The 72,089-nt window shown below is 36.5% G+C and overlaps 3 protein-coding genes and 2 long non-coding RNA genes across 6 annotated transcripts; 4 read left to right on the plus strand and 1 right to left on the minus strand.

Annotated features, from left to right (window-relative positions):
- Positions 1 to 6,128: 6,128 nt before the first annotated feature.
- On the minus strand, positions 6,129 to 6,791 carry LOC145032679 (uncharacterized). The gene is made up of 2 exons (XR_013677188.1): positions 6,662 to 6,791; positions 6,129 to 6,419 (listed from the first exon to the last, which is right to left on the minus strand). It is a non-coding gene; the product is annotated as an uncharacterized LOC145032679 (long non-coding RNA).
- A 5,913-nt stretch (positions 6,792 to 12,704) lies between these two features.
- LOC145032671 (uncharacterized) lies at positions 12,705 to 14,274 on the plus strand. The gene has a single exon (XM_078981567.1). The coding sequence runs from the start codon at positions 12,823 to 12,825 to the stop codon at positions 14,272 to 14,274; it is 1,452 nt and encodes a 483-aa protein (XP_078837693.1). The 5' UTR covers positions 12,705 to 12,822.
- Positions 14,275 to 14,336: 62 nt separating this feature from the next.
- Positions 14,337 to 15,726, plus strand: LOC145032674 (RNA-binding (RRM/RBD/RNP motifs) family protein). The gene is made up of 4 exons (XM_078981569.1): positions 14,337 to 14,793; positions 14,884 to 14,985; positions 15,079 to 15,426; positions 15,507 to 15,726. The coding sequence occupies exons 1-4, from the start codon at positions 14,431 to 14,433 to the stop codon at positions 15,567 to 15,569; spliced, it is 876 nt and encodes a 291-aa protein (XP_078837695.1). The 5' UTR covers positions 14,337 to 14,430; the 3' UTR covers positions 15,570 to 15,726.
- Positions 15,727 to 15,815: 89 nt separating this feature from the next.
- On the plus strand, positions 15,816 to 18,411 carry LOC145032669 (protein CNGC15b-like). Its single transcript, XM_078981565.1, has 5 exons — positions 15,816 to 16,141; positions 16,208 to 16,661; positions 16,739 to 16,945; positions 17,031 to 17,323; positions 17,414 to 18,411. Exons 1-5 carry the CDS (start codon positions 16,113 to 16,115, stop codon positions 18,381 to 18,383), a joined length of 1,953 nt encoding a protein of 650 aa, XP_078837691.1. The 5' UTR covers positions 15,816 to 16,112; the 3' UTR covers positions 18,384 to 18,411.
- A 10,719-nt stretch (positions 18,412 to 29,130) lies between these two features.
- On the plus strand, positions 29,131 to 45,118 carry LOC145029320 (uncharacterized). 2 transcript variants are annotated; one of them, XR_013676470.1, is made up of 4 exons: positions 29,131 to 29,169; positions 29,286 to 29,344; positions 30,183 to 30,277; positions 44,511 to 45,118. It is a non-coding gene; the product is annotated as an uncharacterized LOC145029320 (long non-coding RNA). The 2 variants fall into 2 exon arrangements; XR_013676469.1 differs by lacking the exon at positions 44,511 to 45,118 and having other exon boundaries at positions 30,183 to 30,476.
- Positions 45,119 to 72,089: the final 26,971 nt, after the last annotated feature.

Raw genomic sequence — 72,089 nt, forward strand, 5'->3', positions numbered from 1 at the left:
AAATTTTAAATTATTATTGTTGAATATTTATATTCCAATAAAGTATAGCTTCCAACTATGGAGTAACAACTTCCAACCATTGGATAACAACCAACTTTAATTTATACTAGTTATCAACTAACATTTTTTATCTAGTTTTGCCAAATATACATTGGTTGTATGTTGATGCCAGGTGAAAAACAAACATTTAATCTATAAGATCAATAATATATATATATATATATATATATATATATATATATATATATATATATATATATATATATATATATATATATATATATATAATAATTTGTTAAAAAAAATTAGAATATGTGTTATTCATAAATTACGATAAACAAATGTTTGCAGTCTCATCAACAATTTGATTGAAATAAACACAACAAATAAATTAATAGATATATGCATCAAACATAGGTTTAACTATTTTATATTTACATAGAGAAATTAGAAAATTTTATGAATTAAATAAAATTTGAATTTCTTAAACTATACATTTAAGCTATAGTTAAAGTTTTTGGTGAGAAAAACCGAATTAGATGAAATTTGAATTTCTTTGTTGTGCTTTATAATTTGGGCGTTATTTGTAATTTTGTATACGAAATGATTAACATTTGTTGTGATTGGCGCACACTCCACTCCACAAAATACTACGACTCGTTATTTTTTAATGCATATTTTTGTTTTAACTGAATTATTTGTGTGTTGATTATAAATAGGTTGTTAGAAGCAGATTGTGGTTAATTTTGATTTTGTTAATTAAAACAAAACATTTGACTTATTTCAATTTTAATTTAATGAAACTTGTGCTACATAATCATTTTTATATATTTTTTGTTTTTTGATATTTTATATTTTCTAACTATTAGCTTATCAACACCAAAACATTACTTCTATGAATTATCAAATAAGTTTTCAGTTATCGATTAGTTAACCGATATTAATATAATCACAATGTTTTTACTTATATTTTTCGGAATAATGAAATGTAGAATCTAAAAATGATAACACACTTCAACATTATTTGTTTTGGATAATATATATGGTCTTTTATGTTAAAGGAACCGTCTCATCATATAAAATATAGAATATAACATTTAAAATAAATAAATAAATAATGAAAAATGATAGTATAAAATAAACTATTATTCTCTGTACTTTTTTTTATTATAAATCTAAAAAGGAGAAGGAAATAATTAAAATGGATATGGTAGAAAAACGGTAATATTGTCATTTAACTCGCCAAACAAAACTTTATTTTTCACTTTTCATTTATATATGGTGGTGTCACTTTCAAACAAAGCTTATTATATAGTGAGTAGTAATCACAGAGAAAATGCTAGAGCATGACCCCCCCCTATAAAGCCTCTATATACTTCCGCTACTGTGGATCCGTAGGTTACAATTACATCCACAATAACCCAATGCCCAACACCAAACACTAAAAACAAGGTCGTTTTCAATTGTACTTATAAATCTAGCATCACAACTTGTTGTTAGCTTTCCTATTTAATAAAAGGGCCCTTAATAAAATTATCAAACCTTTTCGTAAACTATATGGATAAGACTAATAGCTATGATAAAACAAGAATATTTATATATATTTTGGCTCAAATCTCTAAATCATAATGGTTTATTCGATTTACTAGATTGTGATATTTGGGGTAATGTAAACAAGTGTTTGGTTCATTGCATGTTGTGTCTACAAACAATCTATCATTTGTTATTAAGCCGACACCAAACATTTGGTAGTTTCTTCCTTACTTCATGGAAGACTGCATAATCATTCATATGCATGTATGTGGTCAGACGATGGGAGTCCCTTTTTGTTTTTTTTTTTCTTCTTCATAATTTATATTTTATTTTGAGTGAAATTTGGTTTGACTTATTAGTATATTTGATAAATGTATTGGTTATAATTTTTAAACGGCAGTTATTATTGTAAACCTCTAGAATAATGTTGTATTTCAAAAACTCAAATATGATTTTGTTTCATTTTCTATGATTATGATGAATATTTTTGAAATATAGTGATCCGGAAATCAAGAAACCGAAATAGTTGAAAATGTTATCACAACACAAACAAGTGCACATTAAGAACAATTCATTTAGATCCTTCTTTTTCGTATCTACTGATTGCAGATGATGACCAATTTTCCGGTCATCCTTATTAATCAATAATCACATGTTAGAGCTTTGAAATAGGTTTAGTCGAGTATATGAACAGTTACAAATTATCAGAATTAAATAAATAAATTACAATACTTCAAAGGTAGAATATAAACTATACTTGAATATTAAAGAACACATTTCAAATTTAAGCAATCTCTCAAAGTAATGCGTAGAAAAATATCTATCAATTGATCTTGTTGAATCTAGCATGTAAGAAACAAAGAAATTATTGTATTATTAATTCTATGTCAACTTATGAATTCAAGCTTTCTAAATTAAAAATTATATAATATATTTATCGGTGTTAAATTTATTATCTCCCACTCATAATAAATAAATATAAATATAACATATACTTTCATAAACCGATAATCATGTAAAGCTAAACATAAATAAAAATAAGTTAATGAGATCTCATAACTAGATATTGTGTGAATCATGACATAAATTATTACCTACACAAGACCTTAAATATATATTCTTATTGATTGTGATAGCCGCGAATATATTTTCTATATATAAGTTTTCTATACTAATTCAAAGATTTTGTGGGTATGATAGGTCCGAATTATTATTTTTTTAAGATAGGTCTTATAAACTTTCTATAAATTTTTTGATAAATTAAAACAAATGATGGGTCTTAAGAGCCACCTTCCTTATAGCTAGCATTGACCCTGATTATTGGTTCGCTTAGTGATGTTGGATCGCAGTCAAAGTGTCAAACGGATTAACTTGATCAGCATACATATAATCTCACAAATTATGACGATCGATTTCTATGGGCTCAACAAGTTTCATGATTGTGAAGCATTACAACATTTTTGTTTGTCACACAGTAACAATCATAACTTCTCTAAAACATGCATAACACTTTTTTTTAACAAATTGTATGTAAATCAAATGTGAACTCATGAAAAAACCAAGTCCTCTTGATATGTCCCACTGACCAATTAGATAAATTAGGGATCCCAATAAATTATTATAACATTCTTAGCAAATTGAAAAAAACCATATTTTTGGGCCTGGGTTAAAAGGAAATAAAAAGATCCTTAAAGATATAAATATAGTCAAACAATTTACAAAAAAAATCTATTAGCTTAAAGGAAAAAAAATTCTTTGGCTTTTCCAGATACGCATTTATTAATAATATTATCAAGATAAAAAAAATTGATTAATTCGTTAAGTCGTGTGCCTTCTATACGGTAGATCATGAGCTCGAATTCAAGAAAACCGATTTTCTTTGCTATTTTGAAAAAAATAGGATCAAAATCAATATTGTCTCGTGTATCTTTATTCATACATAAATTAGTCAAGCCATTCAACATTTCCAATGACATTAATGATCTATTTCTTTGATAATTTCAATTTTGAAAAGATTCTATTTAGAGATGCTACAGTGACAAAATTTGTTAATATGATTATATATGCAATGAGATTCTATCAGTTAAGATTTAGGAATTGAGACGACGTAATCGACTAATCCGTTTATGATTTCTTGATCTATTCAATTGCTTCCATTTTGGTTGGACCTTCAACCTTCTTTATGAACACCGCTTATTATACATATGATATTGCTTCTTCATTCTTCTAGTAATGTATCAAATTTGGACCTTTAAATTTGGCTAATTCTCATTTCCAGTAAATTTTGTTAGTTTGTTTAAAAACTAGACTAATGATTCCATTAATATTACATAGCTCATAAAAAATTTGGGCTCTTTGGAGCAATCAATCCTGAACTGTTGATTTTATCGTGCACCGTCTGGATCAGACTCTTACCGACCAACCTTAACTTCCTAGTTACTCAAATAGTCTAAATCTTCTATCATGTATCTTGATTCCCTAACCATGAATCAATTTTCTTGTTTTACGTATTTATCCATTTTATGTCATCGTGCCGAATTAATGAGGATAGTAAAATTTGTTTACTACATGTTAAATTTTAGTGGATATGTTAATCATTTTACAAAATTTTGACCGTAAATCTATAAATTAAAAGTCTCAAAAATACTAAAATACTAATTAATGCATTTCATGATGTTTTTAGGATTTTCGTATTTTCTTATAATTGATAAAAGTTTAAAATCTAATAAACCTTTAACTATTTATAATAGCATTAATAATGATATCAATAAGAGTGTTGAATGAGATGATAAGTTTAGTTGTTATTTAATAGATTGAAGTTTATCATTGTAAGATATCATATTGATATTCAATGGAACTAAAGTTTAATAGTCATCAAACTCTTAAATAGAAAAAAAAAATGTATTTTTAAATCTATATATATATATATATATATATATATATATATATATATATATATATATATATATATATATATATATATATATATATATATATATATATATACATTAGCTTTTGTAATATTCTATTGAGCTTTGTATAAACTCATTACAATATAGAAAAATATTGATAGTTGTACAGCATGTATAAAAATAATATTAAAATCCAGTGAAGTCTATGAAGTTTAATGAGGGTACTATTTAATTTTATGAAAACGAAAATCAATTCAAACCATTACATTACAAATAATTTTACCATATCTAAAATATTATTGTACAAGACTTTATTAAAAAATCTAAAGAAATTAAAATTTGCATTTTTAAGCAAAACTTTAATCAAAAGATCCTTGAACCGTTTTCTTATCTTCTGAAATTTTATTTAACTTCTAAACTTGATCAAATACCAGAAGAAATATTATATAATATCCTTAAAATGTCAGAAACATTTTAATTTAGTAATCCACATCCCACAACCTAATAATGGTGAGTTCACGAATATTATTAACAAACAAATCTCTTCTTGGGCCTTTTAGCCCATACGTATGAGATGCAATTATGCAAATGCCATAGTCGGACGTTTGATGTCATTTTTAGCCCATACGCATGAGAAGCAAATGCTCTTTGTTCTTCGTCTTTTTCATTTACCAAATTGCCCTAAAATATTTTATTTAAAAAAAAAAAGATAATGACTTGAAAGGGTAATGAACTTTTGATTTTGTTCACATTTAGTCATTAATGTTTTTTTGTTATGTATTTGCCACAGAACTATTGAAATTGTTCACATTTTACCTTTATGACCGGTTGTTATCGATCATAAGGGTAAAATGCGAACAATTTTAATACTTCAATGGTAAATAGATAATAAAAAAAATTAGTGACTAAATGTGAATAAAGTTGAAAGTTCGTTCCCTTTGACAAAGTTCAATGATTAAATGTGAACAAACTTGTTATTGTATTATGTTTTACCAAATTATTTATTTTTGTTAAATTCTAACAAGATTTGTTGATAAAGAAATCTATGAAATAAAAACAAAAACGAAAAATCAAAACTGAAATAAAAAACCAATAGTTGGGTACTTTCCAAAATAAAAAAAATCAAAATTTCCAATCTGATTTTGGTTTTACAAAAAAAAAAAATGAATCATTCTAACTGATGTGAATTATGACAATTGGTTTGTCATGCAGAATTAAAGAACACACAAAGAACACAGTGATTTGGGTGTTTAAGAGATGCATTCTATTATGAAAAGTGTTTACAAAAAAGGATCTAGATCTAAATCTACATAATTAACACACACTAACACTCTCATTCTCCAATAAATTACCCAAAATTTAAGCATTTATGCACACTCCAAAAATCTTCAATAAGTCCAAACCCATCATGAACCGAAATCACTTATGAATCTCCAATCGAATCATTTCATAAACTTCAAATACTCGAGGTCACTTCGGTCTTCAAATCCGCATAATATGAAAAATTTAACTTTCGAATTTCCATATCTAAACCTCTCTCCTTTTTTATAATCGAAAATGATTATAAAACCAAAAAAAGGGAATGAGAAAGCGCTCAATTTGAAAATTTTTCTAGGAAAAATGACATAAAAACCCTCAAAATTTTAAGTTTTTATCGGTTTTACCCTTAATTAAAGCCTCGTATTTTGCACTAGCTTTTTCATTTAAAAGTTTTAACAGTTTTGCCTCATAATAGCCGGTTACCATAGCAACCTGAATGCTACGCGGCTTCATTACACTAGAGTACTAGACCCACATATCCTTCCTTTATAAACCCTTCATCATCTTTTAGGAAAAGATCTTTCTTTCTCTCCACATTCACAATCAAATGCAAACCATTTCAAACCCTTTTAAAATCACAACCCCCTCCCCTTCAGTTGAATCGACTTACATTTTATACATCTTCAATGTGTGTATTGTGGCCCCTATCTATATCTGCAGGTGTGTTAAAGAAATTGAAGGTTAATAACTAGTGTATTCAAAATTGAAGATTGAAGGTCAATAACTAGTATATTCAAAATTGAAGAAATCATATGAAGAATTGGATGAGCTCAAACTGGATGAACTCATAGAGGTGCTTTGTTAAAATTGATTTTAGATGAAGACTGGATAAATCGGTATGCAGACCCGGTAATCATCAAGAGTAATTTTAGATAAAGAAGGAGGTGGTATCTCACAACAAGAGTAATTTTGTTTCCATGGGTGAGATGTGTGCAATCAACGACAGGGGTGTGTCTTCTTCTCCGGCGACAGGGGGATGTGTCTTCTCCCTTTCTCCCTTTCTCTCTATATCTCCCGTATATCTCCTCCCATGTCTGATTTCAACAAGGAAAACACACAAAGACATAGAAATACACGATAAAACATAAAGAATTGTTTGTGACAGTTTGTGTGTTATTACAGATCCGATTAATAGCCCTAGCCAAGTTTATCAAGGTCAGTGAAGAAAGGGGCATCGAAGAAGAAACCAATGGCGGCATCAGTCGCTGTGATTTTGGAACGATCAAAAGAAAAACAAAAACACACACATACACTATGTGCAACGCTCGATCTGGAGAAGGACTAGGGGCCGACAATAAATCCAAATAAATAATTCATCCCCATCTTTCTAATTTCTCTGTTGATCAACTGTGTGCAGGCGCTCGATTACATGGGTGCTGCGACTTTTGTTGTTGCTTGTCAATTTAGAGGATAACGGGGGGTATTGGGGGAGTTAAGGTGACCAACAAGCCAATTGGAAACCTGATAAAAGTTATTATACTGTATATTAAAATTGTCGATCCTTAAACTGCTAAGGATTTGACAGTTTTGGTCCTCTGATTATGGATGAGATTGTAGTTTTGGTCCTCTGATTATGGATGAGACTGGGTCGTTGGGTCGATGTGTACACCAGACGTACTCATAATCAAGTTAGTGTCGTGCTATGTGTCCTACTCTACATCCTTATTCGCATCGTCATCGAATCATTTTCACTGTTTTCTGCCACGTCTCCATCACCGCTTCATCTTACCTTTTCACTGACTTATTCTCTGTCTCTCATCTTCCTATTCGTCTGCTACCGCTCCTCTTCCCCAAACTTCGTCGATATCTCCTCTTCGGTGTCGATGTCCGCCACTGCATAAGAACCCGACGAACAGCCATCGGACGTGTTTTATATAGAGGCGATTTTGATTTTTCCCACCCACCTCCACTGAGGCTGTTGAAAACTCTTCGCCCGCTTCCAACTTTCTACTACTCTTGCTGCAAAACTGTCACCGATGATTTCCTCCACATATTTTACTTCTCATCATCTTCCATTTACCCGCCATGGACCGACCGTCTGTGACAGTGGTCGTCGGCGCCGCCCTAGGCGGAGACCACCTCATCACACGGAAGGAGGAAGCCCCCAACCAGCAACGGCACTTGACCGTTGTCAACTCGATTATAAAGATTCAATATGTGGCGGCGGTGGTAATGTATGCTTAAAATAACGATCGACCAAGAATGGGTCGTCGACGCTGAAAGTCCCGATTCACGCCTTCAACATCTGCAGCTGTTTTTCACATGGAATTCGTCTGCCATCGCTATGTAATTTGTGTTTGGTTCTTAATTCGGTTTGACATTTCTAAGATCGTTTGTTTCTTATTCACACCGACTCGACTGATTTTATAGATTGGATGTTCCTACTTGAGTTTTCGTTTTCTGTCTATATCACCGTTTCTCCATCTGGTATGTAACACTGCAATGCCCTGTGCCCACCAACTGTTTGATAAAATTCCTGTTATTGTTGATGTTCCCTTTTCATTTTTTCTTTGTTTTATAACGCATATTTTTGATGGATTAGTTTAAAAGCTGAATTTCTGTGAAAGGAACACTAAACTCTATATCCTTAATCTATTTTTGTACAGAAGCTGCCAATTTGTTGAAGAATCTGTCGTTAGGTTCTCAATCAAATACATTTTTTTGGGTTGTTGAAAGAAATGTTACTCAATCTACTGTTAATCGCCATTATATGTTGCTCAGTTATTCTTTCATACCCTCTTATGTCACCCCCTGAAATTCGCAGTATGCTTCCCAACTCTTATTTATTACATCATTGTGATTTAAAATGTTTACACACTGTAATGATTGACTTACTTATGTATGAGTATGATACAGTGAGTTATGTTTTGTGCTATGTCTTTGTAGGTCCTCTCACATGTTATGGGAGAGACAGAGAATTCCTTGCAATTACATAAGGAAATGGTGAAGCTATAAATGGTTAGTATAATGATATATCTGGTTTTATTTATTTTCTCCTTACATCAGTTTATTTATCTAATAAAGGGATGTTAAGATACAGAGGCTACCCAATTGAAGACTTGGGTCAAGTAGTTCTTTCCTAGATATAGCCTATCTTTAAGTAAGTTCTCTTTCCCATCTCTTTAGCATGAAATGATAAACTAACGATGATTGTATTAAGAACTATTGAAACAAAGAGGAAAGATACATTGGGTACGAAAAATAATTAACGATGCAAGATTTTTATAAATCAATAACAAGATTTAAAATTTTGGAAAAAAAAAAACAATTTAAATTTAACATTGGTCTAAAACTTTCATTTTTTTTCTTAATCAGGCTAATTCACTGTATTTACCCCAAACTAAAAACTACAGTTAAAGTGCAAATTATACATTGTATGGACCAAAAATGTAATTATTGAAATTAAAAACTACAGGGACCAAAAATGCTATTAGGCCATTTTCTGATATTTAAGAGGATAGTGTAATTTTATTTTTGGGATTATAGTAAATTCAGTTTTAAAGTTACTTGATTTGTGAATTTACAGGTTTGTGGGTTGCCAAATGAGAAAGAAGTTGTTTATGGAGCACTTGATTAATGGACGGCTTGGGAGTCGAAATTCCCACTCATAGCAGCAGCCAAAGCTCTTAATATCCTAAAATGTCGGAAAAAATGGAACCGTGCCATTCAAGTATTAATATCCTAATTTACAGTTTTGGTCCCTGTAGTGTGCTATATAGATTTTCTTGGATATATTTAAAAAACGAATCTTCATTAACTATATGATCACATTGAAATAGGAACCAAGAAGAAAAAAGACGATATACCACAGGGACCAAAAGATATAATTCCTGTTGACATATTCCATTGATTTTATTGGTTGTGTGTATGTGTGTGAGCCACAAATTTAATATCATTCAGATTTGTATTTAGGTCAAACGCAAGAATTGCGAAAAGGATGGTCGTTCATGTTGGAGGTGGTATCAGGTACTCCTTATGTTGTCCCTTATAGGTATCTTTTTTTTTTCTTTTTGGTTGTTTAGTATATGATAGTGTTGCATTTAAAAAAAATGTGTTATCAGTGGCAAAAAAAAAAAGGATTAATATTTGTTTTTAACTAAAAGGCATGTATAAACAACATAAGTTGCAGCTCAAAATATATACAGAAACACTAATATTTTTATGTTGTTTAGTTATTCAAGGTTGTATCTCTCTCCATATTTCAGCCTTTAATGTGTGTATATATATATATATATATATATATATATATATATATATATATATATATATATATATATATATATATATATATAGGCATAATTTGTGTTGTTTAGACATGCCTTTTTGTTAAAAACAAATATTAATCCTTTAGTGTTTCTTCCCTCCTTCTAACTGTCATTTTTATATTTGATTTCACCCTACAAGAATCAGCCGAATGGTTTCCACTGTTCAGGTTGAGTGCACGTTAACAATTCTTTTATTTGAATTTTTAAAAATGATTGTTTTTTGTGTCTTTTTCTTGATTGATTTTCTCACCATATTTGACATAGCCACCCACATGGTTTCACTTCTAATCTAAACTCAACATTAGATTTGGCTATAATTCACAAAACCAGATTGCATACCTGCAATTGCAGAAGAAGCTAGATGCATGGATCTATCGATCCGCAGCTATCGCCAGGTAAATCTCAGCTACACTTATAAAACTGTAGGGTTATTTTTTTCACCAAATATTCCTCCACCTATTCTACTTCTCATCATCTTCTATTTATCTGTATTTTTAGGTACCAACTTTCTCTCCTCCGGTTTTATTATTACATGTTGATGATTTTAAATGTTTTGAGTCTTCTTACCTGTTAATCTTTTTTAGAAAACTCATTATTCCCCTTGGAGGTCGGCGCGAAGGTTACAATCTTGACACTGTTCGTGGTTATGTGTTACTGGAACTGTATAACACAATTTCATATCTGATAAGCTTACAAAAATTGATTTGGGTAAACGTCCACAGATTGATGTTTGTTGCGAGGTTTCTTTCTATCCATTTTATTATTTGTTTCTAATACATAGAGAATGCATGCCAATTGTTTGTGAAAATGCCCAAGTGTATAATAGAAAGGATGCTGTCAAAAAGGTGAGTGAATACTTTCGTAAAGGTAATAACTAGGAAAATAACAATAAGTCATGTGTTTTCTTCTTTCTTGCATCTTATGATGTTATTATTTAGTTTGAACTATGATGGGTAAAACTGATAGATATGATTAAGAACATCAATTTATAAATTTAGCCTTTACCTATTGGTTATTCTCCCACAGTTGCAAATTGATCCCTACATACTGCCTTTAAGAATAGCAACCATATTTAAAGTACTGGTGAGTGTAATCTTAATTCCTGACTTTCTGTTTGGATATGGTTTTTCCTGTAATTGAATATCTTCTACATTCTTTTTTACTGGTTTGTACAATTTTATTCAGGGATTCCCAACATTTATTGGGAGAGGTGAGATTTTGCACATGAACGGTTCTTATGACATACCTTTTGGATAACAATTGTAAGTGAAACTATAATTAGTATCAGGGGATAACAAACAATGTACTTTCACTGTTGTAAGTTTTGACTTACAAAAGCTAATTCACTGTAATAATTTGTTACATAGACTGTATTATTTGTTGCTATAAATAGTCAAAACAACTGGAGCCATACTACAACATATTTGACTATTATGTATTTGTAAATGAGTGAATTGCAGACAATAGCAACATACTTTACTGGTCTTAACCGACCCCCGCGGAGCGGGGCACCCCAGCTAGTTTATGATAAAACTTATTCAAATGTTAGGTTTTAATTGAAATAAAAATCACAAAGGGAAAAACCGATAAAAACTTAAAAATTTAAGGGCTTTTATGACATACACATTTTGCTTGAATCCGAAAAATCCAAAAAAACTTCAATTTTTAGCTTCGTTCATGGACCGCCTTTAACAGAATTTTGAAATTGACAATTTCTACCAAAATTTTTGTCAAATGCAGTCCGTAACGAAACTAAAAATTGAAGATTTTTTGAATTTTTCTAATTGAAGCAAAATGTTTATGCCACATGTTAAGGGGTGTTTTAGATAGAAAAATTCCGAATTGAGCACTTTCTTATTCCCTTTATGGTTTTATAATCATTTCTCAATTATAAAAACGGGGAAAGATTTAGATATGAAAATTCAAAAGTTGAATTTTTGTAAAACCAAAATCAGATTGAAAATTTTGATTTTTTATTTTGGAAAATACCAAACCATTGGTTTTTTATTTCGGTGTCGTTTTTATCGTTTTTTTAATATATTTTTCGAGGGATTTTTTTCCATAGATTTCTTCATCAACAAATATTTTTAGAATTTAACAAAAATAAATAATTTGCTAAAACATAATACAAGAGAAAGTTTGTTCACATTTAGTCATTGAACTTTTTATTAAAGAAATGAACTTTCGACTTTGTTCATATTTAGTCACTAATCTTTTTTTCATTATCTATTTGGCACTTCACTATTGAAATTGTTCACATTTTATCTTTATGATCGGTAACAACCGGTTATAAGGATAAAATGCGAACAGTTTCAATAGTTCAGTGACAAACAAATAACGAAAAAAAATTAATGACTAAATATGAACAAAATTAAAAGTTGATTATAATTTTAAGAGTAAATTATTGAAATCCTCCCTGTGGTTTGATCAAAATTACATGTTTGGTCCCTAACGGACGAAAAATGCAACAAAATCAAACCATAAGGACGAAAAATGCACAAAATTAAACCACAAGGACAATTCAAGTGAAAAAAAATTAAGAACCAAACATGCAATTTTGACAAAAAACCACATAGACGATTTCAATAATTTACACTAATTTTAAGTCATTATCCCTTAAAACAAAAAAAACTAGTTTTTACCTCATAATTTCCTTTAAAGAAAAGGGAGGAAAAATACCACGGAAGGGAGTCAACACTCTCGTGGTTGAGTCAACTCGTTACATGAGTTGGAACTCTGTACAAAAACCCTAAACCTTCCCAGTCCCACCATCTTGAGCAAAATCACCGAAAATGGCTTCTCTCTATATCTCTCTGTCAAAACCACAACTCCTAAAATACTACTTCCATAGAATCTCTAAACCCCTCCATCGTTTCTATTCATCTGCTGCAGATAAACCCCCATATGAAGAAACCCCAAACCCGAAAACGTACATTGCAACCTCTGGATCACAAGCCGGGGCAATCGAAAATGGAAAATTACGAATCCCAGGTGAGCACAATCCCAACCTAGACAAGGTTAGGGATGCAATTTGCATAATGATGGAAGATGACGAATGGTCGACCCGTTTACAGTCCTCGGTTCGGAATCTAGTTCCCCTGTTTGATCATAATCTCGTTTCCAGTGTGCTGAATCGGTACCCTAATCGTGCTTTGGAATTTTTCCAGTGGGTGAAGGGATCTGGGTTTAAGCACGACAGAGAAACACATTACAAAATGATTGAAATTTTGTGTATAGATCGAAGGCTTGAGGACGCTAAGCGGATTCTGCTGGGCATGTCTAAAAAGGGCATTGATTATGATGAAGATCTGTTTGTTCTTCTAATTAATGGTTACTCAAAAGTTAATCGAAAATGGGACATCGTAAAGAATTGTGTGAAAATATTCTCGAAAATGGAAGAATTGGGTGTGCCCAGGACGATCAAGTCGTATAATTCTATGTTAGAGGTGATCATAAGTGAAAAGAAGTACACCATGGCTGAGAAGTTTTTCGATAAAATGTTGTCTGAAGGTGTAGTTCCATCTAAACACACTTACACACTCATGATTTCGGGTTTCTGTCGTTCATCAAGAATGGAGACTGCAAATCGTTTCTTCGAAGATATGAAAAGTCAAAATCATTTGCCTGATATTGCTGTTTATAACACGATGATTAATGGATATATTCAGGCGAAGAAAATGGAAGAGGTAGAGAAGCTCTTAATGGAGATGAAGGAACGAGAGATGGAGCCCACATTGGTTACTTATAATTCAGTGATCAACGGGTATGCTAAAGTTAGGAAAATGGAGGATTCAGAGAAGCTTTTGGAGGAGATGAAGGCACGAAATGTTGAACCTAACTTGATTACTTATAACACGATGATTAATGGGTACACTGTGGTTGGAAAAATGGAGGATATACAGAAGCTTGTTGTAGAGATGACTGGAAGAAACATCGAGCCGGATTTGGTTACCTATGTCACCATGATTAAAGGGTATGTTACAGTTAACAGAATAGACGATGGGTTGAATTTGGTTAAAGAGATGAAACGGAAAAATTTTGGTAAAAACGTCGATGTTTATTCGTGTTTATCTCGATTGAAAGATGATTGTGAAGCTGAAAAAATGTCTGAAACTCAGAGGAATGTATTACAGGAGGTTGAAGATCATGTCCAGAATCTAGAACTGTTTGCATTGCGTGATGATGCTCGTGAATTGAGTCAATTGGCAAACCAAATAGCCAATCATAGATTGATGAGATATTGAGATAAGATATTCTCGGGTCGGGTCAACCCATACACATACACCCGGAACCAAACTAACCTATATAAATCGTCACCTTGCTACTGAAAATATCTCTTATCTCCTTCTCCTCCTCCTTATCCCCTTCGAATTTACTAAAACCTCCGTTAAACCTTAACAATGGCTTCCTCTACGCTTTCCTTTCAACTTCTCTCGTTAACAACCTTATCCTCAATCTCTAAAACCAGTTCTCCTTCTGCTCTCTGCAACTTTCCTTCCTCCATTAATCCTTTTCCCAAGCTTTTCTCCATACCTTCTTCGATTAAGCTCTTTGAAGCCACTCCATCGTCCAAATTCGTCCGAAATTTAGCTGTTGCTTCACCCTACGGTTTGGATGAGGATTTATCAAGCGACGGAGATGAAGACCAGCGGACGAATTATTCCCCCGACCTTAAAGTTTATGTCGGAAACTTGCCGTGGAATGTTGATAGTGCAGCTCTTGCTGGACTGTTTCAACGAGCTGGGAATGTTGAAATGGTTGAGGTATAATCTACTCCTTTAAACCTAATTCTAAACTTCAGATCTGTTCGTTTTTTTTTTTTTTTTTTCTCTAAATCTGATTAATGTATATAGGTTGTATATGACAAAATCACCGGAAGAAGCAGGGGTTTCGGGTTTGTGACCATGTCCTCCGTTAAAGAAGTTGAGGCAGCTACTCGACAGTTCAATGGTTATGTAAGTTCCATCGATTCACATTCTTCCATGAATTTAGACAATTTGTAACCTGTTTTTTCATGTAGTCATAGTAAGAATGTACTGAAATTTCAGGAACTTGAGGGGAGACAACTTAGGGTAAACTCAGGGCCACCACCAAGTAGAGACGAGTCTCCTTTCAGAGGGTCAAGAGATGGAGGCCGTGATGGTGGCCGTGGTGGTGGTGGTGGTGGTGGGTATGGTGGAGGGAGAAATCTGGACAACACAAATAAAGTTTATGTTGGAAATCTTGCATGGAGTGTGGACAATTTGGCTCTTGAAACTTTGTTTCAAGAACAAGGAAATGTTATGGAAGCTAGGGTTGTTTATGATAGGGATAGTGGAAGATCAAAGGGTTTTGGTTTTGTGACTTTTGGTTCTGCTGATGAGGTTAATAGTGCTATTGAATCATTGGATGGTGCTGTAAGTATTGTTTTTTCATAATCTTTGATTTTGGTTAAAATTTTGTTTGTTCTGAATCTTGTTTTGATTTTCTTCTGCAGAGTGTTGATGGTAGAAATATCCGAGTGACTGTTGCTGAAGCTAAACAGAGACCTCAGTTCTAATCTAATCTTGTTGCAATTTCTTTCATGAATTTTGATGTTTGAGAGTATGTTTTTAGAAAGTTTTTCGATTTTGTCATCAATGGATATGGAGATGGAGTAGGGATATTGAATTTTGTTTGTGGTGTTTTGTTCAATCTATTTGCTTCTATTTGTATTTTGTAACTTGTTTTTAAGAATTTTATGTTATATAATGGCGCCAAAACATAAATAATTGTTAAGTACTTCAAATCTTAGAAAAAGGAAAACGATAAAGAAAAGAATAAAGATTTGCAGGAGGTTTACAAATAATAAATGCAATTAGAAGACAACGTTATGGATCTTCATAAGCTCACGATCTTCCAAAATGGTCGTGTATAAAATGCTGACACTCGTCTTTTAGAAATCTCAACGATGTAATTTATGCTTCCTTTACATCTAAGTGCTGCTTAATCATGAAATTAAGCTATGAATGATCAAGTAGGAGTTTCATTTATTCATGTGAAAATATAGTTAACGTCGCAGATAAAGTTTAGTTAGCAGAATCGATCAGTCGCCCGGAGCAAAATGGAAAACGAGTCAACAAAACTTTCAAGGTTTGTGAATGTCTGTTTGTTTAATGTTTATTTGTTAATGTGATTGATCGTTGTTCAATTTCACAGATTTGAGATTGAACAATCTCCACCGGCGACGACAAACCGGCGTGTTATAAGTGGAAGACTTACCAGAGTGTTCTCAGAGGACTACAAAAAAATCGAAGGACGTATATTTGATCCTCGAGGAGACCATGTGAAGCAATGGAACAGATATTTCTTAGTTGCAGCCCTAATTTCGATCGCTATTGATCCTCTGTTCTTCTACTTGCCTGAAGTGAACGACGACGAGATGTGCATGGGCGAAGATACTTCTCTGAAATTAACTCTCACAATCATTCGATCGATTGTCGACGTTTTCTACTTGATTCAGATTTACGTTCGATTCAGAACAGCTTACGATGCACCTTCAACTCGTCTACTTGGAAGAGGAGAGCTTGTTCTCGACCCTTCCAAAATCTCTCAGAGGTATCTCAAGAGAGATTTCACTCTTGATTTCCTGGCATCTCTTCCTATTCCACAGGTAACACTTGTCGTTCTTCCATCATCACATTACCTTTTCACTTCACGTTTATCGGAATTAACTAAAAACTGTTTCAGATCCTGACATGGCTCCCGATTTTTGATAATTCTGAAATGCTAAGCACGAAGACAAGCGTACTATACTTCATCATGTTCCAATTCTTTATCAGACTCTATCTTGTATTCAAACTTTCATCTCATATACAACAAGTAACCGGCGTCGTCGCTGAATCGACAATCGCTGGAGCTGTTTACAATATCATCCTCTTCATGTTAGCAGCTCATGTATATCTCTTCTCCTTTTCTTCAGAACCAAACAATAACACCATGCACACCAAGTGTTTGACGAAAATCTTCTAACATTTTGAAGGTGTTCGGAGCTTGCTATTACCTTCTATCAATCGAAAGACAAGGAATATGCTGGAAAGAGGTGTGTGATCTTGAAGAACCAGGATGCGGGGAGAAGTTTTTCAACTGTCGTTACCTTGATGATCCAGGTCGAGCATCATGGTATCAATCAAGCAACATCTCAAATATATGTGGACGCGACACAGAGTCATACGAATACGGAATGATCTTTGATGCTGTAAATTACGGAGTTGCATCCCTAGATTTCTTCACAAAATACTCTTATTGTCTCTGGTGGGGCCTCCGAGCACTAAGGTAATTCCCAATTACAAAATACGAAACCCTAATTTTTCTCAATTAACATATCTAAAAACTTTAACTTTCTCTCTCATGTTTGTTCTTCAGCTCTCGAGCTGAAGAAGTCCAGGCAAGTACATTTCTGGCAGAAACACACTTTTGCATACTCATATCCCTCACAGGATTACTACTTCTCGCCATGGTTATCGGCACCATGGAGACATATCTTGAATCAAGAACCGAAAGATTAGAAGAATACAGAATCCAACAAATGGACACAGAGTTATGGATGAACCACAGACAATTACCACACGCAATGCGTGAGCGTATCCGAAAACACGATCTTCACAAATGGATTAAACACGGGAAAGTCGATGAAGAAGCGATTCTAGACGAACTTCCATTAGAAATCAAACGAGACATCAAACAATACATCTGTATCGAATTAGTCAGACGCGTCCCACTCTTTGACCAAATGGATGAGCGCACGGTGGATGCAATCTGCGAACGGTTGACACCTGTCACATGCACACCTGGCACTTGTTTGTTACGCGAAGGCGACCCCACAAACGAAATGCTATTCATCATGCATGGGAATCTAGATTCGTATACTACGGATGGCGGGCGGGCGGGTTTTTGGAATGAGTGCCGGATTGGGCCGGGGGATTTTTGCGGTGAGGAGTTGCTGACGTGGGCGTTGGACCCGCGGACAACGAAGACGCTTCCGTTGTCCACGCGTACAGTCACGTCAGTAGCTGAGGTTGAAGCGTACGCGCTTTCCTCTAAGGATTTGAAATTTGTCGCGAAGCGGTTTCGGAAGATGCATAATAAGAAGCTGAGGCATACGTTTAGGGTTCATTCGCACCAGTGGAGGACGTGGGCGGCTTGTTTTATTCAGTCGGCTTGGAAACGGTATAGAAGGAGAAAGTGGGTTGGAATGTTGAAGGTGAAACAGAATTATAATTATGAGAATGGTGTTGGTAGTGAACAAAGGAGGAATAAAAGAATGGGATCTGAAACTCATGATTGTATTCGGACCTCGGTACCCAAGCCTAAGGATCCGGATTATTTTGATTGATGATGATATGTGCATTTGGATTGTTGTGTCTTGTTGTTGTTAAATAATGTGCTAAGGGTATTGCTTTTGCTTTTGTTATAAATGAGATTATAATAAAGTTACATGTCATAAGGTGTAGAGTTAAAAAATCAACAGAAACTAATGTTTATTGTAGAAGGAATCATAAATATCAAGTGTTAGATTAGATGTAGGAGACCTAATATCCGATGGAATACCGAGAGAATTGTTAGTGGTCACGGCTCATACAAAAATCCAATATGAACGTAAATAAATTAAGAGCATCGGAGAGTTTAATGAGATGTGTGTCATGTGTCATTGGAGAGCATTTAGAGACCATAAAGAGAGGGGCGGGAGGGAGACAATGAAATAGTACGTTTGTGGGTAGTAAGGATGATGAAAGAAATTTAAGTACTGGCATCATAATAGAATAAAAAAGTTAGGAGTTGCCGTATAGCTAGCAATGAATCGATTTGAGTTGGGTGGGTTGGATTCAGGTTCAATCTATTTATTAATTGGGTTGAAGATCAGTTCAACCCAATCCAATATATTTGTTTAAATAAATTGATATTTCCAATACAACCCAACATTTTAAATAAATAGGTTGTCACATTTTTATATATTTTCCAACCCAATATATTAAATAAATAGGTTAACCCATTGCATTTTTTAAAAACATGAATAATTTATAAATCAACACTTAGTTAATATGAAATAATATTTAAATAATTATTATATTAAATATTATATAAAGTTAAATATATTGTCGGGTTGAAAATATGTTAATATTATTTACTCAACCCAACTCATTTAACTAAATGTGTTAGACAAATTAACCAGTTTAACTTAAATATGTTAAAAATCTCAACACAATCCATTAATTTTGGATTGGGTTCAAGGTTGGGTTTGGATTGATTTTTATCAACATTAGTTGTTAGTTGTTGGTATCACTATGGGACACCATATAAAATCACCATTATAGGTGGACCATATTTTTGTTTTAAAATTGTAATAATATAAAATAATAAATAAATTTAAAAAATAAAGGTCATTATGTATTATAAAGATTAAAATGTCGGCACAGGCCCTTGATAAAAACACACACAACACACACTACTCACGGATGTATTAGAAAGTAAACTTGCTGGAAGAAAGCTTCTACATTCAATGAAAAATAGAGGTACTGAACAAAAGAAATAAGACACCTATTTATACTAAACATGCACATGCATATCTCGTTATCTCCTGTAAACTTGGTCAAACTTGACCTTTTCTGTTGTGCACCTTCTAAAACATGGGTATAATCCATTTATTTCAGCATGACTCAATAAAACACTATTGGATCATGAACTAGATCCGACCCATGACCCGTTGAACCAACCGATTAACCCAACAATCACCCCCTTAATTGGTTGTTCACACCATTTGTTCACAGCAGTCTTTAATCACCCTCTTTTCATCTCGATTCAAGACCTTTCCCGGACACCTGACTTCCACCTCGGTCAGGTCCAAATTCTTCATCCGATCCCGACTTTTCCCAGACACCCGACCTTCACCTCGGTCACGTCCAAAGTCCTCCATACTCGACTGTTGTTTGTCCCCCCACAAAATCCGTTTTCACCTAACACTTTTGTGAAACGAGAGATTTCTTCCACCGATCAAGAAAACAAAGCAACCCGCTTTTCCCGTCTTCTTTCACTTGCAAAACGAAATAAACCCAAAGCCACCTGCTTTGACGGATCTTTTCGATTTGTTTTCTCACGCATCTTCGGTAACTTTCTCCATTTTCCGGTGACATACCCACAACCTACCGCCGGATTCATCACCTTGTCTTGTTTGTGATAGTCCCAACCTTTTCCGATCTAACCCGTTCCTGTCGAGAGTCCTCTTCCACCAGTCAAGAAAACAAAGCTCCTGTTTTTTCTGTTTTCTTTTACCTGTTGTGAGCAAGCCAAATCAAAACCCACATGTTCTGATTTCTTTCCGCTTCTCTTTTCTGCTTCTGGTTAGGCTCTCTTTAATTTGGTAAATTTCTGATCAAGGATGGAGACTGCATCTTTGCGGTCTTGACTTTATTCGCGCCTCTACTATGAAAGCATCCTCAACAGCCATCTGCTGCCATCTCCGAGATCGAACCTCTACAGCCGGAGCTACATCTATCAACACATGTCTTCACGACCACCACTGAGCCATTAATGCAACATGAGCACTGAATCACTGTTAAAACAACCAAGAACACCGCCACTAGATTCTGCACTAGAGAAAATCATGAGCAACACGATCACCTACATCTCTATTAACACCCATTCCATGCTATACTGAGAACCACAACCATCCTCTGCGACTTACTTCACCAACATCGCATTGTTTCCACCAAAAAATCACCATAATAAACCGCAGCCACCTGCTGCACACAACATGTTCTGTCATCTGTATCAACTAGAACCTCCAAGAAGCCATTGCCAAACACCCGAATTTTTCTATAATGGCAACCATGAACCCGAAGTGTAACGTCCCAAAAATACGAGCCAAAAATTTCATTTTTGAAAACATATACTTAGCAAAACATTCGAAATAAAACGTTTACCGATCATAACATTTTATAAAGCTATCGCATGTTTGGAAAAACATTTTCATAAAACATAATAATGTCAGAGAACAAATCCCCAGGAAGATCTCATGGTGCGGAATACGGAGCATGTGTGTGATGGGCCGCTACCGCGCCAGCTCTTTCCCCTTCGAAGAAGAGGTACCTGAAACCAAAACTGAAAACTGTAAGCACGAAGCTTAGTGAGTTCCCCCAACATACCACATACCATACAATCAATAACATACATATATTGTCAGGCATATCTGGGTGCCTGACCTACCCCTTCAGTCCTCTCGACCGGATACAGACTAGTCTATCTGGGAGTGGGCCTCCCCTTCGGTCCTCTCGACCGGATACTGACTAGCACATCTGGGAGCTGGCCTCCCCTTCGGTCCTCTCGACCGGATACTGGGGACTATTTCACCCCTACTACTACCACATAACACATATATCACATAGTCTATCTAGCATGGCTGGGCATGATCGCCCATTCGGCCCTATCGACCAGTATTCTGGGAGACTATCTCCCCCTACTGCCACTAGCACATAGCATCATATCATACTAACACATTAACATAACACAGGTAGTAGCAACCCTAGATGAATATCACAGAGATAATCATCTAATCATACATATCCTACTGGTGGGTCGGCATTGTGGCCTTAGACCCACAGCTACTGGAAGGTAACTCACCTCATAGCTGTTGATCTTTGTGGGAACGGTCTGTCTGCTGCTGCTGCTACTCCGGAAATCCTCCGGATGCAATTCCCACCAACCACTTAGTCAAATACTGCTAATCGACCTCAAGGTAAACTGACCATTTACCCTTAATCAAACCATGAGTCAAAGTCAAAGTCAACTTCCAGTTGACCTGACTCGTCGAGTTGGCTTGTCAACTCGCCGAGTCCCTATCCCTTTGTCTGACCACTATCCTGTCTCTAGTCGTCGAGTTTGGCATTGACTCGATGAGTTTTCCTTCTAAGCTGATGACCAATCGTTCTTCATTCTACTCGCCGAGTTGTATGAACAACTCGTCGAGTTCGTCTTCATCTAAAGAACACTCTATGCTTAGACTCGCCGAGTTGTATGAACAACTCGCCGAGTCCGTTCTTGAGGTAAGAACATTGCCTTGAACTCGCCGATTCATGGCATTGACTCGCCGAGTTACTACATGAGTGAGTCTGGCTTCCAACCCACTGAGTCACACCCTGTGACTCACTACTCCAACCCACAAACACGAAAAGGGGGAAACTTGGGGACTCGCGACTCGACTCGCCGAGTCAGATGAACGACTCATCGAGTCTGCCACATGCAAATACTATACACGCGATTCTGCTTGAATCTAACCCATTCCATTCATAGATCTGGGTTTCTAGGGCCTGGTTTACACGTAAAGTTTCCAACTTTACGTGTAAATAAACACCCATGAGGGTTTTAGGGCTCAAAATGCACCAAAAGAGTAGATCTAGGGCTTTTATGCACTATGATTCCATAAAGGCAGTTGATCCAAGCTCCTGGAGCTCAAGCATGCCTAGATCTAGAGGCTAAACAACTTATCATCCACTCTAATACACAAACAAGCTTGGGTAAAGGCTCAAGAAAGACTTTCATGGAGCTACAAGGGACAATAAGCATGAAAACAGAGGGAAATTGGGTTATACCTCAAGGAAATCACTGAGATAACACCAATATGCCTGGCCTCCTTCTTCTCTTCTTGATCTACTCTCCTTCCCTTTCTAAATCTTCAAGAAAACACACCAAAATGCTTCAATCTCACAAGGAAAAAGGGTTGGACGATATAGGGAGCTCTGAGGGTGAAGGTGGCGAGCTTGGGGGCGGATAAGAAGGCTTAAATAGGGTGCAAACCCTTGAAATTTAGGGTTTCATCAGACAACGGGGACTCGCCGAGTACAGAATATGGACTCGCCGAGTCGCCAACTTAAACGTGTTCCGGACCCCGTCCCTACTCGGCGAGTTGGACCTACAACTCACCGAGTCCAAGGCTAAAAATGAAAAACACTAAGATAAATTTTACGTACCAGGAACCGGGTGCTACACGAAGGCCCCTTCCCTTCTAAAGTCGACTCTCAAAACGGCCTTGTACCTCTTCACGAGCCCTAAGCTCTGATACCAATTTTCGGCACAGGCCCTTGATAAACACACACACAACACACACTACTCGCGGATGTATTAGAAAGTAAACTTGCTGGAAGAAAGCTTCTACATTCAATGAAAAATAGAGGTAATGAACAAAAGAAATAAGACACCTATTTATACTAAACATGCACATGCACATCTCGTTATCTCCTGTAAACTTGGTCAAACTTGACCTTTTCTGTTGTGCACCTTCTAAAACATGGGTATAATCCCTTTATTTCAGCATGACTCAATCAAACACTCCTGGATCATGAACTAGATCCGACCCATGACCCGTTGAACTAACGGATTAACCCAACAAATGTTGGAGTAATCCGAATGTATAAGGGTAGTTTAGTCATTTATTGTTTTCTTTTAGGATAGAGTCAAAGAAACGTGGGTGCAGGTGGCATAAACCCAGGAATGGGTTGTTATCTTTTCCTATTTTGTTGGTCAGTTTAGCTATTTAACTAGGTAGGAGTCGTATCTTTCAGTGTGTGTATTTATTGAAGGTTTTCTCAAATAATAAAGAGGTTATGGTTATAAATTCTTGTATCTTCTTTTTCTCCCTTCCCAGTTACATTACGCAGCAGAAGAGCTGCACTAGTCTCTCTTGTTTTTGAGTTGTGTATGCAGGGGGTTGAACCCAACACTTGGTATCAAAGCATAACCTGGTGAATGCCGAAATATCAACCCCGTAAGAAAGAGATGAGTGACAAAACCAATAAAGATGGTCTGATTACACTTCAATATCTGTTGCTGTCCAAAACCAATTACACAACATGGGCAATTAAGATGAAAGTTTTTATGCAAGCCCAAGGTGTGTGGGATGCTGTCGACCCCAAGAATCCTCGAGAAGTTGTTGAAGCCCGGAAGGACAAGATAGCGCTCGCTTCTATCTACCAGGGGATACCGGAAGACATGTTGTTGTCCATCACAGAGAAGGAAACAGCAAAAGATGCTTGGGAAACCCTCAAGACGATGTACCTAGGTGCGGATAGAATTAGGACTACAGAAGTGCAGACATTGAAGGCTGAGTTTGAAGTGTTGAAAATGAAGGAGACGGAAACGGTAGATGAGTTTTCCGTGAAGGTGAACAATGTGGTGAGCAACATACGGGCCTTAGGTGACAAGGTTGAAGAAGCGTATGTCGTCAAGAAGTTACTCAGAGCTGTCCCAACAAAGTTTCTACAAATTGCTTCAACGATTGAACAATTTGGAGATTTGGAAACGATGACCGTCGAAGAAGTCATCGGAAGATTAAAGACTCATGAACAATGAGTCAAGGGACATGAAGATAATGAGGAGCAACGACTCCTACTCACACATGAAGAATGGCTTGAAAGGTCAAAGCAAAGAGGTGATGACTCGAAGTCACCACAAAAAAGTCATGGTTATGATGATAACTCTTCCAGGGGACGCTAGGGGGTGTGGACGAGGTGGAAGCAGAGGAGGACATCGGGGAGGTGACACACATTATTATTGTGATGTGACATCCCCAAAATCACGGTCAGAAAAGACCGGTTTTGTTTATACTTTATTTCAAAATCAGAGTTATCTTTTAATAAAAGGGTTGCGGAATTTTTCCCAAAACAATAATATGATAAAGATTTATCAAAAGCATTTCCATAGAAATGTATTTCATTAAAAGACTCGGGATGTCATGCTCGTACAGATCAAAAGTATAAACAGTACAATATAAGCCTTACTACATTATTTCATATCTACAGGCCTATATCCGTAATCCCTCGTCCAAAACATCACACCTATGCTCATGCGCCACTACCTGTAATACATAAAACTGAGTGGGTCAGGCTTGGGAGCCTGGTGAGCACATAGGGTTTTCAACCCACAATAAATAAGTTTATTAATTTCATCAATCAACAATAACCCGATTACCCGTTCCCGTTATCCTCACTTTACGTCCCTAAACACCTATCATAAGGGACCTAGCCTAAGGATCATCATCGGGACGGACACTACTACTAAGGGGATTCCTCTGTAATAAATGTCCTAAAGGCAACCATGTGGGGGATGGAGTACACCGGTGAACACATCGTTCACAACACCTACAGGTTGCGAGCCTACTAGCGTTCCACTGGACTGTCTAGAAGAGTCCGTGGTCGTCATCTTTACTCCGCTAGATGACTAGATCAACAACAACGACATCGAGGCCTCTCATCATTTTATCACACATCACCTATTACATCTATCCATGTTTTACCCCAACATTTTCGTAGATATAAAATACATATACAGTTTAAATAATTGAAAACATGTATAACAACGTTCATCTAGCATAGATAACAAGTATTCAGATAATATGCACACATAGCACGTAATTTATATAAAATACTTCATATCTATGTGTAAGTTGAAAGTAACTATGCACTCACTTGAAAAGGTGGTGATTCCGAACTCAGACAACGCTTCGCTTCTTAAATAGAATTTTCTTCGACGAAACCTAGTATTATCACCACTAGAGTTTAGTCTATTATTCGCCGAGACTAATTAATAGTCTAGCTATTATTATTATTATATAAGCGTAAAAAAAAATACTTATATAACCCATAATAATAGCCCAAGTATTTATTATAAGTTCATAATAACAATACTAATTTTAAATATAAGATATATTAAAATAAGGTAAGCCTAACTTACTTACAAGGGGGTTTTAGCTAGGAGTCGGGCTCTGCAGGGGCAGAACTTCATCGCTGAATCTTTCTAAGAAAGATTCGTGCAACGCTTCAGCGCTCACCTTACTATACTAAACTACAGAAAGAGAAGTCGAATCACGAGGGACCGAAATGCTCGGGGGATAAGGAGAGAAAGACTCTTGAATCAAAAGAATGCTGCAAGAAATATGAGAGCCCAAGGCTCTTATTTATACTAATTGAATTTTCAAAAACTACCCTCCATAATTACTTAATGACCTTTTAGTTATATAAACAACTAAACACCCCTCTATAATACTATTTTAAATGGATTTAATGATATTTGTACTAAACTAATATCGAAAGAACTCAATATTAGTCTTATAATGACCACATCGTCGATACCTTTCTAATGATATATACATATGTATATATATGTGTACGTATACATGATTTATACTTTATTTTAATAAGTAAATATGCTATTATAATTTGTAACTCGTTCATACGAACTCCGTTTTTGACGTTCTTTATATCCACGCGTAGGTGGAGGCGTACTCTACAACTTTCGTTTAGACTCCGTCGGCTAATTTTGACTTTATTTTTAAAGTTATATTTTTAACAGGTCGGGACAGGATTGGTCTGTTTAAAATCTCATAACTTCTTCATACGAAGTCAGATTTTGGCGTTCTTTTTATCGATGCTCTTAGTTTAACATATTCTACGACTTTTGTTTAGATCACTAAGGCTAAATCTCTCTCTATCGTAAATTCACTATTCACGCTTCCCGGTATCGTACCGGTTCTATCGCGAAACTTTGACGGGTCATAACTTCTTCGTTATAACTAGGATTTCGGCGTTCCTTATATGCACGGAAACATTGAGACATATTCTAAAACTTTATGTAGAGATATCAGGATTATCTCACACTTTAATTTTGACCCTTATTTTTATTCTTTATTAATTATACATTTATAATTAAATAATAAACACATAAACACACATAATTCACATAATACTCAAATATTTCATCTTTATTACTTCAAAAAGAGTTACAAGAGTTGACCTAGACTATTACATTGACAAAAATGCTTAGCCCTGAAACCCGGGCGTTACAACATCACTCTTTTAAGTAGATCAATCAATATAATGATTTGAATTACTGATGAACCTTAATTATAGATTCATAATAACGACTATGAATATAATTAAAAGTTACACTTAACATGAACTAAGTGTAGCTTAACTTACAGAGGTTCTAGAATTTAAGTGGACATAATATTGACTAGGGATTTCCTAGTCGAAGGCTACTACTCAGATTAGTACTCATGGGTGTCGCAGGGCTTCGCCGTAGGTCAGAAACTAAGGGAAATAGGGTAAAATCAAGAGAATTTCGGTAGAGCGGAGGATGGGGAGTGAGGAAGTAAATGAGCAGAAGAAGTCAATTTATAGCACAATTATGTGCCGTGTACACCTGAGACGTTGCTCCTCCCATTTTTCTGCCACGTGTCACAAATATGGTGGTCCATGCCCCACCTTCTAGAAGGTGCGCACTGTGCATCCCACCTGTATGTGATGCCTCTTGGAAAACTTCAGAAAATCATATTTTTATCATACAAACTCCGTTTTCAACGTTTTTTATATCCACATGTAGCTATCGGCGAGATCTAAAACATTCATTTGGACTTCGCCAGCTAATTTTGACTTTGATTTTAAAGCTATATGTTTAACAGACTTAGGCTGTTAAAGTCCGTTAAAAGTTCATAACTTTATTATGATATTCGTTCTCGTCTGTCTTTATTTCGACAAAACCATATGGACGAGATATTCAACTCTTATTTAGATTGTTTTCCTAACAATCAACCGATCTCTACTTCAGTTTCTGAGCCGTATACTGCTGCGCTGAAACTTTAAAAAATCATAAACTTCTCTAACGAAGTTAAATTTGGACGTTTTCTATATGCACGTTCTTGGTTTAACGAATACTATAACTTTCGTTTTGACCTCTTAGACTAAAAAACAAGTTATCATTTTTTTTTACTATACGCATAGTCGTGCCGTTTTGATTGCGTAACTTCAAAGAAGCATAACTTCTTTATATGAAGTCGGATTTCAGTGTTCTTTATGTTCGGAACCCTTGTCACATATATTATAACTTTGGTTAATGTTATTTGTCATTAATAACCTTCTATCAAATGTTATTTTTATAACTAATTCTATTTAATTGACTAAACCCAAATGTACAAGTGTTACAACTTATTTGGGGATTGTTCAAAAAGTGTTATTATTTGAAAAACTTGCAACTAGCAACCTTTATGGTGCTCCAACCGATAATACCAAAAGTAGTGGCTTTCCATGTTGGAGTCTATTTCCAAATAACAAAACAACGAGTTCCTCCAAATATGAATCTCCAAAAAAATAGAGTTTGACTTCATACTAAAATGCTTCAAAGCATAAGATCAACGGAAGAAAAAAAAAACAAAATGAGTTTACTAAGTGGTTGAAGTGACAATTAGATGATTATAAAGATAATCTTATAAAGGACTCAATGGCTCATAGTCGTCACTTCTATCCATATGTATGGGACGCTAGTTATACTCCCCTACTCGAACTCCTGTCTTCTTTCTACCTGCAGGGACGCGTTATCACACTAAATGTTCATTCTCTATGCCTCTCCGTAAATGTTTTGACAAACTTTTACAACATGTCCGATTTACATTTACATATTCATTTTTGAGAACGTGTTCAATTTGGGTTCATATGAAATTGGTTAACTTTTCCTTGGCCAGTGGATTATCAGGCAAACCTTTCATTATTAGCTACGTACGCATTTATTTTGTTGCCAATTCAGTTCACATGTCTCTGTCTTTTATCATTAAGGTTAGGCCTTAATTAAAGGTATTACAACGAACCTTTCAACTGGGCCTCCCCAAGTATGTTATTTTATGTGAGCGTTGTTAGTTGACACTAGTGTTGGGTGGGCCTTGATCAGAATTCCACTGAAAGTCTTGAAACCCTTCTGTCCCCGTTTGCTGTTATGGCTCAACACCTGGTCAACAACCCTACACGTGAACCCCGACATTTATGAAGCAAATGATATGAAAGGTTGTCCAACATTTATAACCAGTGATCTCTCTGAAGCATATGATAGCTCATGGGCCTATGAAGCCCCACTTTATCACAAGTCCAGCTAGTATGGGGTAAGATCAATGACTATTATCAAAACACAAAACTCGATAATTGCAAATAGCTTGAATAATGCTAAAGACAGTATTTGTGACCTTAATGATTTCTTAGGCATTTGTTATCTTTGACTTGAAGCCAAGTTAATAGTGGTGTTATTATAGTATTGTTACTAAGCTAAACATTATGCCATGCATGTCAGACAGAATATAGAGTAATTGAGACGTAATCATTATGTTTTTACTTATTAAATTATTCTTGTTTCTGCTTTTAGTCTGTTAAAGAAATTATAGGTTGAGCATTTAAGCTAAGTTTAGGTCATTTTTTTTTTCACTTGACAGAGTGTTGACTCTTCTTTCCATAGCTGTTACTCATTGGTGTAAGAGAAAATCTCATTGAGGTATGTACTTCTTTCATCCTATTGCTTCAGAAAAAGGGTCCTCTTAGCGGTTTTGAAAGAATTGCAAATGAGCATTGGGATTGATTGGTGCATGTTCCTCTTAGCGGTTTTGAAAGAATTGCACATATTTCTAGGTTTTGCTTACTAGAATTATGCTTTTGATCACTTGATTACAAAGTTGACTGTAAGCTCAAGAAGAAAAACTTTGGTAACATAAATTGTAACACAGCGACAGTTAATGCAAATATTATATAAGTTCGAGTGTGTTAAGGGTATGAACTATGAACACGAAATTATTCTCATATTCTTTAAGAGTACAAAAGTGAAAGACTCAAAAAGCGATGAGGTCTGCCAGCAAAAATGCGCGTCTACGTGTTGTAACACAATTAGACACAAAAAAGATTGCACTCCAAATGAAATGATTCAAGAATTGGCCTTGTACCCTGTAGGTTCCTTTCCCTTATCCTTTCGTTGTAGAAAGTTAGTGGTTTCTTGACAGGCTTTCCATGGAGAGTAGCCAAATTGAACATGCTCATACTTATTGTCCCTTTTCATTTCAGTACTTATCAATTATGCCAGCACAGTTTCTTTAGGTAACCTCAGTCTCCCTCATCACTTAACGATAATAACCAAATAGTTACTGGTTGTTGACTTGCTAATGTTTGGTTTTTAACACATTTAATCTTGCATGTACATACTACAGATAACTTCAACCCATGCCAACCAAATTCTCTCTCTCTCTCTATTATTATTATTATTATTATTATTATTATTATTATTATTATTATTATTATTGTATATATATTTTTGAGGTTGATATACATGTGGGAAAGTGCAGTGCGTACAGGGTAAACTAAGGGTGGGGTGGTAGACAGAGTGATGAAGGGTGAGACATGAAATAGCTTCTTAAAAGCGAGACAAGCTCAGTAAAAGGTGAGACATTATGGGTCCCCAAACCTAGTCACAAACCTCCATATAACTCTTTTCTGAATTTTATAATCATTTAGAGTGGTTGCATCAATGTATTTGGTAAAACCGAAAAGCTTTGGTGCACTAGGGTCGTTTTTTTACATGAATTTATGTGATGAAGATTGTATAGAAATGGGCCTTTTATGTTATTTGTAGCATTAGTCAGCAACCACTTTTCACTATTTGGTAATCGAGTTCAATAAATCTTTCTTTAAAAATTTTATTATCTAAAAGTTTAAAATTTGATATCGTGTACAATGACATTTCAATGAGTTTTTAAGACATCAGCATGAAAATAATATATGTTTTTGAGTATGATTTCATCACCAAAGTTGATTTTTAAATGACGGAATTTATGTACATAAAATTTCAGATTTGTAACAGTATAGCCACAAACAAGGAAACCATAAATTAGGCTAGTATCCCACTTGTCATGGTAGACGACATGTTAGTTTTGTCACATTTTTTCAAATTTTAGTAATAGTCATGGCATGTGTTATCACACTTGTTATGATAGTTTTTAAAATTAATTAATTAAAAAAACTAACATTTCAAACATATATTTTTTTTAAAGAACTAAATTTTCATTAACTTCAAATAAAATCACAAAATTACACTTAAACAAAACACATTTGAAATTAAAATAATACACACTTAAATTTAAAAAAAACATAACACACAAATTAAACTAATGCACATTTAAACTTGAAAAACATAATACACTAGAAAAAAACTTAAATTAAAGGACAAAGAGTTTAAATTTGAGCAAATTTTAAGGAATGCCTCATAATTTATCAAAACTCAACAAACTGAAAATTTTTGTTAGTTTCAACATCGTAAGCCTCAAAACCATTTTGTAGCAAAGTATGTTTATTTTCACCATTACCAACTTCATGCACCACCCACATTGTTAAACTGATTTGTAAGTGCGTTTGCGTGCTTCCATTTGGAGTAGATTTATTCTTTACCTCGAGGGACCGGGGTTTCACGGTTGTATTTTTCGGTGACTCTCCTCCAAAAGATATTATATTATGGAGGTTAACGTGGATTGAGTCTTCTATAACATCAAGCCATGAATGAGACAACACCATCTCTTCTTTAGGGGGACAAAAAACGAGTCACACGAGCCATTAGCGATGATGTTTTGAAGAAGATGAAAAATCAGAAAGTTAGGAGAATTGAATTAAGAAGATTTGAATGGAGTGAAGAATGGATAAGGATGATGCTATTTATAGTTGAGAATTGAGGGTTTAAAATTTGAAATTTTAGAAAGAAAAATGGTTATATTTTTAAAATTCGGTGTTTTTTTTTTTTTTTGAAAAGAAGGTATTTTTTTTGATAAAAAAGAATTTGAGTTAATGAGTAAAAAAAGAAACTCACTTTGGCTCTCATTGGTAAAAGCTCACCAGGATGTCGAGCGGAGCTCGGCATGCCTCGACCTTGGCCGGTGTTCACTGAGGATGTTGAGATCAATACCAAATCCACTCCGATGAGCCTTAGTGATAAGTTTTTGACCAATTTTGGACAAAAGTCAATAAAATAACTCCTTAAAAACTATATTATAAATATGGTCATGGAAAATGTATTTTTCATTTGTTAATAATTTGGGAGGGCAACTAACTCTTTTCATATGCATACTTGGTATTTTTTATACATTATATACGACTGAACTCAATTTGCTCGTTTAGAAGACATATGGTAACTTGGTTTTGCAGGTTACCTGCATATTTGACATCTACATGTCATTAGTTTTTAGTTTTTAAGGTTATGATTAAGAGGCTAATCATGTTGAGTTGTTGAGTTTGGTCTTTCTTTTAACCGTATTGCACTTATTTAGGTTATGTTTGACGTACTAGCTGAAAAGGTAGTTGTTATATGAAAAGGTAACTGATAGCTAAAAAGCTAGCTGATATAATTTGACGTTTGGTAAAACTAGTTGAAAGATATTAAATAACATCAAAATGCCATTTGAAAGAATATGTTTTCTATAACTAATTAAGAGGTATATTTGAATTTTTTTTTAAAAGCTACTGAACAGATAGTCTAAATAACTTTTTAAAAAGCTAACTTATAAGCTATTTTTCGTTTTATCAAACATGATAACTTAAAAAAAAACTCGAAAAACCAGCTAGCTTATTAGCTAGTTGTGGCGTGCCAAACACAACCTTAAATTAAGTGAAATACCATTCACAAAGATAGTTAAAAACTGGTTTAAATCGGCCGGTCGAACTTGTTGGACCGGGAACTAGAGAAGGGAGCGGTTCAACTAGCACCGATTTTATGTCTATTTTTGAACCGAAAAGAACTGATCGTTTTTTTTTTTTTTTTATTTATACAAAAAATCAGTTAAACTGGTTAAATTAAATAAAAACACATGGAAATGAATCATGTTCATAACAAACTTTTTTGTTCTTTGTTTGTTTGTTTGTTTGTTTGTTTATTTGTTTGTTTGTTTGTTTGTTTGTTTGTTTGTTTATTTGTTTGTTTGTTTGTTTTTTTTTTTCAAATCTATTTAGATTTCTTTGAATAAAAACACATAGTAAATGTTATGAAGTTTTTTAATGCGTTTGTATTCATCTAAAAATATATTTTGTTTCCGTATTATACTTTATTTTATTTTTGATGTACGTTGATTGATATAAAACTTACGGTTATGTATTTTTAATGTATTTGGGTTGATTTTCAACTTGTATTTATGTGTATTTTTAATATTTAAATTTTTGGAGGTTTATGTGTGTATAGGAAAATAGGAAAAAAGATGAAAATTATAAATACCGGTTGAACTAGTTAAACCAGTTGAATCCGGAACCGAGAACCATATTGATTCAACTAAAAAATCGGTTTTTAAAACATTGGGTTTAAATGAGTTATAAAATGACATGATTTTATACTGAAAAAGTTTTAAATTCAACACGTGTGGAAAATAGGGTCACATTATAGTTTAAAAAATACTTTGAAAGACCGAGGTAGTATCCAAATCAGTATCACAACCCAAGGCCTACTAAAATGTCCCCGATACTCATAGCTTTAATCATCAATTTGAGTATAAGTCAAAATAAGTTAGACAATGAATGCATACTTAGAGTACCCAAGGGTTGATTCATTATGAGTTAAGTAATGATGAAATTTATTGCATTCGGATCAAACCTTCAAAATCAGTTAAAACCAATATAGTTAACAAAATCCCAATACTTAATGTCTAAGGTTTTATGATGTTATTAGATATTGATAGCATAAATATTTTTTACATACTTACGTTTATCTCTTCTTATTGATTATGTTGTTTGTTTAGCTAGCTTTCTATTTAGACTCTTATCTATTGCTTTTGTTTTAAGCCATCAATGAGAATTCATTCACGTCTTTATACCATTGAAATTCTAGATGGTATCAGATCAGGTTTCAAAACTCTAATTCAAAACATTCATTCATCGATCTTGAAGAATGACAGGAAGCGGAGAACCAAAAGACAAAAGAGACACATGGGAAGGATCGGTTACTAAAATAGATCATAGTTCCCCCTCCTATCTTCATCTATTTGATTGCGTAAACAGCTTCATGATAACGAAGTGCTCACAGATACCAACTATGTCGATTGGTCACAAGAGATGGAAAACTTTCTCTTTACCAAAAACAAATTCGAGTTTATCGACGGGACCATCAAGAAAACGGAGAAGGGGTCTTCAAAATACATGGACGCACTGTGATGCGATGTTAAAAGGGTGGCTTACCACCGTCATGGAGAAGAACATCCACAATAGTGTGAAATATACAAGCACTGCATCACAAATATGGTTAGACCTTCTCGAAAGATTTGTTAAGGAAAGCTCTCCAAGAGCTTATGAACTGAAACAGAAAATCGTAGCCACTCGACAAGACGGGGCCTGCATATCAACATATTTTACCAACCTTCGATTGTTGTGGGATGAAACTTCATCCGTTCAGTCCTCTCGTCAATGCTCGTGTGAGAATTGTTCATGTGACATTGGAAAAAGATTGAACGACTTCCAAGAAAAGGAACGATTATATCAATTCCTCATGTGTTTAGATTCCAAATATAATGTTATCAAGTCCCAAATTTTAGCAATCAAGCCTACTCCATATTTGCGCGCTGCTTATCACCTGGTGGCCAAAGATAAAATACAAAGGTCAATCTCACGTGACAAAAGAAATCCAGCTGAATCCGATGTGTTCAAGGCATTCCAAAGAAGAGATGGTAACCCTAATGTGAATAAAGAAAGAGGCTTTTCAAGAAACGCCAAAGATAACATAGAAACTAGAAAGAACGAAGGCGGAACATTTTACGGGAACATGGTCATAAGAAAAAGGGATGTTTCAAGCTAGTAGGTTATCCAAAATGATGGTTTGGAAAGAAAGAGAATAATCTAATACGAAATAACTGTTGAGAGAAAAAGCTTGAACAACTGTTAGTCATAAGATAATATGATGCGAAATAATAAGTTAATCTCGAAGGATCTTGTTAGCTCAACAATAATAAGTTATAAGAGTTAGATTACGAAAATATAAAGGAAATAAATAGCGACAAATTATATTAAGTAGACACCAAGTATACAACACCCAAAAATTTAAGCCAAATTTAAACTTTCCAAAAACATTTAAAAACCAAGAGTTACTACAAATTTGTTTCCAAAATAGCCTTTATCAGAGTTTTTCCTAAAATACATAACAAAATGTGAGAAGCGGTACGATCACGTCTTTGCCTTGCCTCGATCCCCTGATGTACCTGAAACAATAAATTGAAACTGTAAGCTCGAAAGCTTAGTGAGTTCCTCCAAAATACCCATACACACAACAATACACATATAATCATAAACAACATATATAATGGGTCCAATCAACCATTGGGTTGGAATACCCCATGCCCTCAACCAACAGGTTGGAATGCCGCGTTCTGTTGGCCTCCGCGCGAAGCAGATAAACCTCAACCACCAAACAGACATGTGCATATATAACAAATAATCACATAATGGTCTACAGCTAACACTGATCTAACATATCCTACCACATAACGCATCATATCATCCTATCTACCAGGATACCGATCTAACAATTCATACCACATATCATATAATATTATCCTACCCTCTAGGATACCGATCTAATAGATCATACTAGCATAACATAACCACATAACAATCCCAAGGTCCGTCTATGGTGCCTTAGACCCTTGAGTATAGTAAGGAAAACACACCTTGCAATGCTGACTCGTAGGAATAAGCTCAAACTCTCGGATCACTGACACGAACACCACCAAATATACGAACCATACTCGTAAATCTTAAATCTTTCCAAAATTGTCCTCAAAAGTCAATGGGTCAACTCATGGTTAAAGTAAAAATCATATGTCAAGGTCAACAGTACATATTGACCTTAACTCATCGTGTACCCTTAGCTGCTCGCCGAGTTTCTTTAATACTCGCCCACTCGCCGAGTCACCAGAGTGACTCGGCGAGTTCCTAAGGCTAGCGATCAAAGCTCTGAGACCACTCGTCGAGGTTTCCCACGTGTAACTCGACAAGTTTATACACACCTAACAGTTTGGGAAAACCCTAACCAACTCGTCGAGCCGCTCTATAGGCTCGCCGAGTACCTTAAATCCTTCATCCATACAGAAGCTTTTTAAGTCATGCAAAGGCTCCAAACAACAGATCTAAGCTTCTAGGGCATGATTATCACGTAAAGTTGCAAACTTTACGTGCATGCAAGATGATATGACCCAAAACAAGCTAAAAGTAGTGGCTTGAGGAAATGGGATAGGTCATAACTTGGCAATTACTGAACTTTATGATAAATAGAGGCTAAAGGAGCCCAGGTCTGTGGTTGCAACCTCATATCTTGACCCACACAAAGAATCACCACAAAATCCTAAAAAGGGCTCTAAACCCAACCATGTGGAGATCTAATCAAAGGAGAATCAAGGTAATAACTTGTTACCTTCAAAATGATGCCAAGCCAAAGAAGAATCCAAATCTACAACTGCCACTGGCTCCAACTTCTTGAACTCCAAGCTCTTAATTCAAAAAGATCTTCTTTCAAGGTAAAAAGCACACACAAAAGAGGGTAAACACGAATTAGGGTTTTTTGGATTCAAGAGAGGTAGTGAGAGAGGCTAAGGGGAATATGTGACCCTTAAATACGGTGCCAAAACCCCAGGATTTAGGGTTTCATCTACCAGCTCCTACTCGTCGAGTCCCTATTTGGACTTGCCGAGTAGATCACTAAACACACGAGCCAATCTGCTGCTACTCGACGAGTAGGGCTACCAACTCGTCGAGTAGACCTTGAAATCAAGAAAGTTCTTATGTAATTCAACTTCCTGAAGATAGGGGCGTTACAATTATCCCCTACTTGAACTAGACTTCATCCTCGAAGTCCGCCAAGGCAAACAATTTGGGGTTATGCTCCCGCATCTCGGCCTCCGGCTCCCACGTCCACTCGGATCCTCTCTGATGCTCCCACTGCACCTTCGCCAATGGTATCTCCTTGTTCCGCAATACTTTCCTCTTTTTTTCAGAATGGCCACCGGCCTCTCCATATAACTTAAGCGCTCATCAACTTGGATATCATCCAATGACACCACCACCTCTTGATCCATGATGGACTTTCGCAGCTGCAAGATGTGAAAGTGTTATGTACCCGACTGAGCTCCTTCGGTAGCTCTAACCTGTAAGCCACCTTACCTACCCTGGAAATGATCCTGAACGGCCTAATGTAACCGGCACCCAAATTCCCTCTCTTCCTGAAGCGGATAACACCCTTCCAGGGTGAGACCTTCAAGAGCACCATATCACCCACTTGAAATTCTAACTCAGAACGACGTTTGTTGGCGTAACTCTTCTATCGGCTTTGGGCAGTCTGCAAACGCTTCATGATCTATTGGATTCTTTCGGTAGTTTGCAATACTACCTCTGTCCACCCTATTACCCTGTGTCCGACCTTGCCCCAACAAACTAGAGTGCGACATCTCCGCCCATACAACAACTCGAAAGGCGGGGCACCAATGCTGGAATGATAGTTGTTGTTGTAGGAAAACTCCGCAAGAGGTAGGTGGGAATCCCAGCTCCCACCAAAATTAATGAAACATGCTATCAACATATCCTCGAGGGTCTGGATGGTCCGCTCTCTCTGACCATCGGCCTGCAGATGAAAAGATGTGCTAAAGTGTAGCCATTTGCCATGTTCCTCGTGGAACTTCTGCCAGAAACGGGAGGTAAATCTAAAATCACGGTCTGAAACAATGGAGACCGAACCCCATGGTGAGTGACGACCTCACGAACATACAATTCGGCCAGCTTTTTGGCCGAAGAACTCTCCCGTATTGCCAAGAAATAGGCACTCTTGGTCAGTCGATCTACAATGACCCATATGACATCAAACCCCTTCCCTGTCTTTGGTAGTTTAGTAATGAAATCCATCATGATCTGCTCCCATTTCCACATGGGAATCTCGAGAGGTTGCAGCAAACCATGCGACCTCTGGTGCTCGGCCTTGACCATCCTACAGGTCAAGCACCTTTCGACATACCAAGCGATCTCTCGCTTCATACACGGATACCAATAACTCAAACTCAGGTCTTGGTACATCTTGGTGGCGCCCGGGTGTAAAGAGAAATGAGACTGATGAGCCTCCTCCATAACTGTATATCTAAACCCACCAGACATCGGAACCCAAACTCGACTGCATCGCGTCAATAATCCCCGACTATCTTTCACAACGGGCGTTCTCGCCCTTGATCTTTTCCATCTTCCAGTTCTCCGGTCGCATGCCCTCAACCTGGGCATCTCTGATCAATCCCATAAGTGGAGAATCCACCGCTATCCTCATACATGTTGCTGGGGTGGAAGACCCAACTGACTTTCAGCTCAAAGCATTTGCAACCACATTCGCTTTACCGGGTTGGTAAAGGATCTCGCAATCGTAGTCCTTAACTACATCCAGCCACCTGCACTGCCTCATATTCAGATTCGGGTGGTCCATTATGTGTCTCAAGATCTTGTGGTCCGTATATATTTGTAAATTGGACCCCATACAGGTAATGCCTCCAAATTTTGAGAGCGAAAACCACCGCTCCCAACTCCAGATCATGTGTAGGGTATCTCGTCTCATGCGGCTTCAACTGTCGTGATGCATAAGCTATCACTCGTCCTTTCTGCATGAGGACTGCCCCTAACCCTGTGATGGAAGCATCATAGAATACCAAAAAATCCTCAACACCCTCGGGGAGCATCAAAACTGGAGCCTCGCACAAACACCGCCGAAGGGTCTCAAATGCCCTCTGCTGCTCACGGCCCCACTAGAAATCCACCCCTTTCCTCGCCGGACGAGTGAAGGGTACTGCAATCTTGGAGAGGCCTCGAATGAATCTTAGGTAGTACCCTGCTAACCCCAGAAAACTCCTGATATCTGAAGGGACCTCGGAACCTCCCACTGCATAACTGCCTTGATTTTTTTCCGGATTGACCAAAATCCCCTCCTGGTTAACAAGATGTCCGAGGAACTGGACCTCTCGTAACCAAAACTCACCCTTCGAGAACTTGGCATACAGACGTTCTCGTCTTAGAACTTCCAATAATTACCTGAGGTGCTCCTCGTGTTGCTCTTTGGCCTTGGAATACACCAAGATATCATCTATAAACACTATGACTGACCGGTCAAGCATCGGTCTGCAGACCTAATTCATCAGATCCATGAACACTGCCGATGCGTTGGTGAGCCCAAACGGCATCACCACAAACTCGTAATGACCATAACAAGTTCGAAACGAGGTCTTCTCCACATCCTCATCTCTAGCCAGACATGATAATACCCCGACCTCAAGTCAATCTTGGAGAACCAAGATGCACCCCTCAACTGATCAAAGAGATCGTCTATCCTCGGAAGCAGATAAAGGCTCTTTACGGTCAACTTGTTCAACTCTCTATAGTTAATGCACATCTGCTGCGATCCGTCCTTCTTCCTGACAATGAGAATCGGTGCTCCCTATGGAGAATTTCTAGGTCGAATGAACTTCTTGCCTAGCAATTCCTACAGCTGTGACGATAGCTCCTGCATCTCAAGCGGTGCCAAATGGTACGGTTCCTTGGCGATAGGGGCGGCACGAGGAACCAGGTCGATCCTAAACTTGACCTGCCTCTCTGGAGGTATTCCTGGCAACTCCTCCGAAAACACGTCTGCAAACTCCCTAGCTAATAGAACCTCGAAAACTGAAACCTGATCCTTGGCTCGCGTATCTACCACATACGCCAGAAAACCCGCACACCCATGCTGAATGTACTGTCGAGCCCTGGCAGCCGAATAGAATCCCGAACCTACTCTCGTGCCTTCCCCATATACAATTAGTTTTTCCCCACTTGTGTTTCAAACTACCACCCTCTGTCCCTCACAATCAATCATGGCACCAAAACAACTAAGCTAGTCCATCCCCACGATCACATATACTTCCCTCATGGGAATCGGAATCAAATCTATTGAGAAGGACACTCTGAAGATCTCCATCATACATCCTCGGAAAAATAAAGAAGTAGAAACCCCATGTTTGTTCGCCATAAAGACTCGCAACGGACACTCCAGCTCACCTACTGGTGCACTAAACTCCCTACTAAAAGCCTGGGATACAAATGACTGACTCGCTCCCGAGTCAAAAAGAACCAAAGCGGGCAATGAATTCACTAATAACGTACCTAACACAGGTACAACAAATAAGCATAATACAAGCATGATAAATAAGGCAAAGGATAGAAATATACCAGCAACCATATCCGGTGCTGCCTTGGCCTCCACGACCATAAACTGAAATGCACGACCCTGAGCCTTTGGAGGCTCTGCCTTCACTGGCCTCCGATCTACGATCCTCAAAGTGGCCGACGTCGGAGTCTGCGCCGGCTTGGTGGCTAATAATGGACACTGTGCCTTCATATGGACCACCTGCTCACAATGATAACAAAGCCTGACTCCCGAAGCTGGTGTCTGCTGTCTGCAATCCCTGGCTAAATGGTCCTATTTACCACATCTGTGGCACCCATTCCCCGATCGACACAACCCTAAATAAACCTTTCCTCACTTTCCACAAGTGAGGCCTGGCTGTCCTGCAATCCTGGTATCGGCGGTCTTGGACCACTTCGGCGCCGACTGTAATTGTGTCGGGGCCTGCCGCTACTCCTTCAACTGCAGGTCGATCTCCAACTCACGCCGCCTCACGGATTCCTGTAACTCCAGAAGAGTACCACATCGCTAGGTAGACACAAACTGTTGAATGTCGGTCTTGAGCATACTCAGATAACGAGTCATCTGAGCCTACTCGGAAGCAAACTCCAGGCAGAACATCGCCCTCTCAGTAAACATGCGGGTGATCTCCATCAATGATTCTCTATCCTGACTCAAACTCAAAAACTCATGTGCCAATCATTCCTTCTCGAGTCGAGGAACGTAATAAGCTCGGAACATATCTCTGAACTGCTCCCAAGTAACAACAGCTGTCTGGTCATCGGTGTACAACCCTGTTGTCAATCTCTACCAATCCTTGTCAATCTCAGCAGGTTCAGGGCACACTTGACCTTCTGGTCAATAGGGCATGAACAAGTGAAAAATCACCCCTCTACATCCCCATCAAAAGTAGGGGGCTTCGTGTTACCGAAGTCCCTGTACTGGAAGCCCCGACCGACTCCTACTCCTCCTCCTCCCGCTGATACAGCTGATGCAGCTGCCGCGGCCGCCATCTCAACAAAGGCTGCATATCTGTCGTCAAATTACTCCATCATCGCAGACTTAATAGTCCCAAACAGTTCCAGAATCTGGCTCCAGACAATCTCGACCACCTCATCTCCGATGATCTCTCTAACCCGATCCTCTATCATCACTGTCTCTCCTTGGACGATAACCTCGGGTACCACTGGGGCATCCTGATCACTCTCACCTGATCCCGATCCGGATCCAGTCACGAAACGCCTAGTAACCACCATACTAAAAATACAACAGGAAAATATCAAAAAATCCATGAAATGACTGAGAACCGACTCCCTACAAAATCCTAGGGGTTGTGACTACCTTGCCACACGTATGGGTCATGTGCTTTCAGTAGTACGGGCCCATACTACCTTCCACACCTACCCATATTTGTTTCAAGTATCACCATAATGCCCTAACACTAAACATACACATGGAGGTCGCTCAACCTTGCCCCTAGAGGAAGGCTAACTGTCTCAAAACTGACGTACCGGTCTCACGCAATCACCCGACCATGAAACTTCCACCAACCCTGTAGCATTGATGTATGCTAGCCATACATAACACTGGACCATATAGACTTTCGAATATCCAATCCTACCCTAGGCCCTAATCAATAAGAGCATAAGGCCATATCATACATTCTTAGGCTATAATATCTTAATTATATATGACTGTGATGCATACACAAGTAAATATAGTAATGATGTCAATCTCATATAAAGAAAACCCTAAGCTAGCAGGCATCATAATATCAAACAATCCTATTATGCAATTCCTGTAGATCCCTAGCCTAGTACTGGCATGCTTTGCTAACTTATCACATAATCAAATAACTGGTATAGTATTTTGGGGTTTACTTACTGGCTCCGGCTGATCGTACACTCCGCCTCCTCCTTAGTTATTTTGAAAACCCTTTTAAAATTTCATCTTGAAAATATTTCCTTGATTTGAGATTGGATTCACACGAGTGTTCCTCCAATTCCCTCAAACCATGGCTCTGATATCAACTTATAACACCCAAAAATTTAAGCCAAAATTAAACTTTCCAAAAACATTTAAAAGCCAATAGTTACTACAAATTTGTTTCAAAAATAGTCTTTACCAGAGTTTTTCCCAGAATACAAAACAAAATGTATGGAGCGGTACGATCACGCCTTTGCCTTGCCTCGATCCCCTGATGTACCTAACACAATAAACTGAAACTGTAAGCTCGAAAGCTTAGTAAGTTCCCCCAAAATACCCATACTCACAAATATACATATTATCATAAGCACAATATACAACGGGTCCAGTCAACCATTGGGTTGGAATACTGCAGGCCCTCAACCAACAAGTTGGAAGGCTAACACATTATGGGTCCAATCATCCTCGGGATGGAATACCCCAGGCCCTCAACCATCAGGTTGGAATGCCCCATTCTATTGGCCTCCGCGCGAAGCAGATAAACCTCAACCACCAAACAAACATGTGCATATATAACAGATAATCACATAATGGTCTACAGCTAACACTGATCTAACATTTCCTACAACATATCTCATCATATCATCCTATCTACCAGGATACCGATCTAACAATTCATACCACATATCATATAATATTATCCTACCCTCTAGGATACCGATCTAACAGATCATACTAGCATAACATAACCACATAACAATCCAAAGGTCCGGCCATGGTGCCTTACACCCTAAAGTATAGTAAGGAAAACTCACCTTGCAATGTCGACTCGCAGGAATAAGCTCAAACTCTCGGATCACTGGCACGAATACGATCACCTATATTTATTACGAACCATACTCGTAAATCTCCAATCCTTCCAAAATTTTCCTTAAAAGTCAACAGGTCAACTCATGGTCAAAGTCAAAGTCATTAGTCAAGGTCAACAGTCCATGTTGACCTTAACTCGTCGAGTACCCTCAGCTGCTCGCCGAGTTTCTTTAATACTCGCCCACTCACCGAGTCACTAGAGTGACTCGTCGAGTTCCTAAGGCTCACGATCGAAGCTCTGAGAGCACACGTCGAGGTTTCCCACGTTCAACTCGACAAGTTTATACACACCTAACAATTTGGGAAAACCCTAACCGACTCGTCGAGCCACTCTACAGGCTCGTCGAGTACCTTAAATCCTTCATCCATATAGAAGCTTTTTAAGTCATGCAAAGGCTCCAAACTGTAGATCTAAGCTTCTAGGGTAGGATTATCACGTAAAGTTGCAAACTTTACGTGCATGCAAGATGATATGACCCAAAACAAGCTAAAAGGAGTGGCTTAAGGAAATGGGATAGGTCATAACTTGGAAATTACTGAACTTTATGATAAATAAAGGCTAAAGGAGCTTAGATCTGAGGTTGCAACCTCAGATCTTGACCCAACACAAAGAATCACCACAAAACCCTAAAAAGGGCTCTAAACCCAACCATGAGGAGATCTAATCAAAGGAGAATCAAGGTAATAACTTGTTACCTTCAAAATGATGCCAAGCCAAAGAAGAATCCAAATCTACAACTGCCACTGGCTCCAACTTCTTGAACTCCAAGCTCTTAATTCAAAAAGATCTTCTTTCAAGGTAAAAAGCACACACAAAAGAGGGTAAACACGAATTAGGGTTTTCTGGATTGAAGAGAGGCAGTGAGAGAGGCTAAGGCAAATATGTGACCCTTAAATAGGGTGCCAAAACCTCGGGATTTAGGGTTTCATCTGCCAATTCCTACTCGTCGAGTAGATCACTAAACATGCGAGCCAATTTGCTGCTACTCGACGAGTAGGGCTACCAACTCGTCAAGTTGACCTTGAAATCAAGAAAGTTCTTATGTAATTCAATTACCTGAAGATCGGGGTGTTACAAAGTTGATTCATGACGAGGTTTGCATGAAAACACAAGCTAGTAAGTGTGATCAACTAAAGTAAAGAGGGACTTATTTTATTAGTGAAGATAACAGAGATAGAGATGAACGATCTTATATTTCAATAAAAGATATTGAATTATTGTTAATACATGAAGATGGATGCTCTATTTATAGAGTCTCTAAAGTTACATTGAAAAGTAAAATAATATTAAAAATATTGACTACGGTGACCTTGAATGGTTCACCGGATATTACAATGTAAACAAGCAATGGCAGTAAAGCAACATAAATAGTCTTCATGCATCATCCATCTCTGCGGTTGGCCTTTAAGTCCGCGGTTAGCAAAAGACAAAATTAATCTCCGGTCTGATCTTCTCCATGGTATCATCAAGACAACAGGTCTGCAGTTCCTTAGCTGAAGAGGCTCTCCTTTTGTTTTAACAATTTTACCCAAAAGTGACCTCTCATCTATTTTCTTCATTTGTGCATGATATGGGCATATTTGGTTATAAAATTCATGCATTATCTTAATACTTTATGTTGATTTTATCTCATTTAATGAAAAAAAGGTGCTTAATTAGTTTATAATTTCATTTTTTTAGCAACAATTACATGCTCGGATGGAAAAGGAAGCGGAACTAGCGATTGGAAGCTTGGATCTTGGGTTTTGAAGAAAGAAGGGCGTAGCTGGACAGCTTGACCCCTCATAAGTGTTTTGGGCATATCTCATGAACCATAACTTCTATTGACAAGATTCAAAATGTTCTGAAAACTAAACACAATTTCAGACGACTTTCATGTTTTGGGAAAATGCTGATTCCAAATGGACTCGGCGAGTAGGCCATCAACTCAACGATTTGGTCAGAAGTTTCGCGATTCTGGATACGTTGACTTGCCGTACACGAGTTTTAAGTGATGGACTCGCCAAGAAGGTCACTGGACTCGCTGAGTAGCCCCTGTTTTGTGAAAATCTATATAAAGGAACTTTCAGATCGATACCTGAGGATATAGATGAACCCTTGGAGGCCAATTGTCGACTAAAGGTGCTGCTGGATCGTAGGAAGCTAAGGAATCAACCCTACATTCAATTTTAAGGAGAATCAAGTCAAAATCAAGTTTACTCTTACCTAATCTCTTGTTTGAACTATGTTTTTACCAATTGATTTCGTTTTTATGCTGTTAATCACCTCAATCATGAGCTAAAACCTTTAAACTTCTGTTTGGGGAGACAAAATTGATACTATGGATTGATTACTCATGGTAGGATTGATTTAATATTGGTGATTTTGTTAATTCTAGTTTGTTAACGAACCTTATGTGTGAATGATAAATACTTTTCTGTTAATAGGAAGATAATTAAGTTGCATGAACATCTCTTAATTGCTACCTCATATAATTTATGTGACCACTTTATTATATGACTAGGATTAGCGATTGTGAAACTAGAATTAATAGAAAAATAGGTAAATTCATGTGTGTGCTTGTGTGATGACCATCAACAAGAGGTTAACTAAAGGACCAAATTAGTTAGTTATTACAAGTCTAAATTAACCCGAATAAATAATCTAGTGAATCAAATTAAATTAGACAACTAGCCACTGTTTGAGTTAGTCTGTTCTCTAAGAATTAGTGCAGCGAACGTGAATCTAATTACTTGAATCGGTAGCCAATAGAAGAATTAATCCATTGCACTATTACCATAATATCAACCATAGGATCAATTGAGTTGAACTAAACAGAAGTCCCCTTCGTCATTGAATTTAGTTGATTTTTATTTACTTAACTCTTAGTTCCTTAGCTTAAGTTTTAGTTAATTATTTAAGTTTCTAGTCTTGCAAAACTAGAGAAACCCCTTTCTATTACTTGTTTTATTTAGATAATATTAGCATTTCTTTTAATTGTTTACCGTTCCCTGTGTTCGATACCCTACTTACCTGAACTAAACTGCTAATCGATAGGTACACTGCCTTTCGTGTGTTCGTCTTTGTGATTAAGTTAGTAGGATTAAAACTAGTTCGTTTTACACACATCAGTGCATTTTAAGGAACCTGATGATGATCCTCCAAAACTTTCTCACTTCAAATAGCCATTGGATTCTTCTTGAAATCTGGAACTTTACTTCATTAGTTGTGTGCTTTGATCTTTGCACCGAAGCCAGAGTGACATCCAGTTGCTTCTTTGTGAGGCGATGGATTGAGGATACAGGAATGAAGTACTTGGGACTGTCTTGAGTGTTATTATATAAAACCCCTAGCTCCGGGTAACTTGTTGCACCAAGGGACATATCTTGGAATCCTTCAGTGTAGTTTGGAACTGGCTTAAAGTGAAGAAAATCGAGTTTGTTGGCAAGGATCGGGTGCATTTCAGCATCTATCTTTCCGAAGTCACATACCAATGCCTTTAAGAATTCACAAGCCCTTTCAAAGGCAACCTTTATCTTTGGATATTTTTCAACTTTAAGCTGAAACACTCGGGCTATCAAAAATATCTCTTCGGGGTTCATACACACAAAATCTTCTTGACTTATGATGTACTCAACTCCTTTTATGGTCAGGGTGTATTGAAAAAAAAATTCACTTTTCATGAATTTTTTAATTTTGTAATTCTTAACCCCGTCTGGTTTTATCATTGGACCATATATTTTCAAACTTAGAACAATTCTTAGCATGAAAGAGGTTTAATCGTTCGAACTCCATTGGGAGTCTTCTATCATCTGAAAGGATGAGATAAAGAGATTGAAAGACTAGGAGATATTTGGAATTTGGAGAAATCGGAATGTCCCATTACCCACAGGATCGAGGTTTAGCATAAGTGAGATAAGGAATGTAATCAACATCAAGAAATCTACGAGTTAGGTTCACCTATGAATTGATCAAGTTTTCATCCAACGTAGTATCAAACCCTTGTTCCTTCCAAATTTCATCCGCAAACTTGGCCGCTCTCCAGTCACGTTTCTTTTGGGCTCTGGTCGGAAAGTCATCACAATGATTTGAAGACATTTGAGGAGAATTTTGAGAAATTGACTTTTGATGAGACTTTTGTGGGGATTTTTGGATTTTTAGGAGAGGACCATGGAGTTGGTTCACTGTTGAGCTCTGCAATAGGAGGTTGATCCCTTGGAGGAGTTTGAGAATGATGAACTGAGGGAGTTTTGGACTTTAAAGGTTCTCCGTTTGGATCACTCTCACTTCCCCCTTTTGAGGAAGCAAGCTGCAACTGCTCCTCGAACCATTGTTTCAACCCATCAATTTTATGAAACGTCTCATTGAACTGGGTTTTCATTTGATCACAAACTTCTTGATTGTTGGGGATCTTTGAATTGAACAGAAGTTGATAAATCACCTTTGTAAGGCAGAGAATTTCATCAATACTCTGATTGGCCATGAGTAATCTTCTTAAGACCTTGATGGTGTCTTGGAGAACTGCAAACCCTGATTCATATGCTGTATGTGTTTCCTCAACAAGCTGTTTAAAATTGCTTGCTTGAGTTTGGAGGGTTTGTTGGAACTTGGTTCTTAATTCTTTTACTTCCTTGATGAAATTTTTAGCCTTTTACATGAATTCCATGTGGTCTGCAGTCCGTTGGTTGTTGAGGTTCCTGATGTCCATTTCGATTTGCAGAAGAATCTTCTCTGCAGTCATTCGTTCTCTTGTCTCCAAAATCTCAACAAGTGACTGTGGTGTTGGAACGTCAGCCTTCTGCGGTGTTATGGTGGTGACCGCGGCTAAGTTTTGGTCTACTTTGGCTTGAAGGTTGAGGAATTCTTTTCTTGAAACTGCTATCTTCTTTTTCTTCTTTTGTTTGGGCTTTGAAGTGGAATGATGAGATCCACTGGATTCTTCATCATCAACAACCATGATGAAATCGTCAGAAGGAGGAGGCTATTGAATATCATCGAGATTGTCATCATCAAGACGAAACATTAGGGCTGAACTGATCTTGATCGCGGTGCCATCATCATTTGAATCATTAACTTCATCATTTATGGGAGGATTGGAAGGGCCAACTATATTCTCCATATCTTGAACTGCCAAAACGTCTTGTATTGTTTTTGCGTTATTAAGCATCGTGGCCCAGTATTTTGCCACAAATTCGAGAGATTCTTCATTTTGTTGTTGTTGTTGTACCTGTTGTGCCTTTCTTGTTTCAAATCTCTTTTAAAAGATTTAAATTTTCGTAACCCATACTTTATTGTTAGATGATATGGAGTCCAAGAGTCATCAGATGCATATATGTCAAGTCCTTGGCGCACCGAGGTGTCCCTCGGGTTCATGGATTATTGCACATTGGTGCTCACCATGCTTAAACCGCTTGACTGTAATGAAGGCGATACAGGGTTTCCATAGCTTCCTTGGTCTCCATTATCTAAAATCAAGTTTGGCATCGACTCTGTACCAGCAAGGGCTAGGAAAGAAGTGCCCTATGGTGCAACAAGTTTACCAAGTATATGTGTGACTCGAAGAAAATGGAGCACAACTCCTTGGGTCTAAAGACGTGCAACCATGAGGCCCTGGAGACCTTAGGGCGAGTAGTAACAACTGGATCCACTTGGGTTCCAAATGGAGGTCTATCTCCATCATGAGATAAAACATATACACTTGTTGTATCTGAGTAGTGAGATAATGCTCTTTCAATTGATTATGCAGTGACTCAAATTGCCGTGAAAGTCTTTTGAGAGACTCATGTATGTGCTTTGGATTGTATTTGGCTAGGATTGGGGTTGATCTTTAATTTCTTTCTCCTAAAAACATCTTAGGATTCTGAAGGCTCATCTTAATGCTCATCAATAACATTAACATGTATGCCATAAGCCTGGGAAGGAGAAAGTGGCACTGTGTGAGTAGGCTCTGCGGTCTTAGACTTTCTCTTCTTTGGAGAACCAACTCATTTGATAACAATATTCATGGGAGTTTTTCTTGCAAGGGATTTGAATCTTTTTGGTTTTGGCTGCAAGACCTGGTCTTCGGTGAGCTGGATGGGTCTAGGCAGGGAAGAGTGATATGGGACAATATCAGTTGTAGCCATAATATGATCAGCTACCTCAACCATAGTGAGTCCAATGGACTCCAAAATATACATTGGCAATCTACCAATGGGACCAAAAACAATTTGATCCTTGGAAGGAGTATACCTTTTTACGATCGCGAGCTAAGAACAAGTTAGTGTTGTTTCCCATGCTAAGTTTAGCATCTTTGTGTAGATCAACAAGACATAATGACCAAAACCTTACAAGCGTGATCTCTATTATGCCTTCCTTTGGTGCATCCTTGGAAACGTACTATAGCAAATCATCCTATATGATTTACTCGTAATTGGCAACATTCCTTGTGAAGATACTCCACACAATGTCCAACAATTGCTTTCCCATGTTACCAGTCCCTCATATTCTACCTAAGAGACTCCTCATCACGAAATGACAAACAAATTGTTAGACATCAGGCAATTTGCTTTTCTTGAACTCTCATACGCCTTTAAGTTTTGTTTAATACCCCATTTGATAAAGGGTAGAGAAGACGTATGAGGTGCTTGGAGAGTAGACTTCACAAATGATTTATGATAACTACTTTAACAATTCCAAATCCTAGGATTAATTTTTTGAATTAATTATTAAGGATATATGCTGATTTACAAGTTTCCATAGATAGTATATAAGTTTCTCTAGAATTAGGGCTCTTATTTCCTAATTCCATACTTAGGGGTGGAATCACCCATTCTAAAGATGTTATGATGATATATTTGCGAATAATTATAAACAAGTATCATAAAAAAATTTACAAAGCTTAGATTAATGATCAAATTTAGATTTATACACTATAACTAAAGGTCTATGACTAAGCTAACTTTAATTCTCTCTAGTGCAACTTGTCTCCTCTTCAATAACTTATGCTCTTAGAAAATCGACATCTACAGCTCGTCTCCTATTTCTCTAAATCGATCTCTCGCTACTAAGAGATAGTATAAGCTTAATTCTAAATTTAAGGGGTTTGAGAACTTAGGTCCATCCTTCACTTAATCCTTCAATTAAGACACTACTTATCCTAGTTGAGTGAACAACATCTTATGTTTTAAACTAAACTCCATCTATTTGAAAGACCAATTTAAGTCTAATTGACACTAGTTTAGCTAATTGACCTTACTTATATATTTTCAAATTATGGTCACAATGAATTATTAAAACTTATAATATTCTTTACTTTTCCAACTAAGAAATTATTTTACAAATTTTAATCTCAAATTTATTTATTTGAAGTTTTTAAATAGTTTTAAATTTTATCAAAAAAAATAAAATAAAAAAAATAGAGGGTGTTACACTAAGCATGGGAATAGGACCGCCACTACGAAGCTGTAAGGGTAGACAACATGGGAAAAGTGTAGATTCATGATCGTTGCAATATTCATGCACTGGTCTCTCATCAAGGAAGGTTGCAAGGTCTTGAAACTACACATACACTTTATGCATTACATTGCATGGCTAGAATGTACGGCTTCTGTGCTTAAGCAAATGCACCATATAATCATTGTTGTTTTCATAGATCCAATCCACAACATATTTTATGTCAACTTGTCTCTATAAATAGAACTCTTTTATATGAATTCAACACTAATGTAGGAATGTATTTTAGATGGCTAATAATAAAATATTTATCGAGTGTGTTGTTCGTAGAATTAGCTAGATTGTTCTGATCGAGTGAACCATATTAAATTCTTATGTTTTCTGTTTTTCTTTGCATTTATTTATTTATTTATTTATTTATTTATTTTTGTCATGTGTGATTGTGTTTATCGGTTTATCAAAGTCCTTAATCCTAGCAAATAAGTTGTTCTTCAAGGAAACATTTAACTATTTTGTGATACGTCATATACCACTAAAGTGACTAAATCTATTTTGTAAACATCATTTTTATCGACAGTAACCTGCATTGCCGATTATATCTCTTATTTGTAATATAAGACCGATATGAGGACATTATGTTGAAATGACATGACAAATCATACCAAGTTTACAAATATCTACCCATCCAACTTTATAGAGAAGGTAAATTAGGTCAATAAAGGAACCAAATCATTCTCATCTTCGTTGACGCGGTTGAAGGTTCTTTTGAGATAAAAAGTACAATTCTTTAGTGAATCATTTGGAAAATGCATTTAGATCCAATTTGAATTGCATGTAAAATGAGGTGGGGCTCAATAGGTTGCACAGGTTAACCCGTGTTACCCCTCAAAATTTTCAGCGTAGTGTTAACTTTTGAAAAAAAATTCAACGTAATGCAATTTTTCCGGTATGCTACCCGTAAAAACATGTGTGATATCTTTGACATTTTGTTCCGAATCCACTATTGTCTCCTCACATGGTACACTTTGTAATGTACATATTCTCCATGTGCAAGTCTTTGCCATATTATGTGCATATAATATCTACATAAATAAAGAGACTTAAACGAAAATACGGGGTTATTTTTGGTAGAAGTTGTGTCTTTTTTATACTTGGTAAAACGGTATTTATTCAACATGTTTGTTCACTTTAATGGTCTGTAGTGTATAAAAACCATAAAATGACAGCATGAAGAACTATTGGTTATCCTTCAAAACCATTAATTCTAAATATTTATATCACGTAGATACTAAATGAGTAAATAATCTGCCATGGATGGTTATGATAGTTTCTTTTAAACAAACACATTGAGCTTAGTGATATATAATTCAAAAGAACGACCAAATATATGCATAAAAAATTGGTTACATTCTCCAATCGGTTTTTATTTTATCCAACAAACTAATATAAAAATTTTAGGTCACAAAGATGCACAAAATATAGCAAGAAATAATTTCACTGGTTGTTGAGTTTTAAGACATGGTTACCCATGTGCTTGAGACACCTTTGTTGGCATTTGTTCGACCATACAATAAGCATTTTCCAAATACGGCTCATTGTTTAATGTTTTTGTAAAGAATTTATATAGGTTGTTTTTTTCTTTCAAAAAACCATATTAAAATTGTGTTTTGCACGCCACAACTAGCTGATAAGTTAGCTTATTTTTCGAACTTTTTTATGTTGTCGTGTTTGGCAGGTCAAAAAGTAGCTTATAAGCTAACGTTTTGAAAAGCTACTTAAACTAGCTTTTTAGGAGGATTTTTTTTTTTTTTTTTTTAATTTCCAAATATACCTCTTAATTAATTATAGAAACAAATATTCTTAAATATCCTTTTATGTAATTTTATATATTTCAGTTAGTTTTACCAAACATAATTTTTTATCAGCTAGCATTTCAGCTATCAGCTAGCTGTTTATTTAACAACTAGTTTTTCAGCTATCAACCAGTTTTTCAGCTAACAACTAACTTTTCAGCTAGTACGCCAAATATAGCCTAACAACGTATTGTTTTACAAATCTTTAAATAATCAACATTTTCTTATACAATATTTGTAATAATCAACATTTGTTATTATCGTAAAAGGAGCCTTTGATGCAATATTTCATTTATATTAATGAACTATCATAATATTTTATTTGATTTTAGTTGTCAAAACTAATTTACCGAAGATAACACAAAACCTACAGGATTGTAGGTTGGTGTAAAAATTTGTGTTTTTTTTTTCCTTTTGAAAGAGAGTATATTTGGTAGTGCATGGTACTCTCATAGAGGACGAGTCCTCTTTTTCACCTTCACACCATTACCCGTTTTCCTTTCGTTGTGGAATGTCAAAATCTTGATGTAAACAAGTCTGCTTTCAGGTGTAGAGAATTCTCTTTCGGCTGCGGACCAACCTCCACTTATTATATATATATATATATATATATATATATATATATATATATATATATATATATATATATATATATATATATATATATATATATATATATATATATATATATATATATATATATATATATATATATATATATATAACTCCAAATATTAGTGAATATATGATCAAATTATGATCATTGGATTGAAAAAAATTATAGACTACGATTTTAGAATGCATTGTATTAATATAGGATAACAATTACCATTTAATTACATTAATTTAATTCTAAGGGTACTAAAGAGTAATTATGACATTTTATTAAATGAGATAAAAAAAGAAGTAACCATATTTTAGGAAACCAAGTCAAATATATTAATAAAATCCAGATTATTATTTTTACAACCAAATCATAGAAAATCATCGTTTGAAAAATTTTCAATATTTTTTTTACACGATAATCACATAAAACGAAGTAGATTTAATTCTGTAAGAATTACTTAGTTTTATAACATATTTCTTTCTATAAAATTAGACGATTTCACTATTAGTTTTACAAAATATTAAGACATTCTTTAAGAAAAGTACAAAATAAAAGAATCAGACGATTGAATTTTTTAAAAATCAAAAATTTACCTGATACTTATTTTATTCTTTAAAAATCACATTTCATTCTTTAGGAATGCATTGACTAATAATAATTTGAACTACTGTTATAAAACTAGTGATATATGTTAAAAAAAATACATTCTTTAAGAACGATCAATTAATACTTTATAATATATTTTTTTATATAATGTTAAGAAAAGTACAAAATAATGTTTTTTTATACAATGTTTTTATATAATGTTAAGAAAAGTATAAAATAAAAGAATCGGACGATTGAATTTTTTAAAAATCAAGAATTTACCTGATACTTATTTTATTCTTTAAAAATCACATTTCATTCTTTAGGAATGCATTGATTAATAATAATTTGAACTACTGTTATAAAACTAGTGATATATGTTAAAAAAAATACATTCTTTAAGAACGATCAATTAATACTTTATAATATATTTTTTTTAAATCTATACAATATTCTTTTTATACAGATTCACTAAAACTATCAACCAACGGAAAATTGTTGAAGAATAGGCAAATATTATTTCTACATATAAAATATCTTATACTGTGTAACATAATCTTGAAGAATATGTAATAAACTAATATATTATTTGTATAAATTCTGAAAGAATGAACATTCGATTTAGCATTATATATGAGTTTTAGTCACCAACTTTCTTTATACGTATATTAAAGAATTCAATTTAAACTACTTACAAAAATTAAAGTAACGAAGTTAAATGAAATGAGTTACAATAATTACAAGATTATACCTAAAAATGCATTTATTGATTTATATGTTAATTACTTTTATATCTTTATTAATTGGTCAAAATTGGTTATACAATCACACAATATATAATGTGTAGATATGAACCTAACTCTCTCTCTCTCTCTCTCTCTCTCTCTCTCTATATATATATATATATATATATATATATATATATATATATATATATATATATATCAAACAATAAACTTATTAACACGATTCCTGTTTGTGATCCAAATTTTCAATAATCCTATTTTGTTTTTCACCAACAATGCATAGTTCATCGTCTCTTCAAGCTTCTTGAGATTAATGCCAACATGTGGTTCCTCTTTGTTAAATGAATTTTCAAGTCATTAAACCTCGACCACCAAAGATTATCAGAATATGTAATTTAAGTTGTTTTAATAGGAAATGCTAATTGATGCATAACAAAAGTGAAGAACACACACACACACACACACACACACATATATATATATATATATATATATATATATATATATATATATCAAACAATAAATGTATTAACACGATTCCTGTTTGTGATCCAAATTTTCAATAACCCTATTTCGTTTTTCACCAACAATGCATAGTTCATCGTCTCTTCAAGCTTCTTGAGATCAATGCCAACATGTGGTTCCTCTTTGTTAAATGAATTTTCAAGTCATTAAACCTCGACCACGAAAGATTATCAGAATATGTAATTTAAGTTGTTTTAATAGGAAATGCTAATTGATGCATAACAAAAGTGAAGAACACTTTTATATAGTTTCACAAAATTAGAATGATCTCAAATGAAACTGAATATATATATATATATATATATATATATATATATATATATATATATATTCAGTTTCATTTGAGATCATTCTAATTTTGTGAAACCATAAGATCAAATCTAAAAATAATTTTAAAATGCAAAATAAATGGAAAAATCCAAAAATTCTATTTTTTAATATTATTTTCGGAACTTGAATCAACTAAAAAAAAAATAAAAAAAAAATAAAAAAAATCCCGTTTTTTTTTAAATACGTGAAATATTCTAAAAGAATATTACACTAACATATTCTAAAAAAATAATTTTAAAATGCAAAATAAATGGAAAAATCTAAAAATTCTTTTTTTTAAATATTATTTTCGGAACATGAATTAACTAAAAAAAATAAAAAAAATAATTCAAAAATACGTGAAATATTCTAATAGAATATTACACTGTACATATTTTAAAAAATAATTTTAAAATGCAAAATAAATGGAAAAATCCAAAAATTCTTTTTTTAAATATTATTTTCGGAACTTGAATTAACTAAAAAAAATAAAATAAAAAAATGCGTCTCAGGGTCTCACAAAATTAGGCCGTCTCACATGAACCTAACCATATATATATATATATATATATATATATATATATATATATATATATATATATATTAAAAAAGTGTTCCCTTATGAAGAGTATCTGACTATATGTACTGTTCATCGGGTTACTTACTAACTAACCATGGTCACCGCTTCTTTATCCTAACTTCGAGATATCTCACCTGGCTGTCTCCACTGCTTACTTCATATATCAATTTCTCGATCTGTAACATTCGTGTTTCTATGCTAGGCATTAATAATGATGTAATAGTCTAGGTCAACCTTTGTAATTTATTTTTGAAATAATAAAGATGTATTATTTTGTTATTATGTGTTTATTGTTTAATTATTTTGATTTAATAAATTAAGGATAAAAATAAGTATCGAAAATAAACGTTAGATAAAGTCGATATCTATGAAGAAGTTGTAGTGGTTGAAACAATGATTTCGGAGATATAAAGAATACCAAAATCCAAGTTATAACGAATAAGTTATGACTTGTCGAAGTTTCACGACACAACCGACACGACGTTGTATGATTTAATAAGTGAATTTACGATAAAGTGCTTGTAAGTCCCTAAAATTGCCTATGTATCAATCAAATCCATTTGATGATGCGGAATCCCAATCAAACGGATGATGTCAGATCAAATAGAAGAGAATGAGAAGAAGAATAATATGAATTTTCAATGTATTGAATAGATTGGAATGATGCTCCTTTACATGAGATTCACACACACACACATAAGCTCCCGTTTCTCTCTCTGGCCGTAAACTCTCTTCGTGTTCATCAATCTCTACTCATCACCCTAACACCTATATTTATACTTGGAGAACATGGGCAGGATAACATGGGTCGTAAATGGGTTTACGACCGTAAACTCAACCGTAAACATGACCGTAAACTCATAAACATTACAGAAAAATACAATTTCCTAGAAAAGCAAAGTATAAACCATATTTTTGACCCAACAATCTCCCCCTTGGTTTATAGCTTTCTTTTCTTAAATAACCCAACGAGCTCCCCCTTAAAAGTAGCTGGCTTTTCTTGTTAATCTTCATTGAGAGCTTGGCTTCAACATTAATCTTCAAATTCTTCACGACTTCAAGATGAACTTGATGAATCTTCAATGAATGACTTCATCTTGAGCACCTGAGCTATTCTTCAAGATTTGGAATTGAACGCACATTGGGTGAGGATGCTTGATGTACTGATTCTTGAAAATTGGTGCTTTCAGTTTGAAAATCTTCAGAGAGAAATAATTTTCTGGATCACTTTAGCAGGTACGACGATAGCAGCAGACTGATTGAGGAGGCTTCAATGCAACCCATCACATAATCTTCAATTTCTGCTTCACCTTGCTTCTGGGGTTGAAGGATTGAATGTTGAAAGAATGATCTTCATTTCTTGCTCCTTCGAATGAGAATTCTTTGATGCTCACGGACGAAGCCTTGGCTCAAAAATATTCAACACAAACTCCATGAGTTTTATCTTCACCTGAAATCACTTTTCAAGACAAAACAAAACTAAAAGAAAACTTAGCACATAAATTAAAACAGAAACAAAAATATTTTTGGATTTTTTTTTTGATTTTTCTGAACAAGAAATAAAACAAAAATAACATTATTTTTGGATTTTTAATTTTTCTGATTTTTCTATGATTTTTTTATTTTTTTTATTTTCATTATTTTTAATTTTTAATTCTCCCCTAATATTTAAATTAGAAGAAACTATGACAAATTTAACAAAAATAAAATTGATATCTAACTTTAAGAGTGATTTGGGATCAAAGTTTTTAGACAGCCTTTATCCACTTGTCGGTACGTTTCATATTCACATCTTTTTCTGGTCGATCGTCGGTATTTTTGTCCACTTAAACACGAAAAATTGTGACAAATTTAGGACATACTATTTGTTACAAGACAGGTGAACTTAAGTTCCTAGACATTATATCTGATCCTAAGTTCCTAGATACTATATCTTAAGGACCATTCATCTGACGAAGACCAGGGATATTGTGGTCCACCTAAATTAAGTAGCGAGATCTACAAACAATCCGTATGTGTTCAATTTTAAGTGTACTAGAACGTGTTTCCCGCTTCCTAATATGCCCCAGCCATCAAGAACTTCCAGAGTACTCCTTACACCGGGTGAGCAGACAACCATTCAGAGAGAGGATAGATTCGGAATTCTATTACTTATTACATCAGAGGGGTTGAGAAGTAGAAGGTTGCATATGTTGTGTACCAGGTCGGATTAGAAGTCACGCAAAGGAGACAACATATGGCTAACAGATAAGAAGTATTTCACATATATAACATGCAGAGAACTAGAGTTGCATATGTTGTGTACCAAGTCGGATTGGAAGTCACGCAAAGGAGACAACATATGGCTAGCAGATGGAAAGAAAGAAAATGATATTCTACACACCTAATTTATCGGAATTTACCAATCGCCCCATCCAACCGGAATTAAGGACAGAATCCGCACATCGAGGAAAAGTGAATCCACAGTTCTAGATACGGGTTATTTAATGTGACCGGTAGATTCCCATGTATATCTCCCTGCTCAACCTATCCGAGTGTCTTATTGTCAGGCTGTCACACCCCAAAACCGATAACGGCGGAATACGTTTCGGGGTGGATGACGTAGTGTACGGTATCATCACAATTGTATAATAGTAAAAGCAAGAAACATACAACCATTTCATTTACATAGTAAGTGTATTTACAAGTGTGTTTTGTAATGTTTGACAAACACCAAAAGTAAACAAAAATAAGAGATGGGTCTTGCATGCTCCATCTTCTCCAAAAATGCTGCAGTTGTACCTGTCTATCTTTGACCTGAAGATACAAGTTATTTTGAAAAGAATATCAGCATAAAGCTGGTGAGTTCATAAGAGTTTAGTGTGAGTTCTTGTATAAAAAGCATTAGAATCATTAGTATGAGAGCTAAAGTTTATAGTCATAAGTAGTGGTAAAACCTAGAAAATCCTATATTTTCCAGAAATGTATAGTAAGTGAAAACCTTTAAGAAATATGGTATTTCCACCTTTGAAAACCATTTATCGTAGAAGTATAATAGTGACTCACAAATAAGTAAAGTAGTATGGTAAGTTATACTTGAAGTAAATAATAGTGGTGCAGCTTCCTTTAGTATTAGATACTTGTTTACTTCGGGATATTAACTTTATCTTTTGATTAGCGTTTTAGTACGGTTATAGTGTATTTCTTGTATGTTACCAGTAGTGTGAGTAATAGCAGACTCCCATGACCTTCCCAGTCATGTATAGTGTAGTAGAGTAAAGGCATCCCTGGACCTATGCGGCTCGGACTGAAGTTATCAGTCGGGATGTAATAGCGTCTGCCCCGTATAGATCTATACATATAGTGTCGTCTTCCTATCGGAAAACTTCGGGCGTAGTGTGTAGCGAATAGAGTGTCTCGTAGTGGGTAAATGAGTTATCTTATGATTTGGACTTTCTCTTGTATTATAGTGGAGTAGTCTTTTGTATAACTTGTATTGTATTCTCTTATTAGTGTATAGTTTCATAATAGAGAGAATTATAGTAGTGTAGAGCAGTAGTTAAAACAAGGGATAGAGACCTTAACTATACCTATTATAGTTAATTTAGTTTGTGCGATTCTAGTCAGGTTAGTGATTTAGGCATCTAATGAAATAAGAAGTACTCGTAATCCATACTAATATACGAGATATATAACTAAGAATTCAACGACAGTCGGACGGATAACCACTACCCTAAGCCCCCAATCAAACAAGAACAGGAAATAAGGCGAGCTATCGATCCTAAGTCCTTCAAGTCTTACTTATATAAATATATCAGTGTGATTACATTTTCTTAAAGAGATTTATTAAATAAAGTATTGTACAAAAGAGATATTTAAAACTTGTTTGTCCATTCAAAAATAGTTTTGAAAACAAATGATTGATTTACAAGGCATAGTGATAAATCACATGTGATTTGAACTACAGGTAGTGAATCACATGTGATTAATTCTGTAATATGAGAAATTGTCTTGTATAACTTTTCATAAACATGTATATTCAACTTGTATCTCCCCCTAAAACATATAAAACATTTGAAAGGTTCATTAAAGGGGTATGAACTCACCTGAACTCGTGTAAATCGGGTGAATCGGGTAAAAGTGTCGGTTGAGCGTTTTGTTCCAAACAATGACTTGTACACCTTTAGGACCCTAATGTCATATGAAAATATGTGTTTTACAAGAATTTAATCATTTTATGCTTTCCGTTTAAGTATTGAGGCATTCTAGCATCAATTCGGGGTTTTAGGGCCTAGAAGGGGTTCCCGGGAGTGGTTTAAGGCTAAGAAGGATTTACGGGAGGGTCCATGAGCTCAATCCCTTGGAGTTTATGGCCTAAAGGCCACTCCTTGGGAGTTTACGGCCGTAAGCCCCCTAGGCTTGGCCGTAAGCTTGTGTGGTCTTCCAAATTGCATGTTTAAGGCCTTATTTCACTTCCTTACTTTAATGGTATGTGTCTGGGACCAATATGGAGAGATTAAACCCTTATTTTGTGACATTTTGGGGAGCTTACGGCCAAGACTTGTTCTTGGGCCGTAAACTCCATTTAATCCCTCAAGATGGATGTTTAAATGGTACAACATGCTCTCATTCACCTTAGGTAAATTCTAGAAGGCCTTAAAATGAGTTTTGGGACAATTTGGCATGAAAATTGGGGAGTTTACGGCCCAAGAATATCCTTGGCCGTAAACTCTTCTTTTGGCCTCAAAATGGGAAGTTTAATGGTACAACACACATCCAAGGGCCTTAGCTAAATTCCTTACATGCATTAGGGAAGTTTTAGGACTTGTTTGACACAAAAACATGGGTGTTTACGGCCCAAGCTTAACCTTGGCCATAAACTCCTCTTTTTGTCCTCAAATGATGTGGTTTGATGCATTTAAACCTTCCTTAGTGTCAAGTCTAAATTACCAAACACCCTAGATGAGTTTTTGGGACTTTAAACAAGTGTTTTTGGGGTGTTTACGGCCTAAGCACAAGCTTGGACCGTAAACTCCTTTTTAAGCTTCAATTCCTTTTGTTTTAGTGTCCAAACTCTCCTAGGTATATGTCTTAATTAGTCCATAAGCTTAAAGGAAGGAAAAATGAGGTTTTTGGCAAGTTTTTAGGGGTTTACGGCCTAAGGGGCTTCTTAGGCCATAAACTCCTTTTTGGTCCTTGATTCCTATGATTTTGGCCACTAAATACAGTGAAGTATGTTTAGATTAAGATAGGGAATGAGTCCTTACATTTGGAAGCCGTAAATTAGCGGATTTGGGGTCGATTTCGGGTCTAGAGAGAGAAAGTAGTGAGAGAGAGGTGAAGGTGTGGTAATAGAGTTCAATTGTAGTGTTCATTTGTTTTTATATGTCTAGGGTATTGCACCCGATACACGGCTGCCCGATGCTAAAGTTTAACGGGGTTAAAACTTTTTACCCGGGTGAAGTGGTTGAAAAGTAATATAACTCTATTTAGTTAAACGGGGTTAACATTTACAAGTTATAATTACTTATGATAATATCGGAACATATAAATAACTAGATATTTGTTTATTGACGACTCCAAACATTACCGAAAATAACATATAGTGACGCATTCCGTTAGTGAAAATAGGGCTTGTAACGGCAATATATTTGGGGTTGTCACATTATCCCCCCGTTAGGGGAATTTCGTCCCGAAATTTAGAATTTATATAGATAAGAATTACAGTATTACTACGCGAAGAGATGGGGGTATTTGAGTTTCATTTGGTCTTCGCGCTCCCAAGTGAATTCCGGTCCTCGTTTGGCGTTCCACCGAACTTTCACAATTGGGATACGACTTTGTTTCGTTCTTTTTACTTCTCGATCCATAATCTCCGCAGGCTCTTCTACGAAGTTGAGGCTCTCATTGACCTCAATCTCATCAAGGGGAATTACGAGTGTCTCGTCTGACAGGCATTTCTTCAAGTTCGAGACGTGGAAGGTAGGGTGTATGTTGCTTAGTTCGTGAGGTAGGTTGAGTTTATAAGCTACGGGGCCGACTCTGGCGAGAATTTCAAAAGGCCCTATGTACCTTGGGTTCAGCTTTCCACGCTTTCCAAAGCGTATCGTGCCCTTCCAGGGTGAGACCTTCAACAGGACTCGATCTACCACCTGGAATTCCAAGGGTTTTCTTTGTTTGTCGGCGTAGCTTTTCTGTCGATCCCTAGCGGCTTTTAGTCGTTCACGTATCTGTACAATTTTCTCGGTTGTCTCTCGAATGATCTCCAGGCCAGTGAGAGAGCTGTCAGGAACTCTTCCTTTAGCTAGCTGAGTGTCACCCACCTCAGCCCAGCACAGAGGGGATCTGCACTTACGGCTGTAGAGGGCTTCGAACGGAGCTGCCTTGATACTCGTATGATAACTATTATTGTAAGAAAACTCCACAAGAGGGAAGTGTGTGTCCCATGATTTGCCGAAGTCAATCACACAATCTCGCAACATATCTTCTAAGGTTTGAATCGTCCTCTCACTTTGTCCGTCGGTCTGCGAATGGTAGGCTGTACTCTTGTCCAGCCTCGTCCCTAGTGCCTTTTGCAACGATTGCCAAAACCTAGAGGTAAATCTACTATCTCTGTCTGAGATAATAGATGTAGGGACACCATGTAGTCGTACTATTTCCTTAATGTATATTCTAGTGAGTTTCTCCATCTTGTCCATTTCTTTGATGGGTAGGAAGTGTGCGGACTTGGTCAACCTGTCAACGATGACCCATATGGTATCTAACCCACCCACTGTCTTGGGTAGTTTGGTTATAAAGTCCATTGTGATCCGCTCCCACTTCCATTCTGGTATCTCGGGTTGTTGGAGGAGTCCTGATGGCTTTTGATATTCGACCTTGACCTTCGCACAAGTAAGGCACTTACTCACAAAGGTGGCGATCTTCGCTTTCATGTTCGGCCACCAGTATAGCTTCTTGAGATCCATATACATCTTATCTGAACCCGGGTGGATGGAGTAGCGAGTGTTATGCGCTTCCCTCATAACCAAATCTCTAAAACCTCCATGGCGTGGAGTCCAGATTCGGTCCATGAAGTAGTAGGCTCCGTCACCCTTAACCTCCAGATTTTTATCCATTCCGTGCAGAGATTCTCCCATCACGTTCTCGGGCTTTATGGCTTCTAGCTGAGCCTATTTGATCTGTGTGGATAGATGTGAATGGATAGTCATCGCCAACGACTTGGTCTTTCAACCAGTATACTCCTTCCTACTCAGTGCGTCTGCTACTACGTTGGATTTTCCCGGGTGATATCTAATTTCACAATTGTAATCGTTAAGTAGTTCGACCCATCGCCACTGCCTCATGTTGAGTTCTTTTTGGTTTAGTATGTGTTGAAGGCTTTTATGATTAGTGTACACCACACTCTTCGTCCCGTATAAGTAGTGTCTCCAGATTTTTAGTGCAAAGACAACCGCTCCTAACTCAAGGTCGTGAGTAGTGTAGTTCGCCTCATGGGTCTTTAGCTGTCTCGATGCATATGCGATAACCTTACCCCGTTGCATCAAGACACAACCGAGCCCCTGATTGGATGCATCACAGTATACAACAAAATCTTCTGTCCCTTCGGGAAGGGATAATACTGGTGCGGTGCATAGGGCTCGCTTCAGGGTTTGGAATGCCTTCTCTTGTTTTTCTTCCCAGTCGAACGATACGCCTTTCTGTGTCAGCATAGTGAGAGGCTTCGCAATCTGAGAGAAGTTTTGTATGAATCTACGGTAGTAGCCAGCGAGGCCTAGAAATTGACGAATTTCCGTAGGCGTCTTCGGTGCTGACCAGTTCTCAATAGCTTTAATCTTGGAGGGATCCACATGAATTCCTTCTTCACTAATCACGTGACCTAAGAATTCAACTCTTCGGATCCAAAACTCGCACTTAGAGAACTTCGCATATAACTTTTAGGAGCGCAACGTTTCCAGGACTCGTCGTAAGTGATCCCTGTGTTCTTCCTCGCTCCGAGAGTAAACGAGGATATCGTCAATGAAGACGATGACGAACTGATCCAGGTATGGACGACACACTCTATTCATCAAGTCCATGAATACTGCAGGGGCGTTAGTCAGTCCAAAGGGCATCACTACGAACTCAAAATGTCCGTAGCGGGTTCGGAAAGCTGTCTTCGGGACATCTTCCTCAAGTACCCGTAACTGATGATACCCAGATCTAAGGTCAATCTTGGAGAAGTAACTTGCTCCTTGTAGTTGATCAAACACATCGTCGATACGAGGGAGTGGGTAGCGATTTTTAACCATGAGTTTATTGAGTTCTCTATAATCGATGCACATCCGAAACGATCCGTCCTTCTTCTTCACGAACAAGACCGGAGCTCCCCAAGGTGAGAAGCTTGGTCTTATAAAGCCCTTGCTGAGCAGTTCGTTGAGTTGACCGGATAATTCTTGCATTTCAGAGGGCGCTAGACGGTAGGGCGACTTAGCTACGGGGGTAGCTCCTGGAACCAGGTCGATTCTGAACTCAACCTGACGTTTGGGAGGTAGGCCGGGAAGATCCTCCGGGAAGACATCAGGGAACTCGCATACTACGGGAATGTCTTTTGGATCTTTCGATTTCTGGTTAGTGTCGACGACGTGGGCAAGAAAGGCGCGATATTCCTTGCGTAAGTATTTCTGAGCCTGAATACTGGAGATGATATGAAGACTCGTACTCGGCTTATCTCCATATATCAATAGGGTTTCGTGTTCGGAAGGTTCAGGCGAATGGCTTTTTCGGAACATAGGATATCAACGCGATGGAGACTCAACCAATCCATACCAACAATGACATCGAAATTTTCAACCAATCCATACCAACAATGACATCGATATTTTTGATTGAGACTGGCATAAGATCGATTGGAAATGAGTGATCGTCTAACATGAGAGTGCAACCTATGTAGATTTTGTTGGATAAGGTGTCTAAGTCCATAACTTATTTGGTATATACTTGACCCGACCGACATGGTCCATTTGGGTTGCATCTCATCCAAACTGTTATGGATAATTTTATGAGAGTTATTCACATATGTTTATTAATATATTATGAGTTATAATATATTAATATGAAGTTACGTTATTTAATTAGTTTTAGTCCTAAATTAATTATGAATTAATTTAGAGATTAAAAGGAAGACTAATTAGATTATGGGCTATTTGTTTTATATAGTGTGGGCTAATACTCATTTGTTAATGGGCTAGGCTTATGTGGAAGTCCATGGATGATCTATGGAGCTTTTAACCCATGGATCCTTGGAAAGGAAAAGACATGGGTTATTAGGGTTTCACCCTAACCATGCACACTATATAAGCATGCTTATGGAGCATGAAATGGAGCCTAAGAGAAAACTAGTGAACTAGTGTGTGTGTGCTTGTGTGTGGCCGATTTTATACAAGGGTGTATACTCTCTCAAGGTTTTCCAAGAGTTTGTGGTGTTTTGTGATTCCATTTGAGGCATTCACACTATTGGTGCTTGGCCCTCAAACTCCTTAGAATCAAACTCACCAAAAGGTATGTAATCTCTTATAACTCTTTTATGTTGAAATGTTCCCCATGCCATGTTAGATAGGTTATAAACCTTGGAAAATTATTATTTGCATGTATTTAGACAAACATAGATCCAAGGTTTATTAGGGTTGCATGCACACTTAGGAAGTGTTAAATTGCTCAAAACCCAACAGTGGTATCAGAGCCTAGGCTTGCTTGTTTGATACTTGATGCAAAATAGTGAAAAAAGTCGAAATCGTTGCCGTCTGCATGGTGGACTCGCCGAGTCCATTGGGGGGACTCGACGAGTCCAAGGAAAACTTCAACCTACTCGACGAGTAAGTTCATGCACTCGACGAGTAGGATCGAAAGAGTGCAGTTTTCCGACTTTTTGCTGTTGTAAATGGACTAGAAACATTACCCTAAACTGTTTTGGTGTTATAAAACTTATTTTAGTTGGTGTAATGGTTGTTCTAATCCATTTGCAATAGCATATATCAAAATTCCATGATTTTATGTGTTCATATAATTCTTGAATTTTTGATGATCATGTTCATGTTCTTATGAAATTAGAAAATGATAGGAATTATTTGCTGAATTGTTTAGGATTAATTCTTGATCATTTATGTGTTTTAATGGAGTCCATAATTTGTCCTCAAGTTATGGATTTCCAAAGGTCACTCTTATTTAACACACACTTAAAACACATAAGTTACATGAAAATGAAGAGTCTTCATTTTTATGAACCTTTAATTCATAAGTTATGAAATGAAGAGTTTTGCAAAGTTACAAAACTTGCCCTCAAGTTTTGGAATTTGTAAAGTTTCACACACTTTAATAAACTTTAATTCCAACCCTTAGAGTTTTAATAGTTAAAATTCAACCCTTATACTATTTATAACATTAATGGTTAATTATTATATATATATATATGTATAAGAATAAGTCGTTTTACCGTTAGTAGGCCTCATTCACGAAGCCGGTCTATAAGGTGGGTATAAGGTTGTTGCGTATAAAATGGCGACTTAATGGGTGTATACTCTCACCCACCGCTTGCTTGATCGGTGGAGGGTCGTTAGCCGAACGGGTAGAACAATGACTTTAAATCCTCATTAAAAGTATAATGAATATTATAAAGTAACTAAACTCTTTTAATTCCCAATCTTAGTTATTTTAGGAAAAATGTGAACATGGTGCTAGTCCATGGAATTTACACTTTGTACCTTACCAAGTCGTTGGTGGGGCGTGTGTGGTTAACCGGCACACTAACTAGGACTAGTAAGGATCACGAAGGGTGACTTAATGTTTGTCATAGATCAATGGAGCATGTGTGGTTAACCGGCACATTGATTAGGTGATAATATTAAGGGTACCAAGTGAATTAGCATGGTTATTCACACCTTGTTTTGTGATCCTCGGCATCCCAGTCACAAAACTTGAAGGGCACAATTGAGATTGAAACATGCCATTGAAAAGTTCAATGAATCTCAAAAGAATCTAGGAATTTCGAATCCAATTAAACCTAATAAATCATTTCGTTTTCATGGTGGAAATTGGTGAATCGTCATTCACCTACCTTTCAAATATATTATTACTTAGATTACGGCATCCCTCTTCTGAGTGTAATATATTGTGATTGGATCCTAGCCTTAATATTACATTTGGGTGTCTTATTAAGGATCCTAAATATCTAATCTAAACTTACTATCTTCTTTCAGATGTCTTCCAACACTAATGCTTCAGGCTCTAACCCAACTGGTTCTTTCTCTCTCATGAATCTTTGTGGGAGGGTCATCTTTGATGGTTCCAACTTCATGGATTGGATTAGGAACATCAGGATGGTTACTCGTTATGAGGACAAGGAATATGTCCTCGATAAGGAGTTAAAAGAACTTGATGAGTCTACTGCTACTCCTGAGGAGATCGCTGAATTCAGGACTCATGAGAGAGATGCTACTAAGGTGGCATGTATCATGATGGCCACGATGACAGCCGAGCTCCAAAAGTCATATGAAGATTTCTACCCTTTTGAGATGCACCAAGACCTGATGGAAAGGTACCATCAGAGTGCTCGTCAGGAGCGGTATGAAATAATCTTTTCCATAATAACTACCCGCATGAAGGACGGTGAATCCGTCACGGGCCACATGCAAAAGATGCAAAGGTATGTGGACCGTTTGCTGAAGCTGAATGTTAACATCCCCGAGGAGTTGGAAATTGACATCATTTTGCACTCCTTGCCTTCTTGTTATGATCATTTTCGAATGACATATCATATGAATAAGGAGGAAGTTACCCTCAGCAAGCTTCAAGGACTCTTGAAGACCGCAGAATCCGGTCTTAAGGGTAAGGTGGTTGTTACCTCTACTACTCCTACTCCAACATCTAACCCTGTTTTAGCTATTGGGCAAGGCAAAGGGATGAAGAGGAAGCACCCTTCGAAGGGTACCAAGGGAAAGTCTCTTGAAGGCTCCTTATCAAAGACCAAGAGCGGTTCTACCACTCCTTCTGCCATTCCCAAGGATGCTGAATGCTTTTATTGCCATGAAAAGGCACACTAGAAGCGAAACTGCCCTAAGTACTTGCAGGATCTAAAGGATGGGAAAGTGAAACCCACCCATGCAGGTATTTACACTATATTGTCTAATTACTCAACATATTCTAACTCTTGGGTGCTTGATACAGGATGTGGTATTCACATATGTTCTGATTTGCAAGGCCTAAGAAGAAGTGAGGATGTGGAGCACGAGAAGATAAACTTAATCATGGGGAATAGGAAGGCTTCACCTGTTTCCAAGATTGGAGTTTATACTTTGTTGCTTAATAATGGGTTAAAATTAGATTTGAATAAATGTGTGTACTCGTCTAAAATGGCGAGGAATATTATTTCTTTTCATGCTTTGTACAAACAAGGTTTTACCTTTTCGTTTGATAATGAATGTGGTGGTATTAATGCTTTCTTTAATAATGTGTTTTATTTTAAAGCATTACCTTGTGATGGTGTGTATGAAACTGTGTCGATTGTAGACAACTTAGGAAATAATGTGTTGTATATTGATTCTTCTACTAGCCTAGATAAAGCATCATTGTGGCATTGTCGTCTTGGACATGTAAACAAGAAACGCATAGGCCAACTCCAAAAGAGTGGAGTCTTGGAGTCATTTGACCTTAAATCGGATGATAATTAGGAATCGTGTCTACTTGGAAAGATGAAAAAATCACCCTTCACTGGAACTTGTGAGAGGGATGAGGGTTTGTTGGACCTAATACATACTGATGTATGTGGGCCATTCAAAACCGCCACAAGGGATGCTAATCGGTATTATGTGACTTTTATTGATGATTTTAGTAGATATGGGTATGTCTACTTAATCAAACATAAGTCACAAACCTTTGAAAGGTTTAAGGAATTCAAACAGGAAATAGAAAATCAATTGGGCAGGAACATTAAGATGCTTCGATCCGATCGAGGTGGTGAGTATCTTAGTACCGAGTTCCTTGACTATCTTAAGGAGTGTGGGATTGTCTCACAATTGACTCCTCCCAGGACACCACAGCTGAATGGTGTAGCTGAGAGGCGTAATCGAACTTTGTTGGACATGGTTCGCTCTATGATGAGTCGAGTTTCGTTACCAATCTCTTTTTGGGGGTATGCCTTAGAGACTGCCGCCCATATCCTTAATCTAGTCCCTGCAAAGGAGGTTACCAAAACACCTCATGAGATGTGGACTGGGAAGGTTCCCAATTTAGACCACATCAAAATTTGGGGTTGCGAAGCTTTCGTGAGGCGTGAAACTCATGATAAGCTTGAACCCCGAAGTGAAAGGTGTATTTTCATCGGCTACCCACAGAAATCCTTCGGTTACCTATTCTACAGACCCAGTGAGAATGTGGTCTTTGTAGCACAAAGAGGGATCTTTCGCGAGAAAGAATTTAGAAGCCAAGGAGACAGTGGGAGGCAGATTGATCTTGAAGAAATTCAAGAATCAATTGGTGAAGAAACCTCAGACACTAGCAATCAACCTGAGGAGGAAACTCCTGTTGATCCAGCTGACGATTCTGTACCTCCAAGGCGTTCTACACGGGTTAGGAACACACCTTCGTTTTATAATGGCTTTCATATTACTACGGAAGGTGATACGTTTATCAGTGATAGTACATTGGTAAATTTGGATGAACCTAGCAGTGTCAGGGAAGCCATGGCAGGCCCGGAGTCTGCTAAATGGAAGGAGGCTATGGATAGCAAGATACAGTCCATGTATGACAATCAAGTTTGGAACTTTGTTGATAATGTACCAGGCCGTAAAACAGTCAGGTGCAAATGGATCTTCAAGAAGAAGACAGACATGGAAGGAAAAGTGCATACTTATAAGGCTCGACTGGTTGCGAAGGGTTTTACTCAAACTCAAGGTATTGATTATGATGAAACCTTCTCGCCGGTAGCAAAGATTAAGTCTATTAGGGTTATGTTAGCCATTGCAGCATTTCATGATTATGAAATATGGAAAATGGATGTCAAAACCGCTTTCCTTAATGGAAAGTTGGCTGAGGATGTGTACATGAATCAGCCAGAGGGTTTTGTCAGTGCAGAGTACCCCAATAGAGTATGCAAGCTTGAGAAATCCATTTATGGATTAAAACAAGCATCTCGTAGCTGGAATCTTTGTTTTGATGAGAAGGTAAAAGAGTTTGGCTTCTTGAGAAGCGAAGATGAGTCTTGTGTGTATGTCAGAGCTAGTGGGAGTATAGTTAGCTTCTTGGTACTGTATGTGGATGACATACTACTCATAGGAAATGACATCCCAACCTTGCAGGAGGTTAAGTCCTGGCTTGGGAAGTGCTTTGCTATGAAGGACCTAGGGGAGGCTACCTATATCCTAGGGATAAGGATTTTAAGAGAAAGGAGTAGAAGACTAATTAGACTTAGTCAGAGTATCTACTTGGATAAGGTGTTGAAAAGGTTCAACATGGAGAATTCCAAGAAAGGAGATTTACCGATCCAAAGAAATACCAAACTGAGTAAGACTCAGAGCCCGAGTACAGAGGCAGAGATAGCTGAGATGAGCCAATTACCGTATGCTTCCGCAGTTGGCTCGATCATGTATGCTATGACTTGTACCCGTCCTGATGTGGCATTTGCTTTGAGCATGGTCAGCAGGTATCAGGGGAATCCTGGCAAGGCTCATTGGACAGCGGTAAAGAACATTCTCAAGTACCTGCGGAGGACTAAGGATTGGATCCTTACCCTTGGTGGTAGTGATGACTTGAAAGTATTAGGGTATAGTGATGCTGGTTTTCAGACTGATAGGGATAATTTCCGCTCTCAGTCGGGCTGGATCTTTACCTTAAATGGAGGGGCAATTTCTTGGAAGAGTTCCAAGCAGGAGACGGTGGGTGATTCGACTTGTGAATCAGAGTATATAGCAGCGAGTGAAGCAGCGAAGGAGGCGATATGGCTAAAGAACTTCATCGGAGACCTTGGAGTTGTACCAGCTATTAAGGAACCTATAGAGATTTTCTGTGACAACAATAGTGCGATTACCTTAGCCAAGGAACCAAGAGATCATGGCAGATCCAGACACATTGACAAAAAATATCACTTCATAAGACACAAGATTGAAGAAGGACTCCTTGTGACAAGGAGGATATCGTCGGATGAGAATCCTGCAGATCCCCTTACGAAGGGACTGAAGAGGGTTAAGCATTTTCAGCATGCGAGACGCATCGGGCTGAGGGACGATATTAGTTTTGCAGATTAGATAGTTTTTCTGAAACTTGTAAAATGTAATCGACGTTTGATGATGAATAAAATTTGTGATTTATTTATGAGTAAAGTGTTACTATCATTGTCAATTATTTACTATTGTTTCAGTTTTGCATGTTTTGACTTCCAGAATAATTAATTTATTCAAACCTCCACAATCGATCATACGTCGGAAGTAGGTATGAATCAAGATTGTCATGAATTGGGTTTGTAGATGCCTTAAAGGTGTTTAGACATGGCAATGGTTGCTGCAACATTCATGAGTACTCATAAGTTATGAGTATTGGTATAAACCCACGCTCAGTTGTATCACTTCATGGAATTTATCTCGAGTGATCGTGAGATGATAATATCATATAAATCTTCAAACCTAGAGATATGAGTTGTTACCTGTGAGTTGGTTGTGCATTGATTGCACGTAAACGCATCAGTAACTTGATGTTATAAAACGTGCCTTTGTGTACAATTCAATAAGTAGTAGAACAAGCATATCAGTCGAAGTTTATCTGTTCCTTCTAGAAATAGAAGCGATATCTGGGCCCCTCGATGATTTTGTGTTGACCCATGTACCAGGCCTGGTTAGAACTAAACTGATGTGTTCAGTGAAGTTCTTCGTCAAACAAATCGGAAAATCGAGAAACAACTGCTAGACAATAAGCAAGACATAGTTCCATGTGTTTGTCCGGCTGATATCATGAGAACAGAGGATTATGTGATCACTTATCTAAAATGGCGCTTCATAGTTCAACAGAGCCTTCATAGTTCGAGGGAGTTTTCGAGAGCTACGATTGCTGGATGGTTCCTGAAGTTATAGGCAAATACAGTTATTAGACTTATCCAAGTGGGAGTCTGTTGGATAAGGTGTCTAAGTCCATAACTTATTTGGTATATACTTGACCCGACCGGCATGGTCCATTTGGGTTGCATCTCATCCAAACTATTATGAATAATTTTATGAGAGTTATACACATATGTTTATTAATATATTACGAGTTATAATATATTAATATGAAGTTACGTTATTTAATTAGTTTTAGTCTTAAATTAATTATGAATTAATTTAGAGATTAAAAGGAAGACTAATTAGATTATGGGCTATTTGTTTTATATAGTGTGGGCTAATACTCATTTGTTAATGGGCTAGGCTTATGTGGAAGTCCATGGATGATCCATGGAGCTTTTAACCCATGGATCCTTGGAAAGGAAAAGACATGGGTTATTAGGGTTTCACCCTAACCATGCACACTATATAAGCATGCTTATGGAGCATGAAATGGAGCCTAAGAGAAAACTAGTGAACTACTGTGTGTGTGCTTGTGTGTGGCCGATTTTATACAAGGGTGTATACTCTCTCAAAGTTTTCCAAGAGTTTGTGGTGTTTTGTG

Source organism: Lactuca saligna, chromosome 2, assembly GCF_052625555.1.
Source record: "Lactuca saligna cultivar CGN05327 chromosome 2, ASM5262555v1, whole genome shotgun sequence".
Classification (NCBI taxonomy): domain Eukaryota; kingdom Viridiplantae; phylum Streptophyta; class Magnoliopsida; order Asterales; family Asteraceae; genus Lactuca; species Lactuca saligna.

Coding starts and splice junctions, on each gene's coding strand:
- LOC145032674 (XM_078981569.1), top strand. CDS start 14,431: ATGGCTTCCTCTACGCTTTCCTTTCAACTTCTCTCGTTAACAACCTTA. Junction 14,794..14,883: donor GGAATGTTGAAATGGTTGAG/GTATAATCTACT, acceptor TAATGTATATAG/GTTGTATATGACAAAATCAC. Junction 15,427..15,506: donor TTGAATCATTGGATGGTGCT/GTAAGTATTGTT, acceptor TTTCTTCTGCAG/AGTGTTGATGGTAGAAATAT.
- LOC145032669 (XM_078981565.1), top strand. CDS start 16,113: ATGGAAAACGAGTCAACAAAACTTTCAAG. Junction 16,142..16,207: donor GAGTCAACAAAACTTTCAAG/GTTTGTGAATGT, acceptor TCAATTTCACAG/ATTTGAGATTGAACAATCTC. Junction 16,662..16,738: donor CATCTCTTCCTATTCCACAG/GTAACACTTGTC, acceptor AAACTGTTTCAG/ATCCTGACATGGCTCCCGAT.
- LOC145032671 (XM_078981567.1), top strand. CDS start 12,823: ATGGCTTCTCTCTATATCTCTCTGTCAAAACCACAACTCCTAAAATAC.